The 72,089-nt window shown below is 38.2% G+C and overlaps 1 protein-coding gene across 1 annotated transcript; it reads left to right on the top strand.

Moving 5' to 3' along the window:
• The first annotated feature begins 12,025 nt into the window (after nucleotides 1–12,025).
• LOC124555081 (hepatoma-derived growth factor-related protein 2-like) lies at nucleotides 12,026–39,223 on the top strand. The gene is made up of 3 exons (XM_047128874.1): nucleotides 12,026–12,183; nucleotides 21,715–22,663; nucleotides 37,516–39,223. Exons 2-3 carry the CDS (start codon nucleotides 21,719–21,721, stop codon nucleotides 38,008–38,010), a joined length of 1,440 nt encoding a protein of 479 aa, XP_046984830.1. The 5' UTR covers nucleotides 12,026–12,183; nucleotides 21,715–21,718; the 3' UTR covers nucleotides 38,011–39,223.
• Nucleotides 39,224–72,089: the final 32,866 nt, after the last annotated feature.

Below are 72,089 nucleotides of genomic sequence, written 5' to 3'. Positions count from 1 at the left end.
AGACATCGATAACACTTAATAAATACTTATATCCTTTATTTATTGTTTGATTTTCTTTCACAATACCTGAGTCCATTTCATTAGCTCGCCATAAATCATCTATAGCAAGAGAAATAACATTTCCTCTTTTATAATTTTCCCTAATTGGGCTATGTATTTCATTAATAAATTGTTCACGAATATTAAAGGCGGTATACTGGCCCCCCTTCACCTATAAAAGTTTTTTAACTAATTTACTTTCTTTGTTTTACATACTGTAGAAAGAAATTCAATTCTTTGTCTCCCAATTCTATTTGTTAATCTGGGACGAGTATGTGTTTCTGTAAACTTTTTACACTTCAAACTGCAGATGTGATTAAGACTATCCATTTACATAGAGTAAAAAGTTATTTAACTCATAATTTATTTCACCAAATATAACTAACTTTAGATCAACTTGAACTGTTTTCACAAATTATTTTAATCTTATGGTACGAAAATTTGATTTGTTTACCATTATTGATTGATTACTATTATTTATTTAGTATAGTTAATCCGAGACACTTACAGTGATGTCGAAGTAATCAGATTTTAAAACTCTGTTCATATTATTGCCAAAACAATAATTCTTTTAAGCCTGAAAGCATATTCAAAACCGTGCACTTTTTGTTCGCCTCCAGTCATAAATGTGAATACTATTATTCGTTTATCATATACTTTCTATTGAAGATTACTTAAATCATTAAAGTATGGACTGTAATCTGATTTTGAAAAAAATCCTTTAAAATTTTCTCGTTATCTTTCTTGTAATAATAATTTTGAAACATAGTTAGGAACTTTACATATCGTTGCTTAAGTTCTAAAAGCCTTATTTCCAAATATCTTTTGGTAACTGCATCCAAATCATCTAATGGATCACTGATATTAACAATTATTCAGTTTTTAATATCAATATAACATACAGCCACTTTAAAAATTCTATTTAATTCTTTGTGAAAATGTCTAACTTAATTTACAATTATTGGATCTATTGATGACTGAAAATCTTTTACTTTTGATTAAAAATATTCAAATTTTGAAATTAATTCATTATTATTGTTTGGTTCAAAACCTAAATCGTTACTGATCTAATTTCCAAAAATGTCCATTTAATGTCAAAATATCATTAAACTTGTAATTATCTGACAGCAGTTTCAAAGCAAATAGACATAAATGACGACAAATTACCTCATTAAAATTTTGTATTCTCTGAATATTGTAATACAGACCTTTTTCCCAAATAGTTAACTAGTTTAATTTGTATATTACTGACAAATGAATCAAAAACAAATTTTATATCTTTATTCTTAGAATAATAAATCCAATGAGAACTAACATGATAAGATGTATCTAAATTAACTATTCAAGATTCGTATTCTCTAGGATGATTAGGAATATCATCAATCATAAAAACGCCACGAAAATCTTTTATTTTTAAATCTTTAACTAATTTTTCTATATCGAAATTTCTTAACACAGTAGGATAGAAATAAGTTATTTTTTTGGATTTTTTTCTAGATCTAGTGCCTTTCTTTTCCATTGCTTGATTACATGTTTCTGTTCTTCCAACTTTTTTTCTTATTTATTACCGTATTTGCAATTGCTGCAGATCCACCAGCATGTGAATGAATAGTTGCAAAATATGTTAATGCAGCCAAAAGTAATGATAAGAATCCACCTTCATGTTTTGTTTGTCCTTTTCCTTCCATCTTTTTTGTTAAATATTCAACAATCTTTTTCACAACAGGAATACCTACTGTAAAGAGTAAATTACCCCCAGTCTTTTTCTCTTTCTTTCTTTTTTGTGCAGCAATTAAAGATGATTCAATACTATGTAATTATTCATTATTTAATTTAATTTTAATTGATTTAGGTTTAGTTTTGTCACTTGGTATCAAAGTATAATCAATAGTAAAGTTATTCATTTATATAGATAAAAAATTTATAAGGATCTATATTTTTTACACTCCTCACTCATTGCCATCCGCACCTAAGCCACCATCAGTTGAAGCAGGCTGTGGACTGCATCACATTCCTAATTTTCTCTTTCCATACATAATTCATTGAACTACAGTAGCTGCTAATTTTTCTCCTAATGAAGCATCACCTGGATTCACTCTTTCTTTTGCAGCAAATTGAAGTTTTTTATCAATTTTATGTCTAGAATATAAATCTTTATGATAACGATAGGCGATATCACGTTGTTTGCAAGCTTCATTAAATTTATTTATTCCTGGATCACCTTGTGTTAATCTATCTTCTAGTTTAGTAAAAGGCCCGCAGTACAAATATCCTGGTAGATGCATTTCTGGCATTGGTAAATTATTTAAGGCCCAGGTTACTAATGCTTTACCATGGTTTTCACTTTTCCAAAATGTGTGAGGAAGATTATTCAAAATTCTGATCAAATGTGGAATTCCTTTTGGATTGTTGACGATGAAATCACTACATTAATTTGTCAACATTTGCATTATTTCCACTTTTTGATTGTGGTAATTTTCATTTCCACCTAATTCTTCATCATGTATTACAGCTAATCTATCAAATAACTGATGGATATCATTCATCCAGAAATATTTGTCTGGTTTTTCAGAATACTTTTTTACCAGGCCTTATCCAACTTGTTCTCCATCACTTTGCAATGAACAATCTAATTTTTTAGTCTCAGTGCTGTAAAAAGTCATCAACAATTGCCTTTATCAAATATTTATATTTATTTCCTCTAATCGAATTTATTTTATTTGGATTATTATCGGAATATAATGCTCCCAAATTGTATAATATATCTTCATAATTAGATAAATCAGAACCTGTAAATAATGTATTCATGCCTTCCATAGTTATCTGTTTTTCACTTAAAAGACTCGTTAATACATCTGTACCTTCATGTGTCATGTCACCAATAGTTACTTTATCTCCATCAAATTTTACTGTTAATTTATCAACGAATTTAAATGAACCAACAGGTCTTAATCCAAAAACTTGATCTTCACTATGATTAATATATTCTAACATTGTGTCACTTAGATTGATTTTTTTGACATTTTTATCCTTTTTTCTCTCTTCTCCATGCTTCGTTAATAAATCTTGTATAACTGATTCACTTAAAATATAGTCACACTGTGGACTTTTGTATTGTTTAATTCGTGGTATATCATTAAATTCTTCTAACTGATAAGGAAAATAAGGAACCATTTGCTTTTCAGCTTCTCTGTTTTCTTCAATAGCTTTCAAAACGTTATTGTCTAATCCTTTGATACCTTGTTTAACTATTTCAATAGCATCGATAACTTGTTGACCTTCGTTTTTAAAATTTTCATATTATTTTCTTGGTTATTTTTCCGTTTTTTGAACTCTTCTTTTACTCTTCTATTTCGTTTAGCTTTTTTAACAACTTCTGGGTCGTATCTTGAAAACATTTATTAGAGATGAAAAAAACGATAATTTAACATATTCAACATTCGTGTTTAACGTTTTATGTTTATGTTGAACATCGTATGTGTATATTGAATGTTTTATGTTTATGTTGAACGTTTTTGCTGAATGTGTTTAGCTTTTATGTTAAATGTCAAAAAGGAACGATTTGTTACCCTTATGTTCTAAAGAAATCAATTATTTGGCTGTATATTTTCCTGTGTTCACTTTTCTAGTCATGTCTATCGTAAAAAATCCGCACTCATCATTCCAACATTTACTACACATATCTTTAAAATCATCAAACTTAAAATCACCTCAATGAACGCATGGTAAATGTGATTGTGTTATCTCGTCTAAAGATATTTAAAAAAAGTCAGATAATCTCTGACTAATTGTTTTTGTATTTTTGCATATGTCTGAGCTAAATAAAAACAATCTATTTCTTTATGTTTTCTTCTAGTAAAATATTCTCTAACTATATCTTGATTTTTAGAATTAAATTGTCAAATAGTAACTAAATTTTCTTGACAATGATCTAATCGAATGATTTCATCATTATTTTAAATGAAAGTAGTAATTTTTTATTGTGATTATCTTCAATTTTTCACATAATTTTATAAATTCCCGATATTTCCATTGATCTAAGCTTTTAGAACAAATGTACAAATGATTAATTTTATTCCAATTCAACCATCTAGGTGCTAGAATATAATAATCGGTCATTAATGTAGTCCTTCCACAACAACTTGGCCCTATAATTGCACATCAAATAGAATTTGGTAAACATTTACCATGTTTATTTTTTTGATTTATTTTCTGGAATTCTTATTTTTGGCTCCGATAGTCAGTTTTCATTTAATTAAAGAAAATTTTTAATAGTAGATGAGCAAATTATTTCAATTTAGTGACAAGTCATCTGTTCTCAAAAAGACATTTACTATACCTATACAAAATAGCTTCAGTAATATTGCACTGGTTGGTTTTTATTCAACTTCTTTAACTCCATGTATTACATCCAAAAATAATAAATTATACATTGATGATGTAATGATAGAAATTCTTGTTGGTCAATATAGTTTTAGAAGCTTTGAAAAATTTATTCATTGAAAAAATACAAATATTCATATTAAAGCAGATGAAATTTTGAATAGAATTGTAATCGAAAATTATGTAAAATTGCATACGGATATTAAAGAAGATAATATTACAAGTGTGCTAGTATTTAATAATCAAATGATTAAAGCAAACGAAAAGCTTTTGCTAGTAATATTCCTAAAATGATACCATTTGGATTAATTAGTGTAAATTTTAATTTGACTGATGGAATGTTTGCTTAACTTATCGATCATTTTCATAGAGAAACTAATATTATTGCTTCATTCAAGCCTAATGCAGAATTTGGTGGTCCAATAATTCATGAACCACATTAAACTGTATATATTCCAATTTTTTGATCCAATTCAGAATTTAGAAATAAATATAACTGATGAAAATAACAGTTTGATTGACTTTAATGGTACTTATGTAGTAGTAATTTTAGAAATGTCTTAAAAATTATATTCTTGTTAAATAATGAACAAAATTGAGCGTTATCAGTTTTACTCATTCCCTGTGAATGAGAAGAAGAAAAATAATATAAATGCCCCCAGTAAGAACACAGGGATTAACATAAAGATTGGAGATGGATGGGTTCATCCAAATCATGCACAATTCTCTATGAGTTTTAGTATGAATGGAGCTGATGGTACAGATTATCCATCACATGACAGGAAGTCCAATAAAAAATTAGTTGATAACTATGTGGCAAAGTTGTTCGAGGTCATCACTATAAAGGAAGGAAACAATATTTTGTCTAGAATGGAACATCCATTCATTTCTTCATCTATCCTTAGGAGATTAACTTCGACTATAGCCCATGTGTTAACTATGGAAGGTCATATCCCTAATAATAGTAAGATAAAAAGTAAGAAAAAGGAAGTACTTTTTCCTCTAGATTTGTATGGTGGATTTTTCGAACATTATAATGAATAATGTGGGAAGGAGATTTAACAGTAATTTTTACTTGGAGCTTAAGTGCGTGAGACGCTATTCTTAGATGGGCTGATAAAAGGTATGCAGGAATTGAAATAAAGATACACTTCCAAAAGAATGTAAAATTTTGACAGAATCTATGGAAATTCGTGTTCCTGTCGTAAAATTTGAAACAGAATTGTTACTAAAGCTAGAAGAAGAAACATTAAAAAGCCAAAAATTCCAGTTTCGTTCTTTGAACCGCAAACATCCAAAACAGCCGAATTAGAAGGAACAGGAAATATTGAACTAGATATTTCTAATTATTATGGTTATTCAGAATTTGACATGCCTTACTTTGTTTTCATTGTTTTCAAACTAATAGAAAAATAATCATCTGATTGATTCTTCTTTATTCAATCAAATTAAATTACAAATTGTCTATGTGAAAAATGGAAGAAATAATTTTTTTTCCTCAAGAATTTTGGAATTTTGATCTACCAAGTAATTATCTGACAGTATATAACGTTTTCCTTGATTTTAAGAGAGTCGCTCAGTTGAAATCCCTTCCCTTATATTGAAAATTATCCAATTTTTGTTTTAAATATGTCTAGCAGAATTAATGTGTTAGGCACACAGAAAACTGCAATGAAATTAGTTGCCACTTTTAATGATATAATTCCGAAAAATACAGTTGCTTACATTGTCATGTATGATAAGAAAAATTTAACAGGTGATGGTCAGCATAGAAGTTTGGGTGAAAATTTTTAATATTATTTTTTATTCTATATAAATGGACACTCTACTGCAGAAGCTAAATAATGCAAGCAATTATAATTAGTTTGAAAAGATTAGTGAGCTAGAAGTAAATGAATTATATTACATTACAGGCTGCAAACATTTAAAAACTAGATATGGAGAGAAAATTTGTATGGAGCTTGATAATAAATTTAAAATTATTTTGCCAGACAGGTTTAATAAAATAATAAGTAATTGGAACTTTCAATTTTTTGAAGACAGTAATATTAAACTAAAGTATAAAGGAATTAAGAGAACAAAAAATAATGATAACCAATTTCAGAATCTGGAGTTTATTGTTTGAGTAAATTTATTTTGATTAAATTTTTTATATCTTATTTTTGTGGGTGGGTGTGTTTGATCCTTAATTAATCTTTTAGTGGCCTCATCCTAGGAACTTACTACTACCATGCAAACTAACTTGGGCTCAGACAATTTTGACTTACAAATTCGTAGTCAAAGCGGTACATGTGGAGTTTGGGGAGGTCAAGAACACTCTATTGATATAGACAGGCTTCATGAAGTGCGCTGATACCTTACTCATCTCCACAGTAACTACTCCTTCATTTAAGATAGTACCCATTTAAAACTGGGTTTGACAACATAGTCTCTTGCGCCATAACTTCTATCCCAAACGTGAACTCAATGAACTTCGTGAAATTCTCTAACATATTCCATGGTTTTTCCAAAAATTGAATTATTTATTAGTCTGTAAATGTCTGTTTCGATTCATACGTCGGGAGAGCCCTCTGTTTGGCAATCAAATCAATGTACTCCTTCAACCACGGATGCTGCTTCAAAGTGATTCTGCGGATAATACTAAAGCGTTTCATCCCAAATTGAGACACTGCTGGAGCTTTCTGTTATGTATAACATAAAGATGTTTGTCCCCATTGTTGTCAGCAACTTCGGGATGCAACTGTTGCATGGGACTAGGTGCTCCTGATATAGAGACAATTCATTGTGCTCGTAATGCAGATCGATGGGGTATTCTATCTCTACCTCCAGAACATATCTCTCACCAGCATCTTCAGACACATATGGGGTCTCTCCTCCCCTGAATCTGTCGATTTCTGTTTGGACAGCCATCAGAACTCTGTGCATGCACTGGGAAAGTCCCTCACCGATGCTCATTCGAAGAAGAGCAGCATGCTCAAAAGTTTGATGTTGACATGTGTTTTCCTTAGCACTGTATCCCACATAAGCCTAGTGTGGTGAAATAGAAGACAGGTTCTAGAAAATATGTACCCAGTCATACACTATGGATTCTCAAAGATGTCCAAGAGCAACTGGACATCAGTGTTCATGTATAATCTGGCATATTCAATTAAATCTGCTATATAAAACTCCTGCCAAATTTTCACCGCATCCTCATACCCCACATTCGATATGGCAGTGCCTGTTACTTTACTGATGACTGCATATATGTCGAGTAAGGTGGTTTCTTTGAGTGTCTCCACTGAATCCAGGCATTTTTGTGGAAAGACCCGCTTCCTCATCACAAGTTTAAACTAATTGGGATATGTGGCTCTGGTGATATGCATATCCTCTGGACACATTGTCTTAGCAAGCTCCTGAAGACACACATGCATGAAGCAAAGCAAATCCAGGAAATGGAGCATTATTCTTGGTGTGATTTCCTATGAGAATGAGATGCACTTCTCAATGGTATCAGGAATGACACTGACATTATCATCCTCCAACCCAAGGCCACCCAAGTGTTGAACTAGAATGTGGGCATCACCCACTTAAATTAAATGGAAGGTTTACTTAAATCAGAGGAGATAATGCAATATCTTGAGATTTACAGCAACATAAAGGTAATATACTACAGAAAAAGAAGAGGAACTAAGTATGATTATTACAAAAATAGGGTAGGCGTGTAAGCTAAGGACTGGCTGGTCACACAGATATACTGCGAGAAAAAGATGTGCAAAAACGCAAGAGTAAACCTTATATGCAGAAAATATCGACATGAATGATCCACTGGGAGCTACAACTGTTTTTACTGATCCCCCTCCCCCCTGAACTATGAACCTTGGGACAGTGGGGTCGTTTTCATTATTCAACGATACCGACAGCTGTAAAACAGGTGCAACTACAATGGAAGGGTATCTGTGGAGGAGTCAGTTAATCCACATATCCTGAATAGCAGCAGTAGCCTTTTCAATAGCTGCAGGGCAACAGCCTCGATCATTGACTCCCTGGCCTTGTAACAGTAACCAACATGACATTTCTGAGCAGGCACTGGTAATGACTGAAAGCAATGGGAAACTACAGCTATTACTTTTTTCCTGGGGTCGTATTGCTCTACTCTATGACTTAATGATAATGGTATCATCTTGAGTAAAATATTCTGCAGGTAAATTTGTGCCATTTATTGGATCTCCAGGAAGGGACTACTCAGAAGAATGTCATAATCAGGAAAACGAAACTGATGTTTGATGACATGGAGCATGGAATGTTAGGACCTTTAATTGGGAAGGTAGGTTAGAGAACATAAGAAGGAAATCAGATAGGTTGAAGATGGACACATTGAGAATTTGTGAACTGCAATGATGGGATTCCTGGTCAAGTCAGTATGGGATTATCAGCACAAAATAAAGTAGTGGTAATGCAGTAGTAGGTCTGAAAACAAACAAGAAAATAGCGATATGGCCAAGTACTATCAAAAACATAGTGAATGCATTCTTGTAGCCAAGATAGATGTAAAGCCAACAGCCACCACAACATTACAAGTGTATAAGCCAACTAATTCCGCAGATGAAGAAGAGAGTGACGGAATATATGATGAGATACAGGAAATTGTTCAAGTAGTTAAGGAATATGGTAATTTAAATGTGATTGAAGAAAAGTAGAAAGAAAAATAGTGGGAAAGGATGGGAAGGGGGAAATAAATGAAAGAAGAAACCTCATAGTAGAAATTTGTACAGAGCATAATTTAATCATTGCTAAAACTTGGTTTACGAGTCATGAAAAAAATAGTGTACATGGAACAGACCTGGACAGACTGGAAGGTTTCAGATTGATATAACAGTAAGACAGACATTTCGAAACCAAATGTTAGAATGTAGGACATTTCCAGGAGCAGATGTGGACTCTCACTGTAATTTATTGGCTATGGACTGCAAATTTAAACAGAAGAAATTGCAAAAAAAGCAGGAAAGTAAGAAAATGGTGTCTGGATAAATTGAAAGATTCAGAGATAGCTGAGAGATTCAGAAAAAGCATTTGGCAAATTAGGACTGATGTAGAGGAAAGGAATACACCAGAAGATGAACAGGTAGCTTTGAGTGATGAAGTAAGGAAGACAGTAGAGGAACACTTAGGTAAAGAGACAACACATAGTATAAATCTTCGATAGCACAGTAGATAATGAATTTAATTGACGATGGAATAAAATACAAAAATGTAGCAAGAAAAAGGGAATATATATGTATAAAAAGTGATGTGGACAGAAAGTGCAAAATTGCTAAGCAGGAATGACTAGAAGGCAAATGGAAACTAGGAGGAAGATAGATGCCACCTATTCGAAAATTAAAGAGACCTTTGGGGAAAGGAGAAGCAGCTTCATGAATATCAACAGATCAAATACTATGCCAGTACATAGCAAAGCAGGGAAACCTGAAATGTTGAACAAATACACAGAGGGTCTTTATAAGGGAAACAAACTTAAAAGCAGTATTATAGAAAGAGAAGAGGAAGTAGGTGAAGATGGGATGGACACGTCACTGAACGACCTGAATAGAAGCAAGGTCCACGGAGTAAATGAATTTCCTACAGATTTATTGTGATACTTGGGAGAACAAGCCATGACAGTACCAATCCACATGATGTCCAAAGTATATCAAACTGGGAAAATACCTCCATACTTAAAAAATAATTGTAGTAAAACAAGGAAAGCAGGTGCTAACAGGTGTGAATACTTCCAAGCTGTCAGTTTAATGAGTCAAAATTCCGACATGCACTATGTACAGAAAAACGCTAAAACTGATAGAAAGTGAACTTGGGGAAGATAAATTTGGCTTCCAGAGAAATGTAGGAACATGTGAGGCAATAATGACTCAATGTGTAATCTTAGAAGACAGGTTGAAGAAATGCAAACCTACGTTTATAACATTTTAAGATTTAGAAAAAGCTCGAGAGAATGTTGAGTAGACTAAATTGTTTGGAAATTTTGATGGTTGCAGGGATAAAACAGAGTGGAAAATGTGATTTATAACTTGTACAGAAACCAGACTGCAGGTATAAGAGTTGAAGGAATTGAAAAATGGTTCAAATGACTCTGAGCATTAAGGGGCTTACCATCTGAGGTCATCAGTCACCTAGAACTTAGAACTACTTAAACCTAACTAACCTTAGGACATCACACACATCCATGCCCATGGCATGGAGACAGTAGTGGTCGCTCAGTTCCAGACTGAAGCGCCTAGAACTGTTTGGCGACAGCAGACAGCGAAGGACTGAGAACGAAGTGAGGCAAGTAGCAAGTAGCCTATCCCCGATTTTGTTCAGTCTGCACTTTCATAAAGCAGTAAATGAAACCACGGTCCAGTTTGGAAAGCAATGTGAAGTTCAGAGAGGAGAAATAAAAGTTTTGAAGTTTTTTCTGATGACATCATAATTGTGTCAGAGCCACTGAAAGGCTTGGGAGAGCACTTAATAAGATGGATAGTGCCTTGGAAACTAATTATAAGAAGAATATCAACAACAGCAAACCTAGATAATTGAATGTAGTCGAATGAAATCAGTTAATTCTGAGATAATTATATTGAAGAATGACACTAAATGTAGTAGATGATTTTTGCTATTCAGGGAGCAAAATATATGACGTTTACCACAGTGCAGAGGATATAAAATGCGGAATTTCTGAAAAACAGAAATTTGTTGGCATCTAACATCAATTCAAGTGTTAGGAAGTCTTTTCTAAAGGTATTTGTCTGGAGTGTAGCCTTCTATGGAACTGAAATGTTGATGATTAACAGATCAGACAAGAAAACAATAGAAGTCTTTGAAATGTGGTGCTAGAAGAATGCTAAAGTTTATATTGGTATACATATGTTTTTGGATAGGGTCCACCTTTAGAAAAACACAATTTTGTTTTTTAACCCAAACATGTTTCACTGCAGTTGCAGTATCTTCATTGGGCTCTTATTTTATGGCTGTTAAAGATAAAGAATGTACTTTACTGTTTGTTTAGTTGTGACTATTAGTTTTTAAATCGTAATTAAATATATTTGAAATTGGATCGATTGGTAAGACAAAAAATTGTAGAAGGTGAAATAGACGTGAACGGGACAAGCATATTCAAATGAACGTGGGTTTCAGCAGCCATTCGGAGATGGAGTGGCTTGCACAGATTAGATTACCGTGTAGAGAGTTGATCCAAACCAGTCTTCGGACAGAAGACCACAACAACAAAAACAAATATATAGCTTCTCTTCTAGAAGAAATCCAATGGAAAACCAAATATAAAATAAAGGTTAAGAAGATGAAGAAAAACAATATACACTACTACACCACGCGTGAGCGCGGCTAAAATAAGTTATAACTTGCAATGTTTGCAACGTTTACGTAAGAATTTTCTTTCCTAGAGACTTTGATCTTCAAGTCCTATTCCGTTCTGTTCAGCTGGCGCCCTGTCTGAATGAAGCTATTTGAAATGTATTGTTGAATGTTTTACGCTCCGTTGCGTTACATTCCGTTCAGTCACAAGTGAATCATCCGTTATTCTGTTCGATACGCCCTAGAATTTCACTCGTTATGTCTTCCATCGATACTCATTGCAGACGCCAAGGAGTTGAAAAATACCCGCTAATGTTGTTCGCATAGGGTGTATTGTGTTAAGACGCGCCATTGGCAGGTCGAATGTGAAGTGGTTTTCTGGAGGGTGTTTGAGATCGCAATTGTGTTGGCCTTTATTGCGGATATTTTGTAAAGGTAGGATTTTTTTAAAACTCTTATATAAGTAAAAAATGCTCTGGCATTTGAATATAGTGGCCCTTTAACCTATAAATTGTCAAGTGTTGGTATTGTGTTTAAATTTTGTTTGGTGTTACAACTATCGAACGCTGGTTGGCAGCTAATTTGTTTGCTATTTTTCAGAAGTATTTGGAATGAGTAGTTGTTATGTATGTTTACATTATTATCGTCCGTACCGCGAAATTCACTTTTTAGTTGTATGCTGCACTCCTTATGGTAAACTGTGTTGTGGATTTATATATTTATAATACCATGTGATGCTTAGTGCACAGAGAAAAATTCTTTGTATGTAGGCGGTATACTTTTGCAAGTTTGTTAAAGTTTCTTGCACGTTTATAGTTTAGGCGCGAACTTTGTGTCAAGGCTATACAATTCACCAAGGCAAATTAACTTTGATTTCCATCATTTTATTCATGAATAGATTCGTTGTGTTTGTTTATAATGTGTGTATTTCATATAAAGAATATTGCTACGGGCCTAGTTACTACTGCAGGATTCTGAAACTGTGGACAATGGCGGCATCTTGCATTATTATTTTTGTTATTAATTTCATTATCATCCCACAGCCGATGATATCGCAATTTATTAGTGGTTATTGCATTCTCTAGGGCAAATATCATCATGTGGTAAATGTAAAGGACTAGTAAGATACTGTTGATTTCAATAGTATATTGTTTTTGATTGAGATAAGTTTTACTCATTGTTTTTCGTTATTTGTTGGGGTATTTGCGGAAGATTTCGGGTATTGTTGTATTAGTTTACTCCTTTTTGCTTGCAGTTTAGAATAACCTTCAATATATAGAAACAAACTCTAGAGTCATGACAACCCTGCTATGATATACGCAACCCAAACACGTTCACCATAGTTGATGTAGCTAACTGTTTTTGATATTTGATGTAAGGAAGTGGGACACACAAGTTGATTTTTAATAGGTGGCTGCTGGTAGTGTCTTATATAGAAAATAAGGTGCTCATGAGATTTATTCTTCTAGTAAGTTAAGACTTTTGCCTCGGTCATTGATGATTCATGAGCTCATACATTCATCATAAACTTGTAATTAAGCTGAAAATTTGATTCTGGTCAGCTTGTCACATCATAACCAGTAAATTATTGAGTTGGAGCCACAGCAAATAGTAAACTACAACACTCTGTAAAAATACGTATGTTTGTTTCATAGGTGGATATGTTGGTCCAATTGACGTAGCTTGTCTATATCAAAAATTTGGCGATTCTGTGTGCTGTGTGATCTTTCTCATTAACTGCATGGTGTGTGTGTTGGGGAAAAAAAATTGACGAGTGTTAAGATTTGTGGACTAGATAGTTTTTGATTATGTAGATTTGTATGGACAGTGTTTTATATACTAGAGGTGAGTTGCAGTGGCAACATGATGTTTTGGTAACATATTTTTTTTTTCCTTTTTACTGGACTGGCTTAATGACAGGCAGGTGGTATTTTTTATGGTGTGGAAGCTGAGTTACTTACTTGGTTCATGGCATTAGGAAAGGTGACTCCTGTTGTAAACTGAGTTTAGTGTGGTGGAGAACTCCCAGTGTCTCAGTTAATTAGGTATTGTATTCAGTCTTTCATCCATTTTGCAAGTTCTTTCTATACTTTTGACATGGAACATTGTGCTGCTGCAATTATAAATGTTAAGTTTTATGCAACAAGGTGCACTGCAAAACTTAGTAGATACAGCAATAGCCCTCACAAATAATTGCTTATAACAGCTTCATTTAGAATGTTAATACGCCAGCTTCCATAATGTGTGAGCAGCTGTTTTCTTAGCACAGCATATATTTTCTAATGGGTATAGAACGAATTGTTTTGTAAAAGGCTTAGTGATTGGTGTCTAACTGGCAGTACACACTTATGAATTGGAGAAGTTTTACTTGGTGTTTACAAGAAACAAATACTCTGTATTGTACGAAAGTGGAATGTAATTCTTGGAGTGTAATACTTTTTATGGTGTTTATAAATGTTTATCTCAAATCAGGTGTTTATTCCATATGTTTTACACAGAGTTTTTCTTTCCTACTTAATGCGCAAATAAAATTTATTTCTACTTGTGGATATAAAATGATTTATTTTGAATATATTGCTGATATTTATGGTCTCGTAGCTATTTCCAAACGGTTATGCTGGGAAAGCCTTGGACACAGAAGGAAACGACTTAGCTACCAGATACCCAATACAGTTTCCTTGACTTTATTACTCAAGGAATACCTGTTGCAATGCAAAATAATGAGCTTTTAGAACAAAGTACTAGTCAGCTGCAGTATTATCGCGGAGTACAGTGATTCAGAAAAACGCTTCACACTGTCAGTGCTTTCAGGCTTGTTGTGCATGTACTATCAACACTGACTATGTCTTGAGTTGTGATATGCTACTGAAGCTCCGTGACCTCAAGGTGTAATAATATTGTGGTCGAATTATAGTCACTAAGTAGTCACTTTGAACTGTATGGTAGGTTGTTGCACATTATAAAGTGATGTGCAGTATCAGCAGAGAATTGTTTCTACATTTATTTGTAAACTAGTCAGTCTTCAGAGTGTTTTGACACCTGCCAGTTTATTCAGAATTTCAACAAGCTGAACTGCCTCTGCACAGCAAAATAAATGTCACACTGATGTGTCTCATCTCGGGTTACGGTGTCTTCATAGACATGTATCTCTACTTCACAATACCTCTACATTTTGTATCTTATCTCCTCACATATTTTTTTAATTTTCTTTAGTAGCAACACACTTTCATGTTTCTAGTTTTCCTCTGAATTTCCCTTTATCTTTCCTTCCGTATGTTGACATACTATGCTCCTCCCTTATACTTTCATGAATTTCCTTCTCAGTTTCATATTGGTGATGTATTTGGTAAAAGTTATGTTATGGAGCCCGCTGTCATTTTTCGTAGTTCATGTATGATGAGTCTGCATAATGTGCATCAAAAGACTTGTCTGAGATTTTTCCATTGTGTAATACATGTTTTCTGAACTCAAAGTGCAGTTTTAGTTTTTATAGTGGAAAGTGGATTAAATATGGCACGAATGTAACAATTAGACTATACTATACATAAATCTGTCACCACAACCTCTGTGTTTGGCACTCATTTCCGTTAGTTACCTACTGGCACCCAAATTATAACTATTTGACCTAACAAAGACCTTGGGGCCACATTACAGATCAGCCTGTCATCTTAACAAAGATTCTGGGGGACGTAGGATAGAGGATCTCATTTTGCCTCAATATAGACCACTTTCACAAAAGAAATTTTTCTTCTTCTGTGCACCTCTAGACTTCCGTTTTTTACACACTTGAGAGAATTCTGCCCCCTTTTCTGTTAGTGGGATCATTGTCAATTAGCCGGCCGGGGTGGGCCAGTGGTTCTAGGCGCTACACTCTGGAACCGGGCATGGATGTGTGTGATGTCCCTAGGTTAGTTAGGTTTAAGTAGTTCTAAGTTCTAGGGGACTGATGACCTCCCATAGTGCTCAGAGCCATTTGAACCATTTTCTAATTCAATTCGCTCAAGAAACTTCACTTCCCTTTACATGTAGTAAAATTTAACCAAAGATCCTGTTTCATACTTTTACATTTATTTATTTTGTTTTATATTAGTGCTTGGGCAACAGCAAGTAAATATTGACTGGAACCAGTGTGAATGTGTTAACACTAGGAGTACCACATGTCATTTTTTACCTACGAGTGTTTGTTAAAGGCCATAACCCCCCCCCCCCCCCTCCTCCCCCCCGTCTCCCTGCTTCATAATAATCACTGGATCAAACACTCTACTGACTTTTAATCATGTGTGGGGCTGTTCAACTCGTCAAACTTTCACCCCCTATAACCCACGGAGAAGTATGAAAAATTTGTCCGTTGGATCACTTTTGACCGATATCAGTTTAATGCAATTTGATATCAATAATACCAGTTTTCAGACTCAAAAACAGTTTCTGAGCATGCCTTGACATTATTCATGAGAGGATGGCATGTATTACAACAGCGTAGGACAAAAATAACCTGAAATGCAAAGAATTCAGGGTCAGACGAAGCATGGCTTTCAGGCCCCTGCGGAGTGACAACAGGTAGTCATGGTATGTTTGATTCTGTGTTATCAAGGAGACACCGCAATCAAATTGATAGATACTGCCTTGCTTGAAAAATGTGAAATCAATTTACTGACAGTTGCACTGCATGCTAAAAGCAAAGCGAGAACAGATTGTCGACTAGCAGCTGTATCCTTGAAAGTGCAGGTGCCCATTCGTACAGTACATGACTAGTAAACCTGATAAATATGGGATACAATACTGGCTCTTGTGTGATGCTGACTAGCACTACTTCCTGAATGGGTGCCATTGCCATGTCACCTGTGAAACTTGTGATCTAAGTCTGGGGTCACCATGTCGTTATGAAGTTGGTGCAGCTATTCGTCAACTGTGGTCGTAACATCACAACTGACAACTTCTTCACTTCCGTGAAACTGGCAGGAATGAAAAAGGAACAGGTGCAGTTGACACCCTTCAGAGAGCAGTCAAAGACATCCCTCCCACAGTGTGAAGAGGAGAGTTTTTGACGCATTGTATGCAACACTCTTGTACAAGTCGGGTGACGATCTTCTCACAGTGTACCAAGGGAAAAAGAAACGCAATGCCCTTATTCTGTGTATGTGTGTCCTGGATGTCAGTACAATGAGAATACTGACAAGGGAACCTCCCCATCGCACCCCCCTCAGATTTAGTTATATGTTGGCACAGTGGATGGGCCTTGAAAAACTGAACACAGATTGATCGAGAAAACAGGAAGAAGTTGTGTGGAACTATGAAAAAAATTAGTAAAATATACAAACTGAGTAGTCCATTCGAAGATAGGTAACAGCAAGGAGAGTGGGAGTGAAGGAGCGACGTGGTCCCGTGGTTAGCGAGAGCAACTACAGAACGAGAGGTTGTAGGTTCAAGTCTTCCCTCGAGTGAAAAAGTTTAATTTTTTATTTTCAGTTTATGTGACAAGCTCTTATGTTTTCATCACTTTTTTGGGAGTGATTATCACATCCACAAGAAACCCTAAATTGGGCAAGGTAGAAGAATCTTTTTACCCATTCGCTAAGTGTACAAGTTAGGTGGGCCGACAACATATTCCTGTCATGTGACGCACATGCCGTCGCCAGTGTCATATAGAATATATCAGACGTGTTTTCCTGTGGAGGAATCGGTCGACCTATGACCTTGCGATCAAATGTTTTCGGTTCCCATTGGAGAGGCACGTCCTTTCGTCTACTAATCGCACTGTTTTGCGGTGCGGTCTCAAAACACAGACACTAAACTTATTACAGTGAACAGAGACGTCAATGAACGAACGGACAGATCATAACTTTGCGAAAATAAAGAAAGTAAAATTTTCAGTCGAGGGAGGACTTGAACCAAGGACCTCTCGTTCCGCAGCTACTCACGCTAACCACAGGACCACGGCGCTCCTGAGCTCACATTTTCCTTGATGTTGCCTATGTTGGCATGGACTACTCAGTTTGTATATTTTATTAATTTTTTTCATAGTTCCACACAACTTCTTCCTGTTTTCTCGATTGCTCTGTGTTCAGTTTTTCAAGGCCTATCCACTGTGCCAACTTATAACTAAATCTGAGGGGGGTGCGATGGGGAGGTTCCCTTGTGAGAAGGATCGTCCAGATACTCTGAAGTTTTATAGTGAAACAAAGGGTTGAGTCAATATAGCTGACCAAATGACTAGGCTCTAAAATGTTCAAACTGACACACCAATGGCCTGTATGTGTATTTTATAACTTTTTTATCTTGCCGTAATCAATGTTCACACAATTTTTAAGTTGCTTACTCTTAAGATGATTCCATTTCAAGACTTTATCCTCAGAGTAGCAGATGAGCTTGCTGGTCCCTGCAAACAGCTAAGAGGCGCCATTGTCCTCTTGCATGCACTCAGCGTAGGTGCTGGCCAACCTGGAAATAGAAAGCGGTATTGAATTAAGGTTCCCTGCAAAGAACAAAATGGGACTAAAACATCGCGCATATGTTTAAAGTGCAACGAGTATGTGTGCAACAGTTACCAAGCCTAAACTCTTGTTGAATGTGTGTGCACATCCCAGCTTAGACAATTCTGTCCACTGTGTTGTTCCTACATATTTCCAAATATTTATAATTCTAGAGTTAAATTGCTTGTTTGTTCTTATGTTTCCATTCTTTGATTGCAATAAGCAAGAAAACATGCAGAGTCTTTTTAGTCACATCCTGCTTTTTACGATCTTTTGCGAACGTTCCGATCTTGCGTTATATATCTGTAAAAGTAAAAATACTATTATTCATATAAACAGAATGTTTCACTCGTTTTTATAAGGAAAAACCATGTAACATTGGTTTGCTAACTTCTTTTAATGATGTTTGACGAAACACTGGGGAATTTCTTCTCGAAAGTTTAAAATAAAAAACATTATTTCGGAAAATTTATTTCTTGCAGTGTACTATTTAAGAGTATTCCTAAATGTACTGTTAACATGGCAACATCCAAAACACCGCCCAAATACCAATAAAGTGTTGGTTTCCTACAGTGAGTCAAAAATTTCCCATGTTGTGCTTGTACTGTTGCGTTTAACATTGGACCAAAAATACTTTGAAATCGAAGTGTAAACCACCCATATTTGATAGACAGATTCTTCTACAAAGTGATTACTGTAGCATTCCCTTCTGTGGGAAGTGTGATATTTTAGCCAAATATGTCTCATTCTGAATAGTCTCCCATTCGTTTAGGTTGCTGCTTGCGTACTGTGTATTTTCTGCCACATGAACACTTATAATTTTGTTTTATGTCATCAGTGAAATGTGTTGATCGCATTTAGTATACTCCATGAGTAGAAAATAATCCTGCCCCCCCCCCCCCCCCCTCTCTCTCTCTCTCTCTCTCTCTGTCTGTCTGTCTGTCTGTGTGTGTGTGTGTGTGTGTGTGTGTGTGTGTGTGTGTGTGTGTGTTATGCCGCCCCCCCCCCCCTCCCCCCCCCGGGATTGCTCTACAAACAAAGGTTTCAAATTCTCTTGTACAGTTTTGCCTGGAAAATGACATGGTTTGCATATGTCAGACTGTGTTGGCGATGACAACAAGCTGCAGTCCTGTGATTTATTTGAACATTGTGTACACTGGAGGGAACCTGGGTCTCTCTTTCATAAAGCAGTTTGTACATATAAGTATTTGTATGTATTCTGAATCGTCCGAGGAGTATGTTGCCATATGCTTGTTGTCGCCATGTGGCAAAAATATAAAATAGTGAGTAAATACAAATGAAATAAAAATTTCTATTTTTAAACTGTTAAGTAGTGATCTGTGTATCAAAACCACACAGAGGTTTTTCTCATTGCAGTTGGTCTCCAAAAAACTGTGAAGATAACAAATCTTTGTTACAGACTTTAGGTAGCAGCTGTGTCAAATGTCATACTATATTTGATTAAAATAACGTGTTGAGATATGCCATATGGCACTACAGCATTGCCACATAGTGTATAGCTGTGCCTCAGCCTAGTCTTTGATAACATGGAGTGGTCTGCCAACAGGTGATATAGCTTGGTTTTGCCCACTTCTATAAACAACAGTTGACTGAGCTTCCAAGCGGTGCCAAATAATGTATTACTCATGTACTCCACAGTGATCAAAAAATTTAAATTAATTCACTTTTTCTTTTTTTTTTCCTCAATTATTGGAAATTAGCCTGTTACGTCCTCTTCCCCCCCCCCCCCACCCCCCCCACCCCCACCCCCACCACGGTGCTTGTCTTGTTGGTTTGATTTCCCCACCTCTTGCTTTGTGTACAGATTGATCTTTTCCTCATTTGTCAATAATTTATTACTATTTAGATGGTCTATTCATATTCCTTCTGGTGACATGGCCTCTCCATTTATTACTATACTGCTTAATCTTCTCATTTATGCTTTTAGCTTCTTATCTGATTATTGTACTCCTTGTCATATCATCTATACTACTGTATAAAGATAAGTTGTTTTACACTGTTACCAAAAACCTCAAAGTTCTTGACCAATTTACTTCAAGTTTTTGAGTGATACACAAATAAACATTCAGATGTGCATATGCTGTACATTTTTTAAACAACAATGTGCAGATTTTCTATTGACTCCCACTGTGAGAAAGCAAATGCTGTGCTGTGAAATGCAGATTAGTTTTCTTTCTTGCACTCAGTTTCAACTATGATAACAGAGCATGTAAGCCATTAGACACGTTGTTTCTTCCATATATATTAGGTATCCCTATATCAAATAATGTAAAATCAAAGATGGAATAATGACAGTATTATGAAAAGATCAAAAATTTACCCACCAAGCAGCAGCAGAACAAACGCACATAAAAGCCTGTTGTGATAGGCAAGCTTTTGAAGCAAGTTGCTCCTTTTTCAGCCAGAAGGATTGAAGAGTGAAGTAAAAGGCTGGAGAGGTCTAGGGAAATGGTAGATTTTGGGAAACCCTTCTGCCTGAAGAAGTAGCAACTTGCTTTGAGAGTTTGAGTGTTCGAGTATTATGAAAAGGATAGACTGCTACTCACCATATAGAGGATATGTTGAGTCACATATAGGCACACCAAAAAGACTGCTAAACATGTGAACTTTTTACCAAAAGGCCTTTTTCTAAAGTAGACAACAAAAACATTCACCTAAGCACAACTCGCACAGACATGACTACTCTCTCTGGCCACGGAGGCCAGGCTGCCAGCAACTGTGCATGACGGGAGAAGCAATCTGGATCTTGGGGGGGGGGGGGGGGGGGCGGGAACTGTGAAGGGGAAGGGTGGCAAGGTAGTGATGGAAGACAGTAAAGTGGTGTGTGTGTGTGTGTGTGTGTGTGTGTGTGTGTGTGTGTGTGTGTGTTTTTCTGGGTAACAGCCATAAGATTTTGTAGGTAATTTTGTGAAGTTTGATTGGAAGGCAGTGTAATCTTTTTACTCATGGCAGGAACCAAATTTTGATAGAACAGTGGTAAGGCATTGGACTCCTATTTGGGAGGACTGCTGTAAAAATTCTTGTCAGGTCATCCTGTTACAAGTTTTCTGTGGTTACCTTAAATTACCTAAGGCATATGCTGGGTAGGTTCCTTTTAAGACTAGGTAGCAGAAGTCCTTGTACTTCCCCAAGTTAGAGCTTGTGCTCTGTGTCTAATGACCTCATCAGTGACAGGATGTTAACTTTTAATCTTCCTTTTTCATCTCTACACATTGGGCTGACTGAGTATACTTAAGGTGTGTACTTGAAGTTTGACATCAGGTAATTGTCGTGTAGTTACAGTGCTTTTGTTATGTGACCACTGTTCAGGAAAGAAATAATGGCAGAATATTTTTCTAGGCATATGCTGTGGAGTAGTTGCTGTAGCTTAGCTTACACAGCTTTTTTTCTAGTCAATATCAAACTGTGTGCTTTACATTTAGTTTATGTGCTACTCTTTTAAATGGTAACCTTTTGTTTTCTTTCTTTCTTTCAGACAAATGGGTCAGGAAAAAGAAAAGGAGAAAGCCGTTCGGACATTTACTGTTGGAGATAGGGTCTTTGCTAAAGTTAAAGGTTACCCTCCATGGCCAGCCTATGTTGTTAATGAAGAAAAGGTTGCCAAGAACAAAGTGAAATACCATGTAATATTTTACTACACAAATGAAAATGCTCTTTGTAAGCCAGAGGATATGTATCCATATGATCTTTACAAAGATAAATATGGCAAACCCACTAAGAAGCCGTATTTTAACCGTGCCCTGGAGTTAATTGAGAGTGACATACCACACTTCGCAAAATATTCCTTAGCTGAAAAGATGTCTGCTGTTCAGGCAGATGTTGAAGAAATACAGAAGCATACAAGGAAGCGTGCTCTTGAGGAAGAAGCTAACTCTGATTCCAGCAAAGATAATAAGAGACGTAGGGGTGTTTCTGAAAGTTCTGAGCACTCTGTACGTACCAATTCCCAGAAGCAAAAGGCCGCTAAGAAGCCTGACAACATGGACTCTCCTGATAAAGGCAACAATAAAGAAGCTGATGTGTTGGATGAAGCTGGTGACAGTTCACCAGACAAGAAGAAAGAGAATATGAAATCAAGTAAGAAAAGAAAAATGTCTAAGCCAATGAAAAACACATTTCGACCAAAAACTGCTTTTGGAGAGAATCCAGCTATTCATTTTGAAAAAGCAAAGACCTTTGCACGTGTTAATGATAGAGAAACAACAAGGGGTAAAAACGAAAAGAGTACAGGACAGGTACAACAGAAGAAGACTGCTCCAAAGGGTGGTAAACGCGAAACTAACAAAGAGAGACAGGAAAATCAGCCCAAGGGGAGAAAACAGAAAGTTAATAAAGAGAATGAGCAAAATGAAGACAATGCACTACCAGATAACGATCCTGGGATAGGCAATAACTCTTCAGCAAAGGGTAGCAGCAGGTTACGTGTAAGTAAAATTCTAGGCAATAACACTTCCACAAAATTAGCAGCAGGTTAAGTGTAAGTAAAATCCTAAACTAAAAATGTGTAGTTATATGTGGAATGTAAGGAGGAGGTGGTAGAAGTAAGTGTCTGGGATGAATCGGGCAGGGGAAATTCATGCTAAAAGTGAAGAATGTGATTGCAAAAGCAAAAACAGAAAGACTGACAGTAGAGCTAACATGTGGTCAGTCAAAAAGGATTTAAATTATATATTTTGGGTAATGCTGAATCTGTACGAGGTGCCCAAAAGTTTTTTGGAGGTCTCTCTGGAATCTTGGAAATGACTACTAATTTATGGAGTAGTAACTAGATGAGAGGAAAGCTACAGATTGGGGTATGAAAGTAACACTGGTTTGGAACAGCTAATAGAGTACTGAGAAGGAAATGTAGGTGGGTGGGTGGGTGGGTAGGTAGGTAGGTAGGTAGGTAGGTAGTCAGTGTATTAAAGATAAGTGTTGGCAATATTTACATTCTACACTGAGCTGGAAAGAAAAGATGAGGAAAAAATAGTGTCTACGCGAAGAGGTCGGCAAAATGAAATTAACAAAAAAGAAAAGGATAAATGAAAGCAACCAATATGTAACAGATACTCTGAAGGGGAGGCAAAAGATGACTGAAGGAAAACAATTAGTAAAGGGAAATGATGGACATGTGACCATGTATCTTTCACATTAAGAGACAAAGTTCTGAAAGCTTGTCATAGTTTTATGCTTAAAATACCAGTTTGATTTCTAGTTGTCTTGAATGTTCGTTGCATATTTTATGAAGTCTGTATTTGTTAATGTTTATTAGGCTATGACTACTGCAGCCGGCTTGTTACATTTTGCTATTGTGACATTCCTTCTTTTTTTTCCCTCTTGCTTAGCTTCTGATAAAATTTTTCTGTAGCTGCACAATTGACTTTGAATGTCTTCCAATGCTGATAATTAGTTTGGAAATTTTTGTTTCATTAATAAGAGAAATAAATAATCCACCCAAATAGCCAAACACATTAGGGTCATTCCATGTCAGTTCAACCACGGCTCCAGCTCATAGTCTCAGATTTGACTGAAATTCTTTACACTAATTCTACCATATGTGGAACACTCGTGTACAAAGTATTAGTTTCCCCTGCCAATTAGTTCCAGAATTATGACCCCCCCCCCCCCTCCCCAGGGGGGTCCACAACTCTTTTGTGGATACGTGCGTGGCAAGCACGGGCCCTCGAGCTATTGCAGCCTTCCTTCTTTCCAGGGCTGCATTTCCTTCCCCTTCCCCTTCCCCTCCTTTCCTCTCCTTGCTCCTTCCCCCTCGCCCTCTCCTCTCCCTCTTTTGGTGTCCTTGCTTATGTTGCCCCCCTGCTATCCTCCTGGTAATGTTGGTTTTGCAATTTAGCTTTGTTGTGTAATCACCTCCTTTTGGCACTCCCTGGTCCCCCTCTGGGGTTTGACCTCCATTACTAAATTTCTCTACCGTAGTGTGAGCCATTTGGGGAAGAGCACCTTACCTAGTGTCTCCGACGTGTGCCCTCCTAGTACATTCCACCTTTTCTTTCATGTCGTCGTCTGATGCTAGGGTGCATAGCCAGCACGATAACCAGCCCGTGTGGTGGGGTCGCTATGTACCCTTTTGGTTGAGCCCCCTGAACACACAGGGATCACACTTCTGATACCTGAGCTGTGACCTCCTCATGCAAGCCTTGGAGTGGTTGCTTGTCATCCTGGAGCATCGGAACTCCCGACAATGGCCGCTGTACCAGACGGCCCTTGCTGTGGTTGGGTGGTGCCCGTGAGGAGAGCCCCTGATCGGAGTGGGTGGTATCAGGACAGATGCTATGCAAATGAAACGCATACGGGTCCAGAACTCTGGCCGTTCTTCTGCAGCCGTCTCTCTGCGTGGAACTGATTCTTCTAGTGCTGCTTCTCCTGCCCCTTCGGCCCTTCCGTGGCTATCCCCTGGGAAGAGGGTCAGGCCCGTCGGCTAGGGGCAAAGCCTTTCCCCCACTATCTGGTTTGCACCAGGACTGATGGGGATACTTTTGCCAATACCAAACCTTTATTCTTTGTGGAGCACACTGAAGACAAGTTTGGCAAAGTGGACTCCCTGAGCAAGATGTGGTCGGGTTTGTTGCTGATCAAAACTGCTTCAGCTGCCCAGTCTGCGGCCCTTCGTGCCTGTACCCATCTTGGCACAATTCCTGTGTCCATTACCCCCCACCAGTCTCCAAATATGGTTCAAGGTGGGATTTTTCACAGGGCCCTCATCCTTCAAACTGATGAGGAACTTCGGGACAATCTCAGACGGCGGGGTGTTCACTTTGTTCGGTGTATTCAGAAGGGTCCTAAGGACAATCGCATTGATACTGGTGCCTTTATCCTGGCCTCTGAAGGGGATACCCTCCCTGAGAAAGTAAAGATTATGGTTTATCGATGTGATGTGAAGCCGTACATCCCACCTCCTATGAGGTGTTTTAAGTGCTTGCGTTTTGGACACATCTTCCCGCTGTTCGCAGGCCCCTCTCTGTGGTGACTGAAGACGTCCACTCCATGAAGGGAGTCCCTGTGTTCCCCCTCCTGTGTCTGTTAATTGTCATGGCAATCATTCTCCACGTTCACCAGATTGCCCAGTATATAAGAAGGAAAAGAAGATACAGCAGTTGATCGTTTAACCTACACAGAGGCTCGTAAGAAGTATACACGTCTTCACCCTGTGTCCATGACGTCCAATTATGCTTTAGTTAAATCTTCACCCCTTCCGTACCCCAGTCCCGGACCCGTCTCCCCCCACCCCCTCCCCTGCGGCTTCCACACCTCTGGGCGCTGCTCCCCCTCCCCAGCCGGAGAAGTGTCCCACTCCTTTGGCGTCTGCGGTCAAGGGCGCCCCTCCCGGGATGCCCCTTCCAGGCCAAAGGTCTGTTGCTGCGCGACGACTGCGAGAACCGCGGTCTGTCGGCCCCCAGGTCGCCCAATCTCTTTCTGTTCTCGATCTTGCTGCAGCTGTATGCCACACAGCCTTCCTCGATCTCAACCAGAAAAGAAGAAGAAACATAAGTCGCGGGACAAAGAGCCTCTGGTGTCACCAGAGGTCCCATCCCCGGCTTCACAACCAGATTCTGACCTGTCGTTCATGGATGTCACCCACTCCTTGTCGGTGACGGGTGGTGACCCAGCGGTATGACTCGCATTAGCCTGTTCAACCCCCATTTAAATCATTGTTCTGTGACTATCCAATGGAATTGTAATGGATACTACCGTCACTTTCCGGAATTGAAATCCCTTATTTCGTTCTACTCTGCAGCTTGTGTGGTTCTGCAGGAATCTCATTTTACTGATGATCACTCACTGACCCTCTGTGGTTTCCATGTTTTCTGTCGAAATCGGGTCGGACCATTGCGGGCTTCTGGTGGCGTTTGTATGTTGGTCCGTAGAGACATTGCTAGCACGTGGATTCCTCTTCAAACTACATTGGAAGCGGTTGCTGTTAGGGTCCACCTGGACTTTGAGGTCATGGTTTGCAATCTTTATCTCTCCCCTGACAGGACTCTTACACCTGCTGCCTTAACTGCCCTTCTCCAGCAACTTCCTCCTCCCTTCCTCCTTCTCAGGGATTTTAATGCTCATCATCCCTAGTGGGGCAAGCATTTGCATCTAGACGAGGTCTTCTCATAGACCAGTTTATTGCAGACCACGACTTGTGCCTTCTTAATGATGGCTCCCCTACTCATTTCAGTGCTGGTCATGGTACCTTTTCTGCCATTGATCTATCTCTTTCTTCTCCCTCTCTCCTCACTTCATTACACTGGTCGCCACACGACGACCTTTGTGATAGTGACCATTTCCCATTGATTCTCTCTCTCTCTCTCTCTCTCTCTCTCTCTCTCTCTCTCTCTCTCTCTCCCTTCCCGCTCCCCGATGGACAGGTTACCTCGTTGGTCTTTCCAACGCGCTGATTGGCCTCTATACACTGCACAGGTCGTGTTTTCTCCCTCTTTGTCGGGTTGTATTGATGACGTCCTACGTGACGTGTCTGACGCGATTGTTTGCACTGATAGCCTTGCTGTACCACGCTCATCTGGACCATTTCGTCGCCGGCAAGTCTCATGGTGGAGTACGGCCATTGCCATCCGTGATCGCTGTCGAGCTTTGCAACACCTTGAGAGGCACCCATCCATTGCCAGCCTTATTACCTTAAAACGCCTTCACGCTAAAGCCCGTTATTTAATCAAACAGAGCAAACGGATATGTTGGGAACAATTTGTTTCTTCCCTCGGTTCTACTGTCCCTCTGTCACAAGTATGGGCTACACTTCGCTCTCTCCAAGGTTGCCATCGGCAGTCCACCCTCCTAGGCCTTCACCTCCCAGGTGGCCTTTGTACGGACCCGTTGATTCTTGCGGAACATCTTGCGACCCATTTTGCAATGGCATCAGCATCAGCCTCCCATCCAGCTGCTTTCCTTCACTGGAAACAGCGGGCCGAAACTTCCACCTTATGTTTTACCCCTTGTCTGTCAGAATCTTACAACGAACCTTTTACTGAATGGGAATTTCTTTCCGCACTTTCTTCTTCTCATGATACAGCCCCTGGCCCAGACTACATTCATAACCAACTGCTTCAACATCTCAGTTCTCCATGATACAGCCCCTGGCCCAGACTACATTCATAACCAACTGCTTCAACATCTCAACATATTCTCCAGTTGTTTAACCCTATCTGGCTCCAGGATGACTTCCCTTCTCAGTGGAGGGATAGCATCGTGGTTCCTGTCCTTAAGCCTGGTATGAACCCCCTATTTGTTGACAGCTATCGGCCACTTAGTTTGACCAATGTTTTTTGCAAGTTACTTGAGCCCGTCTGTTCAATTGGGTCCTCGAATCTCGGGATCTATTGTCCCCTTACCAGTGTGGCTTCCGAGAGGGACGGTCTCCGATCGATCATTTACTTCGCTTGGAATCCGCAGTTCAGCAGGCTTTTTCCCAGTGCTGCAATTTGGTTGCAGTATTTTTTTGACCTTCGCAAGGCCTATGACATGGCCTGGCGCCATCACGTCTTTCTTACACTTCATCAGTGGGTTCTTCGGGGCCCACTCCCGATTTTTATCCGCCAGTTCCTGTTCCATCGCTCATTCAGTGTTCGGGTTGGTACTGTTTTTAGTTCTCCACGGACCCAGGAGACGGGCATCCCGCAGGGTTCTGTCTTGAGTGTACTTCTTTTCCTCATTGCTAACGATGGACTTGTGGCCTCTGTTGGTCCTTTTGTCGCCCCTGCCCTGTATGTGGATGATTTCTGCATTTGGGTTAGTTCCTCTTCGATGGCCTCTGCAGAGCGGCAGCTCCAGGGAGCTATACGGTGTGCCTCTGCATGGACCCTCTCACACGGGTTTCTGTTCTCTTCTTTAAAATCGTGGGTGGTCCACTTCTGTCGCCGTGGGTCTTCTTTTCGACACCAAGCTCACTTGGCTGCCCCATATCAGACTTCTGAAGGTGGGATGTTTTCGTAAATTCAATGTCCTTCGCTTCCTTGCCCACTCCTCTTGGGGTGTGGACCGCTCCCTCCTTCTCTGTCTTTATCGTGCTTTAGTTCTGTCTCGCTTGGACTATGGTTCTCAAGTTTATGGTTTGGCTGCTCCTTCCACACTGCACATGCTGGATCCAGCCCACCATCGTGGTAATCGTTTGGCCACCGGTGCCTGCCTTCCCTACTAGCCCTGTTGATAGTCTCCTGGTTGAAGCTGGGATCCCCCCTTTCTGTTCAGCGGTCCCAGCTTCTGGTGTCTTATGCACTCACTGTCCGTTCCTCTCCCACTCATCCTTCCTATTCTATCCTGTTCCAAGACCATGTATGTCGCCCACCTGATTCCTGCTCTCGGACGGGTTTACCGGTTGGGCTCTGCCTTGCGTCTCTTTGACATGATTGCTGTTGTTTTTTACACTGGTGGCTCTAAATCTGCTGATCATGTGGGATATGCTTTCATGTCCTCTGTTGGAACGGAAAATCATCTGCTGCCACCTACATGTGGGGTGTTTACTGCGAAATTGATGGCAATTCCCCAGGCCGTTACCTTTATTAAACAGTCCCAACACAACCGCGTTTCGTTATGTACGGATTCAATGAGTGGCCTTTTGGCTATTGACCGGTGTGTTTTGCACCATCCCTTGGTCTCTGCCATCCATGACCATCTCACTGATATTCACTGTGCTGCTTGTTTCATTGACTTCCTTTGGGTCCCTGGCCATGTGGATATCCCGGGTAATGAGTTCGCTGACCGTTTGGCTGGGGGAGCCGTCACTTACCCCCCGTTTTCTGTAACCCCTCCTGCAGCGGATTTACGATTTCACATCAAATCCCACTTCGCACAATCATGGGCCAACTCTTGGGAGGCTACTTCCCTGTATAATAAACTTCGTGCAATTAAGGTGACACCAGGCCCGTGGCATTCTTCCTTTCGCCTCTCCCGAAAGGACTCGACCACACTGTGTCGTCTCCGTATCGGCCATACCAGGTTGACCCATGGTTTTCTTTTGCGCTATGAGCCACCCCCACTTTGTGGTTGTGGAGCCTTCCAGTCAGTAGCTCACATTTTGGTTGACTGCCCCCTTCTTTTGACTCTGCGTGCTAAGTACAGACTTCCCTGCACTTTTACCTTTGATGTTGGCTGACGATTCCCGGATGGTCGACCTGGTTCTCCGTTTCCTCCGGGAAAGTGGTTTTTATTCTCAGTTCTAAGGTTTTTAATCTCTCTCTGGTGTTGGGGCAGGGCGGTGAGTGTTGGGGTGTCTCCCACTGTAAGCCGTGTTGGGAGATTCCCGACTCCCCTCCCTGGTCGAGATCCTCTTGTCTTCCCATTTTACTCTGTTTTTATCATTTTTTAGGGTTCGTTAGTCTCCTTTTCCGATACGCACTTCTCCATTTTAGCAGTTGCACCTTTAAGTCACAGGTGGTCTTGCCTCTGCTGCTTCTGAGGTGGGATGTTTCCTGCCTTTAGAATAGCGTTGGGTTCGCTCTCTTGCTGACTTACCTCATTTTGTTTTTACCATTGACAACATGACTACCCTTTTATATTTTTTAGCCTTTTCCCTTTTATCGTTCTGACTTTTCTGAGATGTCACACTATCGGAATGGAACACATTTGAAACAAGGGACTGATGACCTTGCTGTTTGGTCCCTTCAACCCCAACCACAACAACAACAACAGAATTATGACTTTTGAAACAAGGTGGCGTGACCTGGAAATTGCAACCCCGCATCTGGCAATCTATCTTCAGACCCAACTTCAGGTCTTAATAACTTTGGAACTATTCCACACAGTCCAGTGAAATTTTTACAACCCAGTAACATCCATTTAGAGAACGCACTCCATAAATCAAAACACCAACAACATATTTCTGAGGTAAAATAAAAAAATTCAAAAATGTGATTAAAAAATGTAATACATTAAAAGGTACATACTGTAGGTGCCCTCTGTGCCAAATATAATTCACTCAAAAAGGGTATAAATTTTTTTGTGGTAAGCTTAATGTGGCCTAAACACACACAGAACTCATCAGGCCCATATCAGTCACAAAAACTGAGTTAAATGCATACGAAAGTACAAAAATTTGAAAAATGACGTGAAAAACGTGTATTTTCAAAGTGTGGTAGCACAAAAGGAACAAGTGGTAACCAAGCCAAATTTCACACACTGCATAAGTAGACCATAATGATATATATCTCAATATTTCAGCATGTTATTGCAAGACATTTGTGTACAATGGAAGTTGTCAGATGTATTTGGTGATGTGGACATTGTTCCACAACACAATTTTGTAAAAACATATCGTAAACTGTTCTGCCTCTTCTTATCCTCTCCCACAGCTGTTTATTCACTAAGCAACAGTATATAGACAGATTAACATAACTTATCATTAATGTTTACTGCACCTAAAATGCTAAAAACCAGTCGATTGTGCTTCGAACAGAAGTTCTCCCACACTTCAGCTACTGTACTCTGTACATTGAGTGGCAAATTGTACTGTCTTCCTGACACTGTGGTAGAAACTGGAACTGTCATAAGAATACCGGGTGATCAAAAAGTCATTATAAATTTGAAAACTGAATAAATCACGAAATTATGTAGATAGAGAGGTACAAATTGACATACATGCTTGGAATGACATGGGGTTTTATTAGAACAAAAAAGAAAAAAAAATACAAAAGTTCACAAAATGTCCGACAGATGGCACTTCATCTGATCAGAATAGCAATAACCACATAACAAAGTAAGACAAAGCAAAGATGATATCCTCAATATTTCCGCCATCATTCCTCAACAATAGCTGTAGTTGAGGAATAATGTTGTGAACAGCACTGTAAAGCATGTCCGGAGTTATGGTGAGGCATTGTCGTCGGATGTTGTCTTTCAGCATCCCTAGAGATGTCGGTCGATCACAATACACTTGAGACTTCAGGTAACCCCAAAGCCAATAATTGCACAGACTGAGGTCTGGGGACCTGGGAGGCCAAGCATGACGAAAATGGCGGCTGAGCACACGATCACCACCAAACAACGCACACACGAGATCTTTCACGTGTCTAGCAATTTTTTTTGTTCTAGTAAAACCCCATGTCATTCCAAGCAAGTGTGTCAATTTTTACCTCTCTATCTACATTATTCCGCGATTTATTAAGGTTTCAAATTTATACTGACTCTCTGATCACCCAGTATGTTCAAAAGGAATCCAACACCTGTCTGCCAAACGTGGCCAATGAAATGATCTTGCTGGTCCTGCTGGTGCCATGAAGTTCACAAATACATCACCTTCTGCTTCACAGCACTCTGCAACACATCCTAAGTACCATTTGTCATCAAAAACAGCAATAACATAGTAACCTGGTTGTATGTTGCTGCTTCTGCTTCTGAATCCTGAGTCAGACACACTGTGAAGACACATGTGCATGAACCTATAGTTATAACCGAACAGTCTGCTCAGCTGCACATTGTCGAAGTCCGCTGGAGAGAAGTGATGATGTGTGTGCCCCTTGCACTTACAGGCACAACCCATTTTGGCCAAAGATTGAAAAAAGATGATAAACCTACTTTGGTATCGGGATACTTTTCCTTGAATTCTACATATAGTTCTGATATGTTGCATAGCAACAGTCATTTTTGCATATGTACACATACATTTCCCATTTTCACCATTACATAGTCTTTTTTTTTTTTTTTTTTTTTTTTCCAGGCGTTAATCGGCTGTAGTCATTATTTTCATAAAACTCGGACACTAGCACCTTTATTTCTGAGCTCAATTGCTTACCTTGAGCCTGCTGAGGTGGTGGAAGCACTCCTTGGGTTGCTTTTATTTTCCTAGCTTGCTTTATCATACATGTAGAAACATTGAATTCCTTTTCAGTGTAGTCAGTAGACCAGCTGGAAGGTGCAAGGGTAAGAATAGCTACTTTTTCTGGCGTGTGGAAATGGCACTTTTTGTTTCAAATCGTGCACAATTTTGTCCAAACCAGAGCATTTCTGGCATGATTTCTGTTCCTTTGGAGCAGATAGTTCTTCCTCTTCCACCATTAGTGTGTCAGCTATTTTGTGTTTTAATTCCATTTGAGCTTCTTGTAGTTTTCTTCTACCATAGCTGGGCCTGTCTCTTTTCCCAACTTTGTGTGTCTTGATGGGAGACAAACCAAGAGCAGTCACTGAAATATTTAATTGCTCATCCGCTGTGGTTGTAGGTGGCTTATACTCTACGTCACTGTCATGTAAATTATCAGAATATTATTCATTTTTTAGCAGTGTAACACACCTGGACCATAACTTTTGTCCTGGTTTCATGTTAAGTCCCATGCACTGATTCACTTTCAATACTGATTTTATATAAATTTCTCTGAGGCTACACTTCACTGTCGTCTTATGAATCCTAAATTGATCAAAAGAACTTCTTTGTAGGAAAGAATACTTATCTAGGAACACTTTCATATGTTGATAACAAACACTTAAGTTTCCTGGAACTGTACTACTTGTGCCCACAGGGTGTATCCCAGATCTCCATAGCAACAAATCTTGGTCCGATTCATCCAGATCATACAGTACAAAGCGAATGCCACATTTTGTTCAGTATGTTGTTTTATGACATTCAGATGCTTGTGCTCTACCAATACTGCAACTTGTTTGAACAAAAGCACCACTAGTACACTCTTCTGCCTCCATACTGACTTTCCACAAGAACTAGAATCTTAAAAGCATGAGTAACCTGCAATTGTTGCTTGTTTCCTTTGTTGTTCCTGCCTAACAATGACTCATTCTGTCCCTGAAAACTGTCATTGTTCAACTTTCTGTTGCCTAATGGTTCCCAACAATTTCTGCAGCTTTATCTGAAACAAGCTGTCTGCATCATCGCTATTACTTGCTAAATTGTGTTAAAAGAAACTTAACCAAATACATCTGTCAACTTTTATTGTACACAAATGCCTCGCAATAACAAGTTGAAATTTTGCCACATATTATATTATGGTCTACTTATGCAGTGTTTGAAATTTGGCTTGGATATTACTTGTCCCTTTTGTGCTACCACACTTAGAAAATCCATGTTTTTCAGGTAATTTTTCCAATTTTTGTATTTTCGTGTGCATGTAACTCTGTGTGACTGACATCATGTAACTCTGTTTGTGTGACTGACATGGGCATGATGAGTTCTGTGTGTGTTTAGGCCACATTAAACTTACCACAAAAAAATTTATACCCTTTTTGAGTGAATTATATTTGGCATAGAGGGCACCTACAATATGTACCTTTTAACGTATTACATTTTTTTAATCACATTTTGGAATTTTTTTATTTTCCCTCAGAAATATGTTGTTGGTGTTTTTATTCATAGAGTGTGTTCTCTAAGTGGATGTTACTGGGCTGTAAAAATTTCACTGTGAGTAGTAGTTCCAAAGTTATTAAGACCTGAAGTTGGGTCTGAAGATAGATTGCCAGATGCGGGTTGCAATTTCTGGGTAACGCCACCTTCTTCCACAAGCCATAATTCTGGAACTAATTGGCAGGGGAACTTAAAATTTTGTACATGAGTGTTCCACACTTGGTAGCATTGGTGTACTAAATTTCAGCCAAGTCTGAGACTATCAGCTGGAACATTTTCTCAAATTGGTTGAACTGACATGGAATGACCCATTAGCAGGACACTTCTAGGATTCATGGAGGCGCCACTGACTCCAGACTGATTCTACCTAGTGAATTAAAAATGAGGGCTGATAGGCTTGCCAGGCTGGATGTGGTTCTCGTGCAATTTCCCACATCCGACTAGGTGACTACTGGACTTGTATTCACATCGTGCCACATTCACATGGGATAACACTAGATGCAGACAGATAAGTACACAAATTATGTCTGGGGGAGGGTGAAGGGGTGGCAACAGGAAGAGCATGTGGCCACTCTATCACTAAAATTGCCAAATCGGATAATTAACAAGCTAACCTTGTGATGATACAGCATGAAGACCCATAAAAAGAAAGAAATATTCGTAAGAAATGAACAAGGAGAGTTAAGGCAACATATTGTTGTTAAAAGTTTAGTTTTGGGGCCAGTGTTAATTATTAATAAGTTTTATGGTTACTTTCTCAGATTTAATTGAGGCTGACACACTGCATAGAGAAAATAAGAGGAAAAATACTTCATACTGTGGAACCTATTACATTCTTGGGTGGGGTACTGGTAAAGTAGTTTTCTCTGTTGGGTCAACAAATTAGTAACAGATTCAGTGCCAGATGTAGCAAAATTGTTTTCTAATAAAGAGATTGCCAGCAAAATTAGTCATCTTTCTACATCTGAACAGAATTTTGCATGCAACTGTAGATTTGTCAGTATGACTAAGTAACTCTGAATGTTGGGGGATGGTTATTGCAATTTTTATCAGTTAGGAAGATAAATCATTATTTCCTGTTTGGTTGTTCAGTTCTTGGGCAATGTAGCAAGAATAAAGACACTATTAACAGGAAGTTGTGCTGATGCACAACTTATAGTAGTATATGAAATAAATCACATGTTGTCAGCAGAATAATGACTCATTGAAATACTGAGTGAAATTACTGCCAAATAGTGTAACATTTAAGATCCACATAATAAGATATATATACCCTGAAACTCCCTGAGAAAACAGTTATTTTTCTAGATCATCGCTGATTAAACTGTTGTACTGGATGAGCTACTGTGATACTGGTATATTCTGAGAGAATCAGGTTAAGGCTTTACTAATAAGGGCAACATTAATAAAATATTTTAATGTTAAGAAACTTCCTGGCAGATTAAAGCTGTGTGCCGGACCGAAACTCGAACTTGGGACCTTTGCCTTTTGCGGGCAAGTGCTCTACCATCTGAGCTACCCAAGCACGACTCACAACCTGTCCTCACAGCTTTAACTCCACCAGTACCTCATCTCCTACCTTCCATACTTCACAGAAGTGCTCCTGTTGTCAAGTTCTTGCTGGGAAAGGGGGAAAAGATGAGATTATTGTGATCTGTGGATAAAGTAAACATGTTTCTCATATTGGAATAAATGAATAAGTGATGGGTTCGATAACTTCATGTTTAACAGGGTTCGATAACTTCATGTTTAACAGGTGGCTGTGACTGTTGTAACAAATAACATAAAGACAGTAGCATGTTTATGGCTACCAAGGAGGTGTTAAACTTACAAATAAACTGAAATTCATAATAAGTAAGTGATACAAAAGATAATACACTGATGTGCAAAACTTGAGGACAAAAGTAACTTTTGCATGATGTCACTGTCAAGTAACATAGCTTAATGAAACTTGGACCACATGTAGAAAGAAATGCTGCAGTAAAGTACAGATGGTAACTGAAAGAAGTATGTAATGAGATGGACAGAAATGACACTCTTATTCAAAGACAGCAATTACACTGAAATCACTGCAATTTGTGATTGTTCATGGATAGTTGAACAGGTGGGATACAGTGCGTAATAGGGTGCATGATCGCCGTGTGCACCAATGTTTGCCACCAGGTTGGTAAGGAGTTCTTGTGGTCAGGTGTTCCATTCCTTCTCAAGCATGGCTGACAAATGCTGGATGGTCATTTGTGCATGTTCTGCAATACGTCTCGGGGAATGGGCAGGCCAGTCTATTTGCAATATATCACCTCTTTCCAAGAGGTCCTCCACCTGTGCTGTTTGAACAGTCTTGCTTTTTCATCCATAAAACAGAAGTTGGGGTGGAATGCACCCCTGAAAAGCTGCACATGGGGAGGGAGTACAGTGTCTAAATAATGTTGATCAGTGACTATACGTTTTCAAAGATATGGAGGTCATTATGCCAGTGACCATATTCAACAATGTTCCTGGGTGCATTACGTATTCTCGCCTCTCGCTGTACACGGGTGTGTCCAGAGTCATACTCAGCCTGAATCTGCTCTCATCTGAGGAGGCCCCATGACCCCACTCCTCCTCAGTTCAATCCCTATGTTCTTGGCACCATTGAAAACGGTGCACCAATGTACTGCTGGTCATTGGGCAAAGAGCCTACTCCCATGCAGTCACCATGCCAATGTGGAGTGAGATATTGCATATCTTACAGTCCTATTGAATGCTGTTGCAGTCGAACCTGCTGTTTGGTGTGGTTTCCTTTCTGGACTGGTTCTGAGTGCTACCTGTGCATGTGAAACAGTGATGCGAGTAGTGCCATACTCTGTGGGCTACACTTGTCAGACTTAATCCTCATTCTAGTTTTCCGACAACTCTTCCCTGTGTGAAGTCATCCAGATGTCTTTGGGCCATGTTGTAAAGAAGGACACCACCACAATGCAACATAACTGCTCACTGATTGACACACACTGTCTTCTCCCATTCCTAGGTTGTGGGGCCAGCCCCATTTGGTGAAATAGTCACACTGACCTCATGCCATGTGACACCTAGCTTTCTGTGCATAACTGGGAGGTCTGTGACAACGTGCTCCCACACTTTTTCATTTCCACAGAGTTGTTAATACATTTTGGTACTTTATCTATCTTGTCCTTAAGTTTTGCTGAGCAGTGTAGTAACGGGACACAATTTGTGATTTAGTGAAGACATGCCATCATTTTATGGAGGAGGCCAATCAGATATGAATGTAATTTATTATTAGTACTATTGTTACTTTTTAGGTGACAGGAGGGGGGCAGTGAAGTAAGTGAATTAGCAATTGAAGCAGTTGTCATTGTAACAGAAATACATCTTGTTGGAATACGTAATGTAGTTTGTAGTTTCATAATGTTTGAGATTTTGATAAATCTGTTGCAGAATCTGTGTCAAGAGACAACTAAGACCCTATTTCTAATAGGCTATAACTTTAACTTGTGGGAAGTGAGCTTTAGCTTTGATTCTTGTATCACTGGCAAATTTTTCTTTCTATTTATAAATTCACACTAATTTAAAACCTGTTTTAAAAATCAGTAAAGTGATAGTTGTGTGTTGAGTTCTGTTGATATATAGTTTAGTTTTCTGGGGAAATATATTGGTGACAGAAAATGTTTGCTGTGTGTGCAGTGACAGAAAATGTTCGCTGTGTGTGCATGAGATTTGCTGGTTTATTATCAGTGCTAGGGAAAATTTTTTTAAGTTCTGCAGTGCAAGATTTGTCATGATTCCTCGTGCTTCCAACATTTTGTTTTGTCTTTAGCCTCTCTTGTGGATTGTAACTAAATTTTTGTTGACATTGAAAGATTTAAAATAGAGCCCTGAATTAGATGGAAGTTGGCTACACTGAATGTTTAATTTTTGTAAAATAGCTTTACCATTGTCATTTAAATTATGTCTCAATTGGATACATGTTAAATTATTGTTCTCTCTCTTTCTCACTAGGGACGGAAACGACGTACAAGAGAGCAACATGATTTTACGAGTTTTGAAAGAGGTGATCAAGTGTTTGCGAAGGTGAGAGGTTACCCACCGTGGCCAGCTGTAGTGACTGCTCTTGCCAATGAAACTGGAAAGAAGAAAAAGTATCATGTAACATTCTATGCTAGTGATCAAAGAGGTGTCTGCTCTGCTGAACATATTTTTCCATATGAACTTTACAAAAGTCAATATGGCTCACCTCATAAGAAAAATTATGCATTCAATATGGCTCTGGGCCTTATCAGAAAAGCTGCTGGAGCTAATGCAAGTAATGGCACTGGTACAAAAAACAGATCTGCTAAGCATCAGAAAAATGAGCCTTCAAATGGTGATTTATCAGATAATGATTCTCCACTTGGAGATGAACATAATGACGAGAGTACAGAGGAAGAACCTCCAGATGATAAGCTTGATCGTGAAAAATCTGAGGATACAGATGATGATGCTGAGGACAAATAATTTGTGTGTTTATCTCAGTATGATGGATGTCAGAAAATGTTGACAAACAATGCAGATTGTAAGACAGTTACAAAGTCATCTGCCAAAAGAATGAGTCAGTGTCTTGTGGTGACACTGAAATGTTATGTTTCGTACCATTTTTAATGACTTCTTTATCATTGTAAGAATCATAATCATTTTCTGTAGTTAGTCTTCTGGAGGTCAAATATTTCATTTATTTTAAGTTGTCCCAATTTTTTATGCTTCTCAGTTATTCCTAATCTCAGTTATATTTAACCTGTTTCAGCAGCATGTTTCTTAATTGTATTCCTGCACATAGTTTTCAGAGAATTGAACATTTCATGTGATTTTTAGCTGTCCAGTTTTCCATAGTGTGTGACTATAATCTATTTCATGTGAATTTAAGTTATACTTTTTTATTCTTTTCAGCAATTTTTTTAATGTTGCAGTTACATTTTTAAAAATGTCTCGGCAACATGTTCTTTACTTTTGTTCACACATGTGCTTTGTGAGGATCAAACATTTTATGATTTTAGTTGTCCAATCATAACTGGCTTGTGAAGATAAAGTACTTCATGTGATTTTATTTTCCCGATTTTCAATGTTTTTCAGTTATTTGTAATGTCTCAGTTTTATTTAAAAAAAATTGTTTCCTTAAGATGTCTCAATTTTATTTGTGCATGTAGTTTGTGAGGATGAAACATTTTATATGATTTTAGATGTCTAGTTGTCAGTGCTTTCTGTTTTTAGTTTCCTACATGTTTCAGTTAACATTACAGATGTTTAAACTGTGTGTATCTTAATTTTATTCAAGCATGCTTTGAATAGCTTCAAATTTAAGAGAGAGAAAAGAAACTGTAATGTTGTCACTTTTCAGTACTTTATATTTCTGTTTCAAAGAATGTCTGAGAAGATTATACAAATATGTGTTTGTCATATGCTCAAAGGCAAATATATTCATGTAAAAACTAGATGTCAATAGAGATAAAATGTGTTTGTTTTTGTGTTGATGTACAGGTGCTTGTTAAAGAGACAAAAGTCCCTAAATTAACATTATGTGGCGGCATTTGTATTGAGTTGTTAAGCAAAGCTAGATGTACCATTCCACAAAACAACAGGTAACAATATTGATTGTATGTTTATTACGAAAGTACCTGTATATTGCTGCTAAAGTTGTACATGAAGCCAATAAATATTTTTTTTAATAAAAAAGTATTCTGTTATTCATGGCTGTAATTTTCAGCAATTAGTAAATATTTTTCAGAATTAAATTCAGTTGTTGGTTGCAGATATATTTTCATTAGGCCCCACCAGTTTTGAAAAATTAATTTGTTATCTTCAGAGGCTTAGTATTGGTTTAGCAGATGTCAATATCTTCTTTGTAGAAGCATAATAGCATGATATGTCGATAAATGTACATATTGTCATATTGTATGTGATAATTGTAAACACAGATTGATAATTTACAGTATCTGAGTGATATCTATGTATACTAGCACAACAGCTTGACATACACACAGATGTGATTCAGTAACTGTAAATTGTCATTCTGTGTTTACAATAATCACATGTACATGTCTGGACGTACCATGGCATTATGTTTATATGAAGAAGATATTGACATCTGCTGAACCAATACTAAGCCATGCATGGATGATGTGTTAAGTAAGGGTAATCGTTAGTGATCCACTGGGCAACAGTTAGAGAATCTAACTAGCCTGTGTGTTTTTATTTTATTTAAGAAGACATAACTCCTGCTTCTTGGATGTTCCAAATGTGTGTTGTTTGCCGCTTGTGTACAGCATGGGGTTAGTTTTAGTTTGAACCTTCTGTCTGTACAGCCTCATTTGGAGGAATAACTAACTTAAGAAAAACCTGTGTTTACTAGTCAGTATGTTTTAGAATATTGTTATAACAGTGTTGGATTTTAATCACTGAAAACTTAATAAGTGATGGATGAGAGAACTTCCTGTGAAAGTTGTAGAATGTTTTTAAAGGAACTACATTAAACAGATGGTCTAGACTCCTAAGACCCATTGTCTTGGAGGATATTCATACAAAGACAGTTTAATGAGCACAACACATTCATAGCAACAATGGACGCCAAAGTACTAATTGATAGAATAACTAAACAGATAAATTTCCATTGACAGTAAAGTGATAAGGAGAAGGTTATCAGACTATCAAGCAGGAGTGTAAATCATTTGATTCAAGCAGTGAGCATCTAAAGGAATGGTGGATGAAGTTCAAACAAGTAGTTAACCAAGCTGTAGGAAAGTATATTCCTAGTGGTGTGATTAAAGATGGTCGACATTCCTCTTGGTAAATAAAATTTAATAAACTCCAGGGTAAGGCCAGGGCCATTTCTGGTCTCATCATCATTTCTTCAGTCTTCACACACTGCTCTCGCCCCAGGATTTATAATCCACTGCTAGTTTTGAAGATCTTTGTTGCAGCATATGAAGTATATGTTCTCTCCATTATCCTGTGTATTGGATTGGCTTTTGGTTTATCAGTTTCATCCATAATTCTTCCCATATTGCTTCGTTCTTGATTGTCTTCTCTAGTGTGGCCTTTCACAGATCTTAGAAATGTCATTTGTGATATTTCTTGTTGCCATAAATATTTATTTCAGAATGTCCAACTTTCTGACCCCCTGTACTGTATTTACCCAATTATAAGACAAAGGTTTTTGCTCAAATCTGTCATTCAAAAAATACAGGGTGGTCTTATATTCACAGATGAAGTGACTGCTGCTGAGGTCAACACTCCTACATTGTTTAATATAGTATATGGGAATTGTCTTGCATCTACAGACGAATGTTTCACTTCTGATGTCATGTGCAGATTCATTTTGAAGTACATTGGTAGGGCAGAGTGGGGCAAAGCAAACAATACTTGTGTTCAAACATGCTCGAGATTTCCAGATACGCCAAAGCGGTAGATACAGTATCAGACAACCAGTGACACTGGACTTGTGCTCCACAAGCGCAAGGCATAGGAGAGAAACTACAAACTGGCCCCTGTAACAATTATTGCTCTGCACAAAATTTGACAATTTTGTGAAACACAGAATGAAATAGCATTAAATTATATTATCTTACAAACTCTTGTACTTGAACTGGTTCGCAATAACAGTTCCTGTACATGTATGGATAACATGTACAACCATTTATGCTGCTTTTTAAGCAAAGGTAACATTCAAAGTTGAAAATGTCGTCCTTCAAAAAACATTAGCTATTTGATTCTGAACCCAAGTCAATATGCTCTTTATTTGCTTTAATAAACTGATTGTAATTATCTCGAGAATAAATTACAGGGGCGGGATCTATCGTGGAGATAGTACCAACAAATGTCACTACATTACAGGGCGAGTGGAAGTTTCAAGAATTGGACTGAATCGTGATTGCAATCTTTTATTTATGTATTAGTTGCTGTTGGTACATGTGACTGGCACTCTAGAGGATATTCCAGTCTGTGTTTCACAGTTGCTCAAGCTCACCACTACAGAAGGCTTGGAGGGGCAGCAGTGTCGCCAGCTTTGCTGCGAAGTTTGACATGTGCAGGGTCTGGAGTAGTGAGTGGGCAGAAATTACATCTTGTGCCAACCATGGGAGTATCACCCAAGATGCGCCAGATCAACTTGCTCCTCGGTGGTGCTTTGGAATCCAAAACCCTTAATACCTGATGCCCATTACCTGCCGCATCTTCATAGAGTGCGCAGTCCCACAGTGTGTGTTATCCTGTGCACACACTGCCGCAGGCACAGCTATCATTCATCTGTCTTGAGTTTTATAGATATGTAGCATACGAGTCGTGACCAAGTAATACAATGTATCAATCCACTTGATGGGTTTAAAAATCTCAGTTTTAATATCTCTGTGATGTTAGTGATAAATCCAAGGCACCAGTTCAAGTTCATGAAGTGAAGTGGCACAATGAACAGAACATCTGCAAATTATACCAGACCACTTACGTTACTGCTGTCATGTAATTTCTGTAGTATGGGCTCCAGTGATACATTGCAAAACTGTGGACCGCACACTGATCCCTGCTGACAGCCTTTTCTTATTATCTTTATTATTTTCTTTCCTGGGCCTGTGACAATAATCTCTCAGGCAGTTGAACAGCACTTCCGCATACTCCAAATCCCTAAGGCAAGCACAGAAAGACTGCCACCATAAGTTATCGAAAGCATCAGCAATATTGATCGTTATCACGAGATGGTATGTAGAATGAGCATCTCTTACTAACAAAATTGCCTTATTAATTGTGTCTTCAGTTCACTTTCTACTTTTAAACCCATACTATTGAGAACACATCCGGTGTAGCAGTCTGTGAACTTTTAATCTTTTGCATAATAGTTTTTCAAATATCTTGCTGAGAAACTTCAAAACACAAACTGGTCTGTAGGATTTGGGTATCATTGGATACTTATCTTCCCCCTTACTGATCACTGTCACTTCAGTGTTCTTCCATGGTGCAGGGAACCTGCAAGAGACACTCATTGTACAGTTCATGCAACTATCTAATTGGTCACATAGGGGTTCTATTACTCCGGCAGGGATCCCATCTGTTCCTGTGTAATTTCTTCTTGTGCGAAGGGGTACACAAGTTTATTATTTTTATAGTCTTCCCATAACATTTTTTTGTAACCTATGCTTATCATTCATCTCACCTTCTTCTCCATTGTCAGGAATTAGTGTTTCCATTAGCAGAGCAGCTGACTGATCCCCATTTTCTATTAGCATCCCATCATTATTTTTGAGTGGGAATAAGGCTTGGTGATCATATTATCTCACAGACTTTTTTATATGATACATCCTAGTTTCTAAGTTGTTGTTTGTTGTTGTTGTCTTCAGTCCTGAGACTGGTTTGATGCAGCTCTCCATGCTACTCTATCCTGTGCAAGCTTCTTCATCTCCCAGTACCTGCTGCAGCCTACATCCTTCTGAATCTGCTTAGTGTATTCATCTCTTGGTCTTCCTCTATGATTTTTACCCTCCATGCTGCCCTACAATACTAAATTGGTGATCCATTTCTAAGTTAGCCCCCATGAATTTCTTCCATCATTCCATTTTTGTTTTCATATATATATATATATATATATATATATATATATATATATATATATATATATATATATATATATACATATATATATATATATATATATATATATACAACATTCAAACTCTTTCTTTGTGGGTCATATTCTGCTCTGGTATAGCTTTTTGGCTCTTCGTGCTCCACACCTTAATTTCTGCAGCATCTAAGTCCAGATGCAAGGTACTCCTTCACACTGACCTTTCTAGACAGGTATTGATGCCTCTATTGCTTTATGTGTAGCCACTATAATTTCTTGCACCTTAACATCTACTTTATCACCCAGCAATCGACTTCCCAGACACTGAAGCATCCTTCTTAGTTCTTACCTGTTAGTGTTCTTGATGTATTTTGGCCTTACGTGCGCGTTTCCTGTGGTGTCTTGGTATTTCCCTTCCAGTGATGGTATGGTATATGATACTGTGGTCACTCAATGCCGTTCCACTCTCAATCTTTCAGCATTTCACATGGCGTGCTGCTGTTGTATTTGCTAAAATGCTGTCAGTATGTGACGTTGCTCTGACTGTCCCTTCATAGGTTGGCAGATTAATCTAATTCGCATCAATGGAGTACACAAGAGGTTTAGTTTGTCCTAGGTGACTAATATCCATCAGTCTTAGCAGATACTTCTCTATCTTATCAATAAATTCAAAATACATGGCGACCAGGATGCAACTGTCCCTTCATGTTAACATTTCCACACAGATTAGTGTTCTGCACAATGCTATGATAGTTTTGCCACTGTTATGGCCTTGTTAAACGCTATTATTGATGCCATAGGATGGTGCCCTTGTGACTATCTGGGCAGCTGTTGGCATACTGGGGCTCTTTCTTTTACCCTCATGCAATATGTAGACATTTCTCATGGCATTAAGGTGTGTTACTCCATTGGGGATGATGGGAATATATATTCGACAATCGTGTCTGTAACCCCATGATATAATACCACGCATCATCACAAAGTGCTTCTAAAACATATTTAAGGAAAGGGATTAATTTCTTCTCACAGAAACCTGCTTCAATAAAGTCTCCAGTTTTCTCACTCCAGTTGGCAAATTGTCCACTTTGAGATGGACTGTATCAACAAAATCAGGTGTAGAAAAATCAATTTGTAATTGAAAATGCAGTGACTTCAAAATTTGACAAATACTCAAAAGTTCTATTCATTTCTGCAGGAAATGAACTGAGATAGAGGCCTGCGACGTACTTACGTGTTTTGTGCTGCAATGTTTTCAACACTCACCGTGATATTTGACAGGAACAACAAAGGGTGTGTCAGCTGGGGGTTCTATGTAGCCAATGATAGTGGCAGGCAGAGGATGTATTTGGCAGCAAGAGACTTTGTAAGATTCTCAAGTCATTATAGAAGCAAAAGCCAACATGTATTTGGAGAAAACAGCTGTGTTCTCAGGTCGCCCTATAACTACAACCTCAGAAATAGCAACATATTCAGAAGAAACAGTCAGATATTTGTGACAACGAAGATATAAATGTCACTGCTGTGATTATTATTATTATTATTATTATTATTATTATTATTATTATTATTATTATTATTATTATGTCTTCCTTTTCTCAGACGTTATGTCTGGTTAGAAATGGAAAGTGATGCGGACCTTGATCAAGCGTGACTTCCTTTTAACTGTACGGTATATGTTACATCGCATTTAGGAACTTTCGGGTAATTGAGCATGTATCAATAATTACAGATTTCTGTAGTTGTATATATACATTTGGATGCAGCTGTATTGCATTGATGTACTGGTGGATATTGTGTGGTATGACTCCTGTAGTTGATGGTATAATTGGTATAATGTCAACTTTATCCTGATGCCACATGTCCTTGACTTCCTCAGCCAGTTGGATGTATTTTCAATTTTTTCTCCTGTTTTCTTCTGTATATTTGTTGTATTGGGTATGGATATTTCGATTAGTTGTGTTAATTTCTTCTTTTTATTGGTGAGTGTGACGTCAGGTTTGTGATGTCGTGTTGTTTTATCTGTTATAATGGTTCTGTTCCAGTATAATTTGTATTTATCATTCTCCAGTACATTTTGTGGTGCATACTTCTATGTGGAGATGTATTTTTTTATTAGTTTCTGTTGTATGGCAAGTTGTTGATGTATTATTTTTGCTGTATTGTCATGTCTTTTGGTGTATTCTGTATTTGATAGTATTGTACATCCGCTTGTGATGTGATCTACTGTTTCTATTTATTGTTTGCAAAGTCTGCATTTATCTGTTGTGGTATTGGGATCTTTAATAATATGCTTGCTGTAATATCTGGTGTTTATTGTTTGATCCTGTATTGCAATCATGAATCCTTCCGTCTCACTGTATGTATTGCCTTTTCTTAGCCATGTGTTGGATGCGTCTTGATCGATGTGTGGCTGTGTTAGATGATACGGGTGCTTGCCATGTAGTGTTTTCTTTTTCCAATTTACTTTCTTCGTATCTGTTGATGTTATGTGATCTAAAGGGTTGCAGAAGTGGTTATGAAATTGCAATGGTGTAGCCGATGTATTTATATGAGTGATTGCTTTGTGTATTTTGCTAGTTTCTGCTCATTCTATAAAGAATTTTCTTAAATTGTCTACCTGTCCATAATGTAGGCTTTTTATGTCGATAAATCCCCTTCCTCCTTCCTTTCTGCTTAATGTGAATCTTTCTGTTGCTGAATGTATGTGATGTATTCTATATTTGTGGCATTGTGATCGTGTAAGTGTATTGAGTGCTTCTAGGTCTGTGTTACTCCATTTCACTACTCCAAATGAGCAGGTCAATATTGGTATAGCATAAGTATTTATAGCTTTTGTCTTGTTTCTTGCTGTCAATTCTGTTTTCAGTATTTTTGTTGGTCTTTATCTAGTTTTCTTTTAGTTGTTCTTTAATATTTGTATTATCTATTCCTATTTTTTGTCTGTATCCTAGATATTTATAGGCATCTGTTTTTTCCATCGCTTCTTTGCAGTCGCTGTGGTTATCCAATATGTAATCTTCTTGTTTAGTGTGTTTTCCCTTGACTATGCTATTTTTCTTACATTTGTCTGTTCCAAAAGCCATATTTATATCATTGCTGAATACTTCTGTTATCTTTAGTAATTGGTTGAGTTGTTGATTGGTTGCTGCCAGTAGTTTTAGATCATCCATGTATACCAAATGTGTGATTTTGTGTCGGTATGTTCCAGTAATATTATATCCATAATTTGTATTATTTAGTATGGTGGATAGTGGGTTCAGAGCAAGGCAGAACCAGACAGGACTTAATGAGTCTCCTTGGTATATTCCACGCTTTATCTGTATTGGCTGTGATGTGATATTATTTGAATTTGTTTGGATATTAAGTGTGGTTTTCCAACTTTTCATTACTATATTTAGGAACTGTATCAATTTAGGATCTACTTTGTATATTTCCAATATTTGTAGTAACCATGAGTGGGGTACACTATCAAAAGCTTTATGGTAATCAATGTATGCGTAGTGTAGCGACCTTTGTTTAGTTTTAGCTTGATATGTCACCTCTGCATCTATTATCAGTTGCTCTTTATATCCTCGGGCTCCTTTGCAGCAGCCTTTTTGTTCTTCATTTATAATTTTGTTCTGTGTTGTATGTGTCATTAATTTCTGTGTTATGACTGAAGTTAATATTTTGTATATTGTTGATAGGCATGTTATGGGGCGATATTTAGCTGGGTTTGCTGTGTCTGCTTGATCTTTAGGTTTCAGATAAGTTATTCCTTGTGTAAGTGTATCAGGGACTGTGTATGGGTCTGCAATGTAACTGATAAATAATTTAGTTAGATGTGAATGTGTTGAGCTGAACTTCTTCAGCCATAAATTTGCTATTTTATCTTTTCCAGGGGCTTTCCAATTGTGCATAGAATTAATTGCTCGGGTGACTTCATGTTGCAAAATTATCACTTCAGGCATTTGTGGTATCATCTTGTATGTGTCTGTTTCTGCTTGTATCCACCGTGCATGTCTGTTATGTTGTACCGGGTTTCACCATATGTTGCTCCAGAAGTGTTCCATGTCTGTTATGTTTGGTGGATTGTCTATTTTAATGTGTGTGTTATCTATTGTCTGGTAAAATTTCTTTTGGTTTGTGTTGAATGTTTGGTTTTGTTTCCTTCTATTTTCACTTTTTTTGTATCTTCTAAGTCATTTGGCCAATGCTTGTAATTTCTGCTTCTTTTCATGTAATTGCTCTATCGCTTCTTGTTGTGAGATTTTACCTAACTTTTTCATTTTTTGTCTGATATTTCATTTCTTATAAATTGTGTTAGCTGTCCGATGTCTTTTCTCAGTTTTTCTATTCTGATCTGTAGCCTGTGTTGCCATGCTGGTTTTGTGGGTTTCTTCCATGTGTTGGTTGGTTCTGATCTCTGCCTAGTGTGTATATTTAGTGTAGTGAGTGCTCCTATATAAACCAGTAGTTGTAACTCTTCCATAGTTGTATTTTCATTTATTTTGTTGTGTATGATTGTGTTGATAGTTGTTATTGTTGTTTCGACTTGTGGGTTATTTGGAGGTCTATGCAAGAATGGTCTAATGTCTGTATTTGTGTCTTTTTATTCTATATATGTCACCTGAAATTTTTCTTCTATATCTAACATGTGTGTCACTTCATGTTCTATTTGTGCTTGTTCTGGTGGCTGTCTTAAGACTTCGTTTTCCTCTGATTGTTTAATTGATGCGTGTTGTTCTTTGTTTGTTTGCTCTGGGGTGTTGTATGTTTCTGTATTTCCTTCTTCTTCTGATTGCAAATTATTTTGTTCCAGTATTTGTTGTACTTGTTGTTTGATGTTTTCTAATTCTGACTGGGGTATCCTGTTATTTTTGATTTTTACACGGATCTGATCAGCTAGTCATTGTTCTGTTAAAAATTTTAATTCTGGGTATCTGGTAATAAATGTTGTGTATACTTGTGATCTGTATCCAGTTGTGTTGGTTCCTAAGTTTGTTGCTTGGTAATAACAGAACATGAGGTGTCGGTTAACTTCATCTGACCATCTCATCCTCTGTCTTTGTTTCCCTTCTAGGGTGGTTGCAGGAAGCATATCCTGCAAAACACCTCTATTTGGATTTAAATCATTTTCCGTGTGGCTAGCAATGTCGTTACCATTGTGGGCGTGCATAGGGTTCAAGCGTCGTCCCCGACCATGACCTATTAGTGGTTTGTTCTTTTCGTCACCTTTTATGACTGGCAGAACATACCGGAGGCCTATTCTTTTTCCGGGCCTTCACGGGGTTTATTATTACTATTATTATAGTGGTGGTGGTGGTGGTGGTACTACAGACAGCATGATTAGTGGTCTGCAAATTAATGTAAACCATTCCTTTCCATTTCTTTTATTTCCCCTTTTATTATAAAAATGTAGTCAATCAATAAATGGCAGAAGCTTAGAATAGGTACAATGTTAACTTTTTAGGCAGCAGACACTTTGTCGAAAAAAAGTTTGTAATTCTGATTACTAAAAATGTTAAAAAAAATTTCTCAAGGAGCCTCTTAAAAAAAATAAAAATAAAGTCTGCTTATGTGTTTTACCCTGAAGTGTTTTTATTGTGCCACATGTATGTTGGTAAGTATTAGTTTCTTTCTGTATGTCCACATTTTGGTCATACATGTCACATCCTAAATATCTGCAGCGGGCTACCTGTTCTATTGGTTTATTATTGAGATCTATTGTTGTTTGTACTGGGTGAATACCTCTAAATAGGCCATATTGTTTTAATTTTGTGTGTGTGTGTGTGTGTGTGTGTTATTTTTTTTTACGCTCCTAGTATTTATGGCTGATTGTGTCCTATTTCTTTTCCATTCTCTGATTGTGTCATCTATGTAGATAGATTCAAAAATACAGAAATAAGTAAATATTATATTGACAAGGATATAGATGGCTTATAATTTAATACTGGATAGTATAACATTTGTTGGTGTTGTTAAGGTATAGCCCCTAGATGTTTCCACTGGGTGAACAGAAAGTTTTGTGGAAAAATTTTGATGCCATATGAAGCTGTCTGACAGAGAGAAGTATTACTGATTTGTTTTTAGTTTACTGAAAATTCCTTAAAGGATTCTGGCAGTAAAGTTGATTTAAAAATATTGCCAACCACTTATACTTTAGTATCAGCAATAAATTTACATACTCCAGCAGTCCCAGATAGCAGATCACTGATACATAAAGAGTCAATCCAAATGAAATGGTCCAATAAAAATTAAGCTGATTGCTTGACCATTTTTAAGTATTTTAATTTTGTTATAGGTGATTACCCTATAATTGAGAAGTTCAAAACAGTTTTTTTAAAAAATTTACCTTTCACCTTTACTGAATGGCAGCCATTTTTGTTTGTAAGTGTGCAACGATGTTTCAGTGTAGAGACGTTAGCAAAAATATGAATACCTCTGCAATGGGTTAAGTTACAGTATTGCAACTGACATTATTGTTTTTAGAAAAGTGTCCTTTACACCATTGTCTATTACACAAAATACCCAAAATTCAAAAATAACCAGTCAAAATGACCTCCAAAGTTTGGTATCCAAATCTCCACTTTTTAGGCCCAAAAATAACAAACAAGGAGTGATTTATGAGAGAGTAATTTTCCCTATAGTGAGATATCATACACTACTAGCCTCATATGGAGCAAGAACACTTACAAACATTTCCTTAATTTTTATGAATTTTTGAAAATTTTCATTTTTTGTAAAGTTTGGGGTTAGTTATCTCAGGTGGGACTGAATATAAAAATATGATTTTTGCACAGTTTGTACACCTATATGATAGCAACATACTGTATAAATTTCAACACTGATATCTGACTGTGAATAAAGGTATGAATTTTTGAAAATGAAGTGATTAATTCACATTACTCTACAACTGATCTTATGGCTGTTGTGTATTCATGTGTGATATTGGTGGGATATAATCAATTATTATTGAAGTTAGGTACTGAATTATATACAAAAAGTGGAAACATCACTGAAATTAACATGTATATTATTTTGACATACTTTAAATAAATATTTTCAATTAACATCCTTCGAGATGTGACTGTTCCTAAACCTGGTGGTGAACGTTAAGAACACTTATTTCTTCAGACAGCTTCTGTGATAAAGAATAAGACCTCCCAGTTACTGTGGTAAGTTCAAGCACTGAAAGTTTCCTTAAAACATTTTTCATTGGTATCCAAACTTTGTCACTAGTAGATTTCTTGAATGATGTTCTTGGGCCAGAAGGGTGGTAAAAATGCACAAAAACATCATTGTTTTCCAAACTTATTCTTTCAACATCTGCAAGCCACCACTGTCCATCATACACACATGCCACTATGTCATTCAACACTAAAGACAGAGATGTAATTTTACTGACACAATGATCCTCATAAATTTTGGTTTCTGATGTTACATAGCATCGAACTAAGTTTTCTGCAATGCCAAGGAATTTGTGGAAATGCCTTGTTCCTTTTATTGCTATACAGTTTTCAAATTTGGTTTGAAGTGTTGTTTTCATATGCAGAACCTCTTCTTTCTTGGTCAGAAAATAGGTAGTGCCTTTAATATTATCCTTGCAAAAGACATACATGTCCTGTACTGTGAGAATTTGGTCTGTGGTTGGTCTTTGTAGGCTTGCTTTACTTACTTCACGTTTTGTTGTACCTCCTACGCCATCACATGCATTTTTACCATGGTAAGATGCAAAAAAAGTGCCATTCAGCCTCCAACCCAAAGTCTACTTTGTGGTTGCACAGATTTGAAAAATTCTTTTTGTTCTTATACTGACTACCACTTCCATCTGAAAAGTATATCAGCTTCTCAACCTTGGGAAAATTTTATTTTATGTAATTTATTACATACTTTTGAAACACATGTACAGCCAAAGTGTTGTGCCCCAAGTGGTCGCTTAGAATGCAAAGTGAAGAATTGCAAACTTCATCTTTCTCACTTTTAAAGTAGAGAATGAATGGATGCACTGTTGCCCGGTCATTGACCCAGTTGTACCCTCGTATTGCATCCTGAATCACAAATGTAAAATTTTCTGCAAAATCAGCTAGCACTATGCATTCAGTTTCATGAACTTGTGCTTTTTTGTCCTTCAAAAACTTACTTTGGATTTTAGAAACATAGTGGTGACTTTTGAGTTTTTGTAAGTTATCAATTAAAGATTCCACGTACTCTTCCTGAGATTTAACCTCTGTTATTATTTCTGCCCAGTCAGTTCTGACCCACTGTTTGAAGGTAATACTGTCTGGCATTTCCTCATCATATTAGTGAAACAATTCAATAACGGTTTCCTTACCAGGGCATTTAACACAAACTCATCATGCAGTCATAGCTGTTAGTGTCACAGACCATTAAATCTAGTAACTCTTTGCAGTTAAGATTACTGAGTTTTGCACCGACAATCATCAGTTTGACATTTTGAAGATATAAACAAACACACACGGAGTGTGTCCCTGAGGATCTAGCCAAAATACGCCACTTAGTGCAGAGGCCACAAAATTTTGACCTTCGAATCTTGCATTCAGGATGAGAATTTTTGAAAGCTACATAAAGTTCATTTAAATTTAACTGCACTAGTTATTTCTGCGTTGTTACTTTAACTCCATTTATAACAACTGTTTTGTTATCATTGCAACCTGGGCACATTCTACTGTTTTCGTCATCAAAAAACTGCCGGATCTTTTTAATTGTTTCTTCACTTATACCTACTCCTTTCTTCTTTCCTAAAACTGGAAGAATGCCTTGCTCTTTCACCAATTTTTGGGTTAGTGTAACCAAACAATGAGAAATGTTGAATTCATGAACTATGTTTTCTCTTGACCATGATTCAGGGAGCAAACTTACAAATTTAACTTTTTCCTCTTTAGATGTCACTGACATTTAATTTTTAATTTCTCTATTAAGCTCAAATATTCAGTTTCAGATGATGCTGGTGGTAGGTTTCCTTCTTCTTTAGAAATAATGTTGGTATCTGTATGATTAAAGCATGACTCCAAGTCTTTTCTAATTTTGTCTGAAATATGTTGTACCTTATTTTCAATAGCTGCTTTTCTTTTTCTGCTACTTAATTTTACTATTTTCGAAGCAGGAGATACGTCTAACTTAGAACAAACAAAATCCAATATGCTAACAGCTTCCTCATTATGAATATAAATGTCATTAACAAGGCTACATGATTCCAGTTCTGGATTCACAACAAATATTTTTGAGTAACAATTTGGGCACAGGAAATTCCAGGAATCACATTACGTTTCACTTGGGAAGCTGTTTCACTCTCACATAACAAGGAAAAATGTACAAGTTTTTTTTCCCCTCAAACCTTTGGTAACAGGCTTTTTATGAACTTTACATGGATCACAGCAGTTTCTTCAAAAATGTGGTTGTACTTCAGAATATATTTCTTCTCGTGTCACACACTGAAGTTACAGAAGAACTTACTCAAAATTTAAACAAAGTTCGTCTAACTTCATCAAAGTCATTGACATTTTTCAAGTTTTTTGAAACTGAACCGTAAACTGTTTTGTGACACACTTCACTTGCTATCTGTCCAACAGAGCACTGTTCATCCATGTTATTGCATTCCAGTTAATCTCTCAAAATTAATTACAAATTACACACAGAACATTCTACATAACACATTCTACACTCTCCATTCTCCATGAAGTATGTACATCCACTATATCAGAGGTCTCAGAACAGACTGACTACAAGAATGCCACACCCAGCAATAATGTACTTCTACAATGCCACACCCAGCAATAATGTACTTCTTTATTATCAATAAACCTAAACATAAATGAGCATTTTTATTACTTTAGAACTAAAGCGAAAGCTCCTATTGTTTAATATTGCATTATTAAAAATAAATAAACTAAATGAATATTGGGTGATTAACTAAATATACATCACAATTAAATTTTATTACAATGAAACAATAAGCCATTTAAATAGGAAACAACCATAAGATCAGTTGTAGAGTAATGTGAATTATCTCCTCATTCTCAAAAATTCATCTTTGTTCAGTCAGATACAATGTTGAAATTTTTACAGTACGTTGCTATCACACAGGTGTACAAACTGTGCAAAATCAAATTTTTTATATTCAGTCCCACTGGAGATAACTAACCCCAAACATTACAAAAAATGAAAATTTTCAAAAATTCATAAAAAATTAAGGAAACATTTGTAACTGTGTTTGCTCTATATGAGGCTAGTAGTGTATATCTAATTATAGGAAAAAAATAGACTTTCATCAATCACTCCTTGTTCTTTTTGGGACTAAAAGGTGGATTTTTGTAAATTTGGATACCAAACTTTGGAGGTCATTTTGACTGGTTATTTTTGAATGTTGGGTATTTTGTGTGATAGACAATGTCATAGTGGACACTTTCCTAAAAACAATCATGTCAATTGCAATGTTGTAACTTAACCCAGTGCAGAGATATTCCAATTTTCGCTAATGTCTCCAGACTGAAAAATCGTTGCCGCGCGGGATTAGCGCGGTCCTGGCGGAGGTTCGAGTCCTCCCTCAGGCATTCTGGACTTCATATGGATTGACCCATAAGCATTGACCCATAAGCATTTATACAATAAGCGGAAGTTGAACACACACACGACATGCTTATCCTATGGTAAATAGTTAGTCTGACTATGAAGCACAGTCAGTCACATTGCATAACTTGGTTACATTAATGGTTCCGAAACACTAAACAATTACAATCTGACATAATCAAATCGGACACTCGAGTATTGTTGAGAGAGATAGAGGAAAAACCCTAGAATATGACACTATTTATTTTACAGAAAAAGGAAGTTTCAGAAGAGAGATTTATTGTGTATAAGATATTTTTATAGTTTGTCCTTAGGATAATTTAGGTTAAGTAGTGTGTAAGCTTAGAGACTGATGACTTTAGCAGTTAAGTCCCATAAGATTTCACACACATTTGAACAGTTTTTTGAAAAATCGTCGCGCGCCAACAAATAAAAGGGTAAGATGCAAGATAAATTATTTAAAAAAACTTTTGAACTTCTCAAATGTAGGGCAATCACGAATAAAAAAATTAAAATATTTAAAAGTGGTCAAGCAACCATCACTGGACTTCATATGGATTGACCCATAAGCATTTATACAAAAACCAGAAGTTGAGCACACACATGCTTATCCTATGGTGAATAGTTGGTCTGACTATGAAGCACAGTCGGTCACATTACATAACTTGGTTACATTAATGGTTCAGAAACACTAAGTAAAACAGTGAGGGTGATTTATGACAAAACAGTGAAAGATGTTAAGGAAAGCATAAAAAATTGTTGATACGGGTAAAGATTACAATAAGACTGTCAGTTCTGAATTCAACATACTTCTTAATAAGTTTGTAGGCTAATCAGTTCTGAAAGTAGATTTTTAAAAAAAATGCAGTACCAGGAGATGAAGTCTACGTATCTCTACAGGTTTGATAGTGTGTTCAAAATGAAGAAGAGAGATTTACAAAACAGCCACAGAACTAAGGGCTCAGAAGTATTTTCATGTTATAGTTTTGTCGTGTTTAAACAATTACAATCTGACATAATCAAATCAGACACTTGAGTATTGTTGAGAGAGAGAAAGGAAAAACCCTAGAATATGACCCTATTTACTCACAGAAAAAGGAAGTTTCGGAAGAGAGATTTATTGTGCATAAGATATTTTTAATAATTACTCTTAAGAGTACACAGAGCATTTCAAAAGAGTCATCCAATGTCATAAGACTGTCTTCTACATGAATGAAGATAGAAACTTGGGGAAAACTTTAACTTACACATAAAATTACAAAGTCATTATATTCAAAAGAACCATATAATTTTATGAAGATATATCCTTTACTTGCATGCATATAAAACCTATGGATGTTTGTTTTTACAGTTACATTTAGAATCACGGTTTTAATTTACCTCTAACAAATTTTCAGTGTACTCTCTATTGGATGTCACACTTCTATGAGCATTTGTGAAGTTAATGTATTCGTTGCTGTGTGCTGTCATTCGCCCAAAGTTATTGGAAGGAGATGCACATAGTCTTTTCACACCAATAAGACAACCACAAAGTCGGGTGACCTCTGAGGCCAACAGTGCAGTGTGAGGTGTGTACACGTCTTACGGTGGTCCACTGTTGATGTGGTTCATCGTTAATAAATGCTCTTACAGGCAGGTGTCAGTGCGCGGGATGAACCTTTTTGAAAACCCCACAAAGGGAGAAAATTGGTTCGAGAAGTTCAGAAGTAAAGTCAAAACAATACGCTTAAGAAGTAGTGCAGAAGCAGTTTAGTGAAATGTAAATTTGTGGCACAATCTAATTCATAATAAGAGAAGTAATCGTGACTCTCTAAAGTGAAAGTTCGTATGGAGGCGAGTATATAGGGTGCTAAATAAATTCCACACAAAGTATATGACAGGTATACAAAATGCCATATTAATTACTGTCATTACTTCTTTGTAAACTGAATGTCAGTTACGCGACTGCCGTTGTTGCGTACACACTGATACTTGTGTCTCGTGGCCCTACAGCGAGGAGCAACTTCCAATGTCCTCGGGAGCGCTCGGCCGAGCGTCAGTTGCTGGCGCACTTAATTCACCAGCCGTACAGACGGCGCTCTGCTCGTCTGCGATGCACCCTGGCTTTCCATCTTACACTATTTTTTCGGTTGTAAAGCTTACACAATTGAACGAATTTGTGTAAACACTATTAGAATTCTATTAAAGATTTTAAACTCCCGAGTGACTCGTTCCAGTGATAACAGAAGGATCGTTCTGTAGGAACCCTTGTTGAAATACAGTGATACTAAGCGTGTCTTTGAGTTGCCAATGCCAACATATGGCACATTTCGAAACCATATTATGTCATCATTTCTTAATTTTATACGGCTATTATTACTTGTATAGTTATCTACCTGTGTGGGATTAGGTAAGTAAAGTTTCCTTCAATGAAAGTTACAAATTCTTTGTTTAGTAACCCATACAGAGAAAGAATTCAGAAATCTATTGGATCATACCAATGACAGTACACTATGAAAATAGATCAACGTTTTGACTTTTGTGTGTTCGTTGTGTAATCAGTTCTTTCGTATCTGAGCGTCTTCTTGTTCCTATAAAACAAATTGCCGAAACTGTCTGAACAAATTAACAACTTCGTGATCGATTCTGCTGTGGATAATTAAATCGAATCACACACAATTAGTAAATATGCCTTGTATTACCAATACATTTATTGTACCATACTTACCGGTAATGAATTTATGAACATCCCATATTCCAGATGAGATCGTAGAGTATATGCTGTTGAACGTGTGTCGTCTCGTTATTCACAAATAACTTGAACACCTATTCTTCCAAATTTCATGTCTACGAAAGTGATGGGCATTAATAGTTGTAACTTCAGCGTGGAACATATTTCAATGTATTACTACTTGCGTTTAAAGTTAATTAATAACCTCAGATTACTTTTCTACAATGAGGTCAGCTAAAACAGAACATTCTACACTGCGTTCATCATAAGATTAAACCTGGTGTAAACGACGCTATGATTGGCCGGCAGCCATAGCACGTGTACAATGGTGTACTTAACGCTCTTGGAGGGAAGTCCTGTTTATATATTAGAACCTTAGTGTAAATGAAACTTTAAGGTATTCTAATGTGTTAACAGCCATCAAAGTTTTTCTTAATCATACTTTGATTGGCTATGTAGCTTTTATTTCAAAAGTCGCGTACAGCCGCAATCCCTCTAAACGGTAATTGTGCTTTGATTGTCGCGTTGTACGTACTGGGAATATGGCTGACACTGCTTTGTGCTGTGTAATGAAACACACGTGTAGAACACCCTTAAAATGTGGCGAGAACGGGTTGTTCTTAACATTTTTCACACGTTTGCAGAGAAAGTCAACTTTGAATTTTCTGAGGAAGTTTATTCGCTGAAATTAAGGGGTCTTTGTAAATAAGATGTGTACTTGAATCGGTAGTATTGGAGGATGGTAATTTGGTACTTATGGATCGCTATTTCAAATCTTGCTTTGGTCTTTTTTTTATATTTGTTCGTTAATTTCAAACACCTACAGCATTTAAATATAAAATTAATAAAGGTTGTTTAAATTAAGATAACATTAAAAATTACATTTTTGGGACAAAACGAAAAATCAAATACTCTTTATTCGGGCTACGCTCATTATTTTATCTCACACAAGTCAGAACGATAAGCGTTATAGAAATATGGAAAACAAAAATTTTCACAGCATTGAGCACACTGTAGAAATTCTGCACTTTTAAAGTTTCCACTGCAATAAGAACCCAATACATCTGATCTGGAACCAAGCTAACGGTTTTGTTGGGAGAAATAATAAGACATTTAATCTGCCAGACGTATTGGAACTAAAGAATAAAGCTTTGTCACGCGTCACTTTCGAACACTGGCGGGAAGTAAAACAGCACTTCATGTGAAAATGTAATGCTTGTGTGGTTTGTGGATTCTGTTGATCGCCTCATTGTCAACGTAGCAGATGACTATTCCAGTACTGAACTTTATTTCTCGGATTCGGATATGGAAGGAGTTCAGTGATTACAAGACGACTGACTATAAGTAATATCTTCAGTGGCTTCAGTACTTAATTATACAGCGAAATCCCTGCAATATGCTTTTATGTCAAATACAGCTCACGCAGAAAAATTACCATGTGTTTAACCTTAGAACACAAACGTTCTTCAATTATCTAATGTAACAAACGTTCGTAATTTTCACAACATAGCAAAAATTAAGTAAAATTTGGTAACACATTTTATTATTTATTAATTAACACTAATAAACAATACAGGCCACAGTCTACAATCACAGAAACAACAGTTTTTGACAACAATGAGAACATTTATTTCGAACAATTAGTGCATAATTGCGCTGGATGCTCTTTGCAAAATGCCTTACAACAAACAGCACGAAACGTCATTCTTCTCCTTTTCGACGGACATATGTGGTAAATAGTTCCCCTATACGCAGATGATACTCCAGCATTTCCAATCTACTCACGATGGGGTTCAATTCAATGGACAGACTGTACAGTGAGGCGCAGGTCATTTGATATTCTTGGTATGTGTAGCCTGCTTTGCATCCGTGGTGAGAGTAGCTCTTCACTCTGTCGTATTAGGAGGCGTTTTCTCTATAGGACATTCTCCTTTTCACGGGTGGTGTTGCGAACGTGGATTACCCACATATTAACACACATAATGTTCAAAATTCTGTAAAAGACACACAAAGGCCAGTGTTTAGTCTTCCGGCTGCAAGAAATGTTGCGAGAGATCTGGTCTAATGATTCAACGCAAACTTTTGTGTCGTCGTAGCAATGAACCATCTTAGATTTCTTAGTTACTTCATCTATTTCAGCTTGGTTGTGTATCGTCGATAACAGGACTATTTTATTTGCCTTAGGTTTATATGAGGCAGGAGTCATTTCCTTGTCAAAGACGAACATGGGTGTTCCTATCTCTCTCTTCTTGGCTATAAGTAGTTCTGGAGGTATTTGTCGCTTATTGTGTCTCAAAGTACCAACGAGAGTGAGTTTCTCCTTTATCAGATCGTCGGCTAACTTGATAGATGTGAGTTATCAACTGCAACATTTCCGTTAGATCCTCCCATTGGTTTTGAGAGCTCCTTCGCGTAGTATTCTCCAAGGGGCAGACTGTTAGTATCTGTGCCTTTGCCGAGATATGGGGAAGCATCGACCATAATTTTGTTCCTGCGTCACACGTCACAACTATTTTAATCCCATATTTAGCGGGCTTGTTGGCTATGAACATACGAAACGGACATCTACCACGAAAAGCTAGGAGTTGTTCGTCCACTGTAATGAATGAGCCTGGTCTGTGATAGTTACGACAATTGATAACAAATTCATCCCATAATTCCCTGATAGCTGCAAATGGACCGGACTGGTTTTGTTCCTCACGAGTCAATTTCTCATCAAACCTCAGACAAGAAATTAAAAACTCAAATCGCTCGGAACTCTTGGCTGCCTTATATCTAGGGCTACATACATTACTGTCAAATAATTCACTAGTTGATAAATGGTTATTCTTCAAAGCCACTGTCAAGATCAGAGCACGAATTAAAGCTTTTAGTTCTTCAGTGGAAGTTGTACTCTGAGTGGTCTTTGGATTCTGATATTTTTATCTTTTCCTTATTACTTACTCGTTCGTGTGATTTACCATTAATTGTAACACGTCATCTGTGTAAAATAAAGAAAATATTTCTTACGGCGTAGCGACATATGCAGCGCCTTTGTTAGGGGACTAAGTATGATGAATAATATTTCTTTTGACGTGTACGCCCTGTCTTTTTTATTTATTAAAAAAAATTTTTTTTTAAGGAACTACAAATGACCAGCGACGTCCATTCCTACCCTGCAGAGAGATCTTTCGAGGCCGAATGATGTAGTCCTTATCATCTAAATATGAAGAAACACTTTTACCTGACTTTTTAAACACAGGTGACAGTGATGACGAGGAAGATGATTTTATTTTATTTTATTGCGTGTTCCGTTGATGCTGATAGCAATGGAGTTTCAAGAATATGGAACGAGTCAGTATTTTTACAATGTTAACAATACAGCAGCACACAATGTGGTTAATCCATGACAAAACTCATTGTAACAACCTGGGAAACTAGAAGAAATAAAAACATATTACATACATTAGAATTAACACTTATATGTATATATTCAGACTAACAATATCAAAGTATATGAGCAACTATATTACATTACAGCAACAAATAGTTTCATTTATACTTACATTGCATGGCCGACTCAGTTGTATGATAAACACTTGCTCCTATGTACCAAAAAAATCATTAATTGAATAGAATGACTTTTCTGCTAGGTATTCCTTCAGTTTGCTCTTGGACTTTGATGTTTCAGGAACAAGACTTTTGATGACACTGGGTAGAGCATTGTAAATTTTGATGCCTATATAATTTACTGCTTTCTGTACAAGGGTATAGTTTGACTGGTTACTATGAAAGTCCTCTTTTGACCTTGTGTTGTGACCATGATATTCACTATTGGTTTTGAAGAGAGAGTGGTTTTTATTAATGAAACATACAAGGGAGTATATGTACTGAGATATCATTGTAAATACCTGTAGTTTCCTAAACAGATTCCTGCATGAGTGCCTTGGTTGCACACCACTCATGATACGTATAGCCCTCTTCTGAGCAATAAAAACTTTTTATGCCAAGGGCTGGTTACCCCAAAAGATGATTATGTAAGTCAAAAGTGCATGGAAATAGCTGAAATAAGCAGCTCTTAATGGACTCCTTATGTTTGGCTGATGCAATTATGCATAGGGCAAATATTGCAGAATGTAGCCTTTTCTTTTTTAGATCTAGGATATGGTTGGACCAGTTTAGCTTGCACGAACTTAGCTGCATCAACTTGCTTTATTTTTTGTCCATTACAATCTATATTTATATCCTCTGGTTCTTTGTGTCATGTGAAACTTTACATAATAAGTTTTTTTATATTTAGAGAGAGTTCATTACAATTAAACCATTTCAGAATGTCATCAAATGCATTGTTCACAGATGTTTCCCAGTTGTATCCTGTTGCTTTGTCAACTTGAACAGAAGTATCGTCAGTGAATAGGGTGAACTTGCTCCCTGGTGTGGTGCAGTGTGGGAGGTCATTTATAAATATAAGAAACAATAAGAGTCCCAGTACCGAGCCTTGAGGCACTCCAGTGTTGACTGTGCCCCACTTGGATAGAGTTGTGATTCGACTACTGTCAGTAATGATTACCTATCTTTAAGGTAGGATTTAATCCATGTTCTCATTATTCCACTTAACCCATAGTAGTCTGCTTTATTTAGCAGAATTCATGGTTGACACAGTCAAAAGCTTTGGATAGGTCACATAGGATTCCAATTGGTGCCAATTTTCTATTAAGAGATTCGAGAATAGCATCATCAATTGATAGGCCTTGCCGGGAACTAAGCTGAGAATGTTATGGCTGTTCAGGTGATTAACAATTCTCCTGCATACCAGTTTCTCGAGGACTTTTGAAAAACTTGTTTACAGGGATATTGGGCGGTAGTTTGTTACATCAGTTTTTTCACCTTTCCTGAAAAGTGGTTTCACACAGATATATTTTAATCTAAGTGGAACAATACCTTGTTTTAGGGATTAATTAAAAATGTGACACAAGACTGCATTTATATAGCCATGACACTGTTTGAGTATCTTAGGTGAAATATTATCAACCCCACAAGAGTTGACTTCATCTCTCTGATTGTCTTATTGATCTCACTAATTGTTGTAGGGGTTATCTGCATCTGGCAAACTCTGGCACTGTTAGCTTTATGCAGAAGGGCTATCACATCATCCACTGAACTTTCACAGCCAATTTTTTCTGCAGCTGTTAAAAATGTTTATTGAAGATATTAGCAACTTCCTCAGTATTTTTTACAATATTTCCACCCTGAATTAATTCTATGTCAGTCATGTACTCTATTTTTTTACCACTCTCCCTTTTTATAACTTGCCACATGGTTTTTGATTTGTTGTTTGAGTTATCAATTTCAGATGTGTTGTACATAGTTTTGGATTTTTTTTATTACACTTTTTAAAATATTACAGTACAATCTATAGTCCTTTCTGATCGGATCATTAGATAAACTTAGGGATTCATATAAATTTCTTTTTGTTCTACAGGAAATTCTGATCTACTTTGCGGCCTGAGGATTGTTTTTGGAAATACGGTTTCAAGTAATGACACAAACTCATTAGAGAACACATTAAATTTTTCATTAATATTCCTCTCCATAAATACAAGGGTCCAGTCAATCTGCTGTAAGAGAAGGTTGAAGATTTCTAAGTTATCGTTATTGACTGGCCTGAGAGTTTTAAAGGAGTGTTTAGGTTTACCACACAGCTTGATATCATTTACTGTAAGCAGCTGACCATCATGATCTGAATGACTATTGAGAATTTGACTTACAATAATACTGCTGCTTCTGTATCTGTCCAGGAATATATTATCAATTACGCTCTTACAAGTACTAGTTACTCTAGTGGGAAAGTTAACTACTGAAATTTCATTAAATGATTCCATCACTGCCGCATGGGATTAGCCGAGCGGTCTAAGGCACTGCAGTCATGGACTGTGCGGCTGGTCCCGGTGGAGGTTCGAGTCCTTCCTTGGGCATGGGTGTGTGTGTTTGTCCTTAGGATAATTTAGGTTAAATAGTGTGTAAGCTTAGTGACTGATGACCTTAGCAGTTAAGTCCCATAAGATTTCACACACATTTGAACATTTGATTCCATCAGGTGTTCCAGTTCTCTTCTGCTGTTATTTGTAGCTAAGAAGTTAATATTAAATCACCCATGATAATTAAATCCTTGTGTTTTGAATATACTTGGTTCAAAAGTTGTTCCATATGGTTTAGAAAGATACATATTTTCCCTGCAGGGGCTGTATAAACTACCAAAATTATAATTGACTTATTATTTGTAGTAATTTCAGTTCCACAGGCTTCAAAGTGAGATTCTACACTGTAAGTACTTAAGTCTAGCAATTTATATTTTACGTTAGGTTTAACCTGTACTTTCCACATATTGTTTTCATGAACCACATTTCTGGTGGTGAGTTTCGAAGAGATCCTGTGCCACTGCCTTATGACTGAAAGCTTTTATGTTATTTTGCCTTTATTTAAATATATTAATCTGTCACGTAATTTATCTCTCAAAAACCACATCAGTGCATGAATGGTGATATCTAATAGTTAAGGTTCTGTTCCCTTTAGCTGTATGTGTTTTATTACTCCATGCATTCATTTTAAGTGCATGTTTGTATTCAGACCCAGACTCTGGTGGTAGCAATAGGGTCAGCTTAAGCATCTGATTTACATATGTTTTCTAAATACAATGCAAAGTCTGAACAATCAGGTTCCCCTTTCATGTGATCGACACCCTCATAAAACAATTTATGAACAATTTCCTGATCCTTCTGCTCCATTAAAGTTCTGATAATTTTATACACTATAGCCTGTTTCTTGCATCCTCTGATCTTGGACAGATTTTTTCTCCAACGTGTCAGGGAGAGTAGGAGAACATGGGACACAGTGAAATATGGGGCACAATGAAACAAAACACTTTTCCTGTAAAATATTTGAATTTGACCAGGGGCACTCCTAGTGAGTAAACCTTGAGTTTACTACCTGTTCTTGTTTAGTTTTAAAATGGTTGCCACTGAAGAGATCCATTTTAGACCAGAGTCTTTGCTTTTCCTGGCAGAAATTAAATTTCTGACGCTCCCTATTAATCTTTACTGTGTAATTTTACTGGTGTTTACAGAATGTTGTGTTATATATTTGAGAACAACATTGACTGAAGTACAGACACAGGTAAGTAGCATTAACCATCATCAGTTAGTTTTTTACATCACAGTGTGGTTTTGGTTATCCAAGTATATGTGGAACAATGAACCATGAATCAGTGGGGTACAGTGACACAGTCAAGTTTGCCCCATATGTTTTAAAAATACAAATATTGTTGTAAAACTTCCAACTTTTTAAAGTAATTTTAACAATTTCAAATATGTTTATGCCTTTACTATAACCTTTGATGCTAAAAATGTCTTTTTTATTTTTATTTGTTTATTTATTTTATTTATTCTTTAGTCTATTTATTTAATTGTAAAAATGGTTTTAATTAAAAAAGAACTCCACACATTTTCTGAAGATTCAATGAAAGAAGCTGCCAAACTTGTTCAGAACAGAATGAATATTCATGCAGTTGCTGAAATAAAAGGGGATATTTATGTAAGTGAAAAATGTATGCTGTGAACAGGGAGAACTAATGTTAAGACCCGATTACGAATGCAGAAAAGGGTTTTCTGTGGAACAGGAGAAGATGTTAGGAGATCGCATTTTACAATGTTAAAATTTTTTTTATGGTCTTTCAACTGAATGATGTAGGAAGCTAGCCTATGAAATGTTGGTTGTTAATGAGATTAACCACCCTTTAAACTGATGTGAGTATGAGATAGCAGGTGTTGAATGAATTGTGGATTTTTTGGCAAGGAATCGAAAATGAAGTATTCGTGCACCAAAGGGATGTAGTCTGTCTAGGGTCACTTCATTTAATAAATAAAATAATCTGCACTCACTTCATATAGATTACCCTGAGTCTGCATCTGGACTGAGGGTATTAAATTTAGATTAAACTTGCACTAGTACAGACCGAAAACCTCAAAAAATAGTTGTAGTGAAAGGCATAAAACAAGTTAGTGAGTGCATGAGTACAGAAAAAAGAACAGCTGTGACAGCATGTTGCATTGTTTCTGCTAATGGCAATACAGTTCCACCTGTGATGATTCTCCCCAGGGTTTACTTCAAACCCCATATGATTCATCATGCTTCTTGCAGAACGCTAGAGGTAACTAACAGTTCTCGCTATATGATGGCCAAGCTGTTCGTACAGGTGATGGAGCACTTATTAAACATTATAAAAGTTCAAAAGAGGAATAAACTTACTTCTCCATGATAACCACGAAAGGCATTTATCAGTAGAAGTGTTAGAAATAGCGAAGAACAGTGGTGTTACAGTTCTAACATGTCCACCACATTCCACCAATAAGTTGTAGGTTTTAGATGGTGTTTTTAAGCCATTTAAGACATTTTATAATGCTGCTGTTGACACTTGGCTTTTGAAACACCCTGCTCAAACATTACCCATTTACAATATTGCAAGCTGCGTAAATATAGCTCACCAGAAAGCAATGACAGCAATCAATATCGTAGCAGCATTTTATAAAACAGGAATTGTTTCTTTTGATTAAGATGTCTTCATAGAAGCAGACTTCCTGGGTAGATATGAAACTGACCATCCTCTTGAAGCTTCAATGGAACAGGAATCACTGTTTTTTGAAAATGATCTCCAGCAGAAGGCTTCATGTGTGGATGAATCTACCTAATCAAAGGAAAATTTGTAAGTGTTTAAATATTTGTGCTTATCCCAAAGATAGTAAAAGCAAAAATGCAAGATATGTCTGCAGAAAGGGCACAGTGTCATTGCTACCAGCATATCAGAAATGAAAGCACAGCAAGAAAGTTTAATGCACAAAAAGGAAAAACTGCAAGTGAAGATATTACTATTTGCAAATAGAAAATGGGATGATTCAGAAACTAACAATGACAGCACCAATGCTATTATCCTAGATGATTTTGAAAATGATGAAGATATGCGTGAAGAACTAATGTGATCATTAAAGCCAGATGAGTTTGAGGATCTGCAGAAGGATGTAAAAGTAGCTGAGTATGTTTTGGTGCAGTTTGGAACCTACGGCAGAAATAAATTTTACTTTGGTGTTGTAACCAAAGGAAAAGACTCTGAAGAAAAGTCTGAAGTAAGCTTTTTTAAGGACAGCACAAGAAAGGAAAAAAAAATTTCCAAAGCCACCAGTTGAAGACACAGCATCAGTGGACCATAGCCAAATAAAAATACTTCTCCCAAAACATAATCAATGTGGGTAAACAAAAAGAACCAAGACTTACTTATCATTTGGAATTGACTTTTCTTCTATAAATATGGGATAAATGTCACTGAGTATTTCCTTGAAGTTATGGAAGTTTTGTATTTATTTGGTAGGTGTGAACGTTTTTCTTCCTCTATTATGAATCACCAAAATTTTTATATTCAAATCCTAAGTAGCCTACTGTTGTGACTCGCCAATCTATCAAAGTGCCACAGCACAGTTACGTGCGTCCTCTACGAGGTGCATTCAAGTTCTAAGGCCTCCGATTTTTTTTCTGATTAACTACTCACCCGAAATCGATGAAACTGGCGTTACTTCTCGACGTAATCGCCCTGCAGACGTACACATTTTTCACAACGCTGACGCCATGATTCCATGGCAGCGGCGAAGGCTTTTTTAGGAGTCTGTTTTGACCACTGGAAAATCGCTGAGGCAATAGCAGCACGGCTGGTGAATGTGCGGCCACGGAGAGTGTCTTTCATTGTTGGAAAAAGCCAAAAGTCACTAGGAGCCAGGTCAGGTGAGTAGGGAGCATGAGGAATCACTTCAAAGTTGTAATCACGAAGAAACTGTTGCGTAACGTTAGCTCGATGTGCGGGTGCGTTGTCTTGGTGAAACAGCACACGCGCAGCCCTTCCCGGACGTTTTTGTTGCAGTGCAGGAAGGAATTTGTTCTTCAAAACATTTTCGTAACATGCACCTGTTAGCGTAGTGCCCTTTGAAACGCAATGGGTAAGGATTACGCCCTCGCTGTCCCAGAACATGGACACCATCATTTTTTCAGCACTGGCGGTTACCCGAAATTTTTTTGGTGGCGGTGAATCTGTGTGCTTCCATTGAGCTGACTGAAGCTTTGTTTCTGGATTGAAAAATGGCATCCACGTCTCATCCATCGTCACAACCGATCGAAAGAAAGTCCCATTCATGCTGTCGTTGTGCGTCAACATTGCTTGGCAACATGCCACACGGGCAGCCATGTGGTCGTCTGTCAGCATTCATGGCACCCACCTGGATGACACTTTTCGCATTTTCAGGTCGTCATGCAGGATTGTGTACACAGAACCCACAGAAATGCCAACTCTGGAGGCGATCTGTTCAACAGTCATTCGGCGATCCCCCAAAACAATTCTCTCCACTTTCTCGATCATGTCGTCAGACTGGCTTGTGCGAGCTTTGTTTACTTGGTCTGTGACTTACACGTATTGTGTCGTCCTCGAAATATATTTGTTCAACTTGATGTTATAACAATTGGCGACAAGGTAGTGAATTTTTCTTTTTCATCGTTGACCCACAGGTTTCCATGGCTACTTTAGAGCAACTATTGCAAGGTCTCATTGAACAGCAAACGCTTCTCACATCTGTGATTCGTGATTTCATCGCGGCATTCAATGCGGGGCGTCTCTCGTCGTTGTCTCTACCTCCTTTTCCTCCTTACGACGAGACGGCGCAAGAATGGTCTGATTACGAAAAACGTCTTCGACAGCACTTCTTGGCATTTCATGTCGCGGACGACCAAACATGTAAGTCTCTGTTCCTTTCATGGATTTCACCTCAAATGTATCGGTTGTTGTCGCAATTGGCTCCTTTGAAAGATCCTGCATCTTTGTCCTTTGCTGAAATGTGCTCACTTCTGTCCATCTATTTTCAAAAGCATATGCATGTGGTAGCCTCTCGTGTTGCTTTTTATCGTTGTCAAAAACAACCGAATCAATCCTATCGCGCTTGGGCTGCTGAACTTCACGGCCTCAGTAGAAAGTGTCAATTTGTTACTGAAGTTCACAAAGAATCCTACGCCGATTCCATGGTACGGGATGCTCTTACCCGATCGGCGCCTGACAAAGAAGTTAGGCAACGTGCCCTTCAGTTGGCAAATCCGACTCTAGATGAAGTCCTATCCATCGCTCAGTCTTTTGAAATTTCTCGCACCGCTGGAGCGCAAATAGAGGCATAGGGTGACGTCGGGGAAATACAATCTCTGCTCGCTGTTGACGAAGCGTGTGGCGTGTCCCCGCCGGCCGACGTGGCTGCAGTATGCTCCCAAGCGCAGCCTTGGCCTAACCATAAACAAACCTCTAAGAAACTGCAGCAAAATCCATGGCAACTTCCTTCATGTCCGCGGTGTTTTACGAAACATTCACGGGAGGACTGTCCCCAACGTTGGGCCGTGTGTTACAAATGCAAAAAGAAGGGTCATGTGTCATTCGTTTGCAAATCCGAACGCATACTTGACGTTCATGAACGTGACACTGATTTTGCCTCTGTGTTGTCTGTCAGTGGTACCTCTTCCCTTTCAGGGAAGTTATTCCTCACTTCCAAATCCTTGGTTGGGATGTTCACATGCAGGTGGATACTCGTTCTGCTGCCACTATCATCAATTCTCAGACGTATCTTCAGCTGGGTTCTCCAATCCTGTCACCTGTCACTAGGCAATTACGGACTTATAATAAACTGAAGATTTCTCTCTTGGGACAATTTGATGCTGAGGTATCTTGCAAATCTGTCATTCGCATTGTTCCCATATTTGTCGTCGACCATAGTAACACAGAGAATCTTTTTGGTTTCGATGCCTTTCGCTAGTTTGGGTTCTCCATAGATGACTCTATCAATATCGTCTCTGATGCTATTCCTTATGCTCAATTGGATTCCTTGTCGACGACATTTTCTTCCCTTTTTTCTCCTGGGTTAGGCCGTGCAAACAACTTTGAAGCTCATATCACGCTCAGACCCTCTGCTTGGTCTAAGTTTTTTTGGGCTTGGCCCATTCCTGTGGCCCTTCGTGATCAGGTCAAACGGGAGCTGGATCGTCTCACTGCTTCAGGGGTCTTTCTTCCTGTCACTTCCAGTGAGTGGTCCTCTCCTGTCATTGTTGTTGCTAAGCACAGTGGTGATATTCGTCCCTGTGGCGATTTCAAAGCCACTGTAAATGCTCAATGCCTCATTGACACTTACCCTATGCTCCGACCTGGAGAATTGTTCACTAAACTTGCTGGAGGCCAGTATTTTTCTAAACTTGATCTGTCAGAAGCTTATCATCAACTTCCTCTCGACACTGCTTCCCTGCAGTTCCTGGTCCTTAACACGCCTTTCGGCCTCTATCAATACCAACGATTGCCATTTGGGGTTGCCAGTGCCCCTGCTCTCTTTTAAGCGATTCTTGGAACAATTATTGCTCACTGTCCCTGGGTGTATAAATTACCAGGACGACACTGTTGTCTCTGGCTCCAACACTGAAGAACATCTTCAGAATCTCTGCACACTTTTTCATGTCTTACAGACTGCCGGTCTTAAGTGTAATCTTCAGAAATCAAATTTTTTTCAGGCATCTATCATGTACTTGAGGTTTCAACTCTCTCAGGATGGTCTGCTTCAGCAAACTGCCACTGCAATCAATGCCCTTCCTCGCCCTACATCTGTTAAGGAACTGCAGGCCTTCTTGGAGAAAATAGCATACTATCACAGGTTTTTATCATCTGTGGCTTCGGTGGCTCAGCTGTTGCCTCGCCTGTTGCATAAAAACGTGCCCTTTCACTGGTCCGCGTCATGCAATGCGGCTTTCCATAAATTGAAGACTATGCTGAAAAAGGCCCCGTGCCTGTCTACTTATCGACCTGGCCAACATCTTGTTCCTGCCACGGACGCCTCTCAATACGGGGTTGGTGCAGTCCTTGCGCACCATTTTTCTGACGGTTCTGAACAACCCACTGCTTATGCCTCCAAAACGCTCACGGATGCCCAACGAAAATATTCTCAAATTGAAAAAGAAGCTTTGGCCATTATTTATGCTCTTCATAAGTTTGGTGTTTTTCTCTATGGATCCAAATTTCATCTTGTTGCGGACCACAAACCACTTGTTTCCTTGTTTCATCCATCAACGTCGCTTCCTGACAAGGCTGCACACCGCCTACAGTGTTGGGCTCTTTACTTGTCTCGTTTCAATTATGAGATTCATTTCCGGCCAACGACTCAACATGCGAATGCTGATGCACTGTCTCGCCTTCCTATGCGTCCTGATCTGGCATTTGATAGGGACGAACTTTTGTGTTTCCATCTGGATGTTGCCAAGCAGCGGGTTGTGGAGGGGTTCCCCATCACCGGGGACCAGCTGGCGCCTGCTACGGGTTCTGATCCTACCCTCTCCCGGGTTTTACGCTGTATTCAGAAGGGTCGGCCAGATCGTCCGTCTGCTAAGATTTCTGATTTGTTGTGGAACTACTACGCTTTGCGTTACTGCCTCACAGCTAGGGATGGTGTGTTCCTCCTTTCCACCGACAATGCTTCGCTGCGTGTTGTGGTACTTGTGTCTTTGCATGCTTCGGTCTTGCGCCTCCTTCTCCAAGGGCACTGGGGTGTCTCTCACACAAAATCTCTGGCGCCCTGTCATGTGTACTGGCCCAGCATCGCCTCTGATATCGCACACATGGTCGCTGCCTGCGGCCCTTGTGCAACACAGGCCGCCTCCCCGAAGTCATCTTTGTCACGGTGGCCTTCGCCTGAGAAGCCCTGGGAGCGTATTCAAGCTGACTTTGCGGGACCTTTTTTTGGTACTTATTGGCTCCTCTTTATTGACGCCTAGTCTAACTTTCCTTTCATTGTCCGTTGCATGTCGCCTCCCACCGCGGCAACCACCAATGCTCTAGCTCGCATTTTCTCTTTGGAAGGCCTTCCCTCTACTCTTGTTACTGATAATGGTCCGCAGTTTGCCTCTTCCGATTTTGCGGATTTTTGTGCCTGTCACGGCGTCATGCATGTCACGGCCCCTCCGTTCCATCCACAGTCAAACGGTGAGGGGGACGACTGGTCCGTACATTTAAGGCTCAGATGGGAAACTCCTGACTTCTTCTGCTGCTGATGATGCGCTTCTCCAATTTCTGGCTTCTTACCATTTCACCCCCACGGGCGACCACAGCCCGGCTGAGCTCTTACATGGCTGACAGCCCCGCACGCTACTTTATCTTCTGTGGACTTCCACCTCACGGCCGCAGGTGCCTTCGCTTCGCCGTTTCACCGCCGGCGACATTGTATGGGTACGGGGATATGGCAGGCGGCCAAAATGGAGTCCTGGTCGCATCTTACGACACCGTGGCCGACGCCTGTATGAAATCCAGATGGACACAGGTGTTCAGTGCGTCATTCGGACCAGCTTCAGCCTCGTGTGCCGGCAATGCCTGTTCCGAATGCCGCTACACCACCTTCGGCTCTACCTGATGCTCGGGATCTTGAATCTCTCATTACTCTCAACACAGCCCTCTCACCATCATCTCAGTGCCAGCACAAGAACTGATGCCACCAGGAGACGTGCCCATGCAGGAACCAGATGACCATCATCTGTCAGAGTAACTCTACTCACTTCCTTCTCCTACAGACACCGACACATCGCCCATGTCTCCTGTTATAACAACCGGACTTGCCGCAATGGGCAGATTGGGGCACGGGGCCCCAGCAGATTCGACCCCCACGTCTCCTGTCATCTCGACCCGTTGTCATCGGGGACATTTCTGTCCATACGGGAAGCCTCCTACTCGAGACTTTATGGCCAGTGAAACAACACCTATGGATGTTAGCAATCTACAGGCCACCTCCATCTAGACCAGTGCAAAAAATTAAAAGGGGGGAAAAGTGTTGTGAGTCGCCAATCTTTCAAAGTGCCGCCGCGCAGTTATGCGTGTCCTCTACACGCGGCACTGTCTGCCAGCCATGCAGCAGCCACACCACTTAAGCGGCCAGCCAGCCAGCAGCTGCTAGACTTGGACTCAGTGCTGATTTGACTGTTAAAGTGTACACACGTCTTACTTTGTTTACTTGACCTGTGACTTACATGTATTGTGTCGTCCTAGAAATATATTTGTTCAACTTGACGTTATAACACCTACTTCATTTTGAGGTTAAGAGTGTACTTTTTAAGTGATTATGTCCAATAATTATTATGCTGATGTGTTTTTGGCTAAAACCAGATAAATGATACAAGTTGAAATGTTAAATATGTTTCTGTCACTGTGCCCAATCATCTGTCTCAGAGTATCCTATACAAGGGGCACAGTGAAACAGGTGTAAGGTTGATTTCAAATTACAATTACCGATAGCAGACAAAATTTCTCTGCTCTGAAAATTGTGTTCTAGAATGTTCTAACAAGTATCTATTTATCCTGTGTATAACAATGCTATTGTAATAAATAAAAGTGGATTTACAACTAAATTTGTATTACTTGTTTCACTCTGTCCCATGTTCCCCTATAACTTGTGTTTCAGAGTCTCCATGGCATTTGAACAGGCATTGTGAAAAATCTCTGCCATATCAGACACAAACACATTGTATTTAAGAGGACTTCCCACAGTGTCCTTCATGACCATTATAAATACTTCCATAATGGGAAGATCACCCCTATTAGAGAACATGAAGGCACAGGGGAAGAGTTTGTAGCTCAAAACCATA

Source organism: Schistocerca americana, chromosome X (assembly GCF_021461395.2).
Source record: "Schistocerca americana isolate TAMUIC-IGC-003095 chromosome X, iqSchAmer2.1, whole genome shotgun sequence".
Classification (NCBI taxonomy): domain Eukaryota; kingdom Metazoa; phylum Arthropoda; class Insecta; order Orthoptera; family Acrididae; genus Schistocerca; species Schistocerca americana.
Note: the sequence above shows the minus strand (reverse complement) of the source record. Positions and strands in the feature narration are given on the sequence as shown.

Coding starts and splice junctions, on each gene's coding strand:
- LOC124555081 (XM_047128874.1), top strand. CDS start 21,719: ATGGGTCAGGAAAAAGAAAAGGAGAAAGCCGTTCGGACATTTACTGTT. Junction 22,664..37,515: donor AGGGTAGCAGCAGGTTACGT/GTAAGTAAAATT, acceptor CTTTCTCACTAG/GGACGGAAACGACGTACAAG.